Consider the following 70,764-nt stretch of genomic DNA (forward strand, 5'->3'; position numbering starts at 1 on the left):
CAGATTTCTTTAAAGTATAAGGAGATAATTTATAGCATAGCATTGATATTTAAGACAAGAACAAGCTGATTTAAAGATAATTGTGGGCCTTTATGTTGAAGAGAAGTTGGAGGAAATAAAAGGTACACCTGACAGTCCAAAACGACACCGCAAACAGGACCAGAGTGGACTCAACATTTCTGTTACCTACCAGTAGTCTGAAATACAACAAATACTGAACACGAGAAAAAGGTGTTTTTTTTTTAATTGGACTGAAAGAAAAACAGCCATCTAGTTAATTTAACTACTGCAGATGAGGCCACTGAAAAAAAATTGATTTAAAAAAAAAAAAAAAAAAAAAAAAGATATAGAAATGTTTGCTAATTTAATATTTGTATCCAATTTATACTACTGAGTCATATCCAGAGGGCTTTATCAATTAAAGCAAATACAAGAAAAAAGATTCTCTTACTTTATTATTTTTAGAAAACCGCATTCGAGACCTTAATTTTGCAAAGAAGAACGACTGGTTTTGGGTTTTAGTAGGAAAAAGCTGGAGGCGTTCACACTGACCTCAATCCTGAACGTTTCTGTAGCCGTCATCCGGTGAGGAACTCTGGGATCTGCATTCAGGAACTTCCACCTGAGCGTCAACGTAAAGCCAAGGCTGTCGCTGTCTGGAAGAGAGAGATAACACCATTTATACACACGAGTTTCACACAGGTTCTGCAGAAGTTTCAGACTGTTTCAGAAAATATTTGGGAGATACAGTAAGAGCACTTCCTGGATCCAAAATGGAGTTTGTTTGAGGTGCTCCTTGGATAGGGATACAGTACAAGAAAACTCAGAGGCACTTTTAATTTGAAAATATTTAAAAGGCCTTTATTATCATGGCTGGGTCATATTAGAAAAAATACAATTCTTGTTTTCACTTGTTCGAGATGTAAAGTTGTATACATTTTCAAATATACTGTAGGTTTTGTTTTTGAATGTAAGTAAAATATGTATCCTCTTTTTGCTTTGTTTTTGATCTCCAGCACCCTCAGAGTTAATAACAAAATCAGGACAAACAGTTTTCTTTTAAGCTGCCAAAGTCTTCACTATTTCCATTATTTAACAGACAGATGCAAACTTTGTCTGGAAGGCAGAATAATTTCACCTCTTGAACCCTTTGAAAATGTATTTTTCTGAAAACATTGACACACTGCATTTGTCTGTTTTAAGTTTATATGATGAAGTTCTGTTTCTGACCACATGATCCAAATGAGAATCAGAATAAGCTTTATTGGCCAGGTATGTTTACACATGCAAGGAATTTGACTCCGGTTGTAGCTTCTCTCTCTCAGCATGCAAAAAAACAAAAAAAGACATAAATAGATATGTAAAACATAGATAGACGTATATACAGCTAAGAAAAAAGAAACAAATATAAACATATATACACCTAAACAATGGGGCATTTGCACGTAGTGAGCACGTAGTGCAAATGGTGCTGATGCGGTTGGGTGTAGTGCAAAACGTCCAGTGATGCTGAAGATGTTATGTGTTGAGCAGAGTGACGGCCTGCAGATAAAAACTGTTCTTGTTTCTGGTGGCCTTGGCGCACAGTGCTCTGTGGCGCCTACCAGAGGGGAGGAGCTGAAACAGAGGTGATGAATGTAAGTCCAGTATTTGTTCTACTTTCAGCTCTGTTTTGGTCTCCACTGACTCCTGAGTGAAAGTCAGCTGGTGGCTAACTGTGTCTATGGTTCTGGTGAAGTCACAAATACTAAAACAAACAAAACAAATGTAATGAAGGAGGACGTCTCAGGCGGGCGCTTGAACACAGTGAGGTGATTCCACAAAGTGAGCGACGGGTTCATAAAACAGTTATGTAAAGTGGAGTGTTTTTGAAGGTCTTAAATGAACATTACCTGTGATCTCATTCTCATCAGAAACTGAGAACACTGTGAAGTGTTGATAGTCCCCGCCGTCGGAGGATGTGTGTGAACGTGTGAGAACGCTCATGTCGGAAAGAAGAAATCCGTTCCTGCGCTTAATGTTAAGAGCAAACACAGAGAAGATGTTCATGAAATATCACCGTGAGGCACGGAGCATGTTTAGAAAGATTCGGGGGAAATTTGCTGTATTTGCACCTTTTTATCTGGCTGAGTGATCTGTATTGTTTCGTGAGGATCTATCAGCGGGATCTTTTAAAGCTAGAGCGTCTAAAAAAGTGTCTCACTGAAACAAAAAAAGTTTCATCAGCAAGGTGGAATACGTGACAAAATTTGGCACCTGTATCATAATTTCTGAGCACATTTACTCATGTAAAGTTATGAGGTACTTAAGCATATATATTTTATTTTATGTTATATTTCTTCTCCACTACATTGTTAATTTTTTTTATTTTTAAGTTAATTATTAACATTAGACAACTACTTTAATATCTGATTACCCTTTCAGCAGCCAACAATTTTACACTCAACACTCTGTGTGTGCTGTAAATCCAGCTGTTTATTAGCTGCTGAGTCAGATGACACCACAGTGATATCTTCAGGACTATTTTACGGACTTCAACTGTATAACAAGAGGCCTGTGTTGTAAACTGGGCGGTCTAAGGGAGGGTTTAATAAACAGGTGCTTCTGGTTGCATCATGGGAAATGTAGGCTCCTCCAACAATTTTTTTGTTTTTTGGGCCTTTGCTGCTTCAGTTGTGTAGAAGTATTCTTTTGATATTATTTATTAAAAAATAATATAAAACATTTTCTTATTTCAGTTTCTCAAACGTGACGATTTGTTGCTTTTCTCTGAATATCTTTGGGTTTTTGGGGCCTCTTTCTTAAACAGTACAAATAATTAAAAGATGTTATTTTGGGTGATGTTTCTGACATTTCAATACTAAAAAACAAATCAAAGAATCTGGAGAAAAAAAACAAGAAGTTTTTAGATAAATAAAGATAAAGATTAGATGCATCCCTTAAAGTTACTAGTAGTACTTGCCTACATATAGATTAAGACTTTGAACACAACATGTATAATATTTGAATGCAGTTACTGAACTGTAGATATAACTACATCACTAAAATGCTGCTTTCACATGTCCGTGCATTACTATTAATAATGCATTCAAATTTAAGTACTTTAAATATATTTGCTGATTATACTTCCTGTTTATATTTACTTGGTAGGACTTTTGAATGCAGGTTTTATTATAGCTATATTTTTGCTTTGTGTTATTGCTATTACAGAACTGGAATGATTAGTCCTTCTCTTTATTAGCTCATCACCAGAAGAAATAATGATCAACAGTTAATGTGATCATTATTTCTGTCATTTTATAACAAATATTATGGGACATTTCTTACACATTCAGGTTCCAGCTTTCTAGCCGTTAGAAAGTTCTGCTTCATTTGTCTTGTATTGTAATAAACTGAAAAACTGGACATTTTGTTGGAAAAATTATTAATTGATTCATTGCTTTTCTGATTTAATGATGAATTGTTGTGGTTTTTATCCCGTTTGTCTTATTGTTTTTTCTATACGGACACTCTTGTGAGTCTGAAATCAAATTTGAATTGTGTTCAGGACAAAGTGGCTATATAAAATGACTGGACGAATTTCAAAAATAAACAACAAATTAATTAATAATAAAACAAATAATAATTGTTAGTTGCAGCCCTAATTGCTACTTTTACTTTAAGAGAAGGATCTGAATACATATTTATGTATACTGTAAACATTCTGCATCTTTTTTGGGGACAAACAATCAATGCATATGTTTGCATAATAACTAGAAATCTTGACTATCATCCTGTACTTCCTCTCCAAGTTCCCCTCTGTCGTCCCGTCCAGGCCAACCGGCTCGCAGTGAGTTGACAGAAGCCTCCCAGGACCTGGAAGGTTAATATTTGAAAGAAGGATGGCTCATAAATATGAGCAAAGGGACTTTTAATTAAATAAGCACTTCTTAAATATTCTCCTGGGCCTGCTGCTTTTGTTTAAAGATGATTGATTGACTCCTATCTCTCCAGGCAGGACCATTAGTTTTGCCACTCCCTGCCGTACTCCATCCCTCCCCATCTTCTCTCTATTTTTCCAGATCTGCCAACATCTCTCCTCCCTTTCTCTCTCAATTACCTTCCTGCTCTCACCTCTCTCTGTTTCCTCATTCATTCCACCCTCCCGTTTCCTTTGCGTGCTCCATGCATCTGCTGTCAGCTCCCCTTCCTTTTCTGTTTCCATCAGTCCCCGTCCCTGAGCCTCTCTCAGGAGGCCCATATTTCTCCAAACTCATGACAAGGTAATGAGGCCATGCTAAATCCTGCCACGCCCCGGAGCTACATCACAGTGTGGAGGGGCAGGTCGGCCTCGGTCTGGCCCGGCTGCCTCCACGTCTGCTTCAGCTGCACTGGGAGGCATCTGCCATCACCTGGACTCTAAATACAACTTTCTCATCTGCACAGCTATGCAAGCAAACACGGAATATACACTAAAATTAATTCTTTCTACTCGTCTTTATCTCCTTCTCTTCCTGCCGCCGCCGTTCCTCCTTCCTCCAGAGCTGTGCTGGAGCAGCAGTCTGCCATGCTCCGCTGATTTCTAGCTGGAAGATGGGGATCGGCGGGGGAGCTCAGGCTGGCTGTGGGCAGCTGAGCCGTGGACAAACGCACACAGATGAACACACACGCGCACGCACACGCACAAGCACACGCACAAAGAAGCAGGTACAAACCCTGTGCAAAGCCTCGCTGTGAGAGGAACTATTGTTGCGTGTCTGTGAACGTTTACCACTTCCAACATACGTTATTCGTATGCTTCCAAGAAAGAAATCTATACGTTTGTGCTGTATAGAAAGACCGTATTTCACTGCATCAAATGTTTTTATGTAATTCTGTAAATTCTTTGTACATTCTGTGACATGTCCTTTCTTTCTCTCTAAAGAGTCGTAGACAGAGATTTTGTCGTCCTTTTCATCAACCGTCACCTTGAGGAAGAAGAGTTTCCTGCGTTGATATTTTGCTTTTCTTTTCCCACATAACAGAAGTCACATTCCTTCTTTCTTTTTATGAAGAGCAAATAAAATAATCATCAGTGCAAACGCACATTACTGATGGCCAATTAGAAACTGTTCATTGTGCTGAAATTAATTGGGATGAAATACAGTGTGTTTTTTTTTTTATTTCTGACAATAGGTGTATTTACAAGAAAGCATTCAGAACACAAGAGAAGAAGATGTATAAGATGTTGTGCATTGAATTTATAATTAATGAATTGTAATTTAGTTTATAGACACGAGAAATAAGAGATATAATAATGAGGTGGTGAGACAGGAAGGTAAAAATCCTCCAGCCTGCCGTCCTGCAGAAATCACTGCACATTCATTAGTGCATATCGATCATGTGAAGTGAACAACGTGTTTACCAAACACTTTAATGATACGACTGGAAACTGGAATGCAAACAGAGAGATTGACACGGGATGGGTCCGTGTGTGGGATGGAGTGACACTCCACGGAGAGGAGAAGAGCGCGGAGAGGAGGCGGGAGAGCTGATGGAGTGATAATGGAGGCGGTGGAGAGAAAACACTCGGAGGGCTGCACGGCGGGATACAGAGACGACGGTTGCACTCCAAGTGTTGGACAGAGGAGCAGGTAAAGTAGGCTGCAGGTGAACGGAGGAGGAGGAGGAGGGGGGAGAGAGAGAGAGAGAGAGAGAGAGAGAGAGAGAGAGAGGAGGGGGGGGGGGAGCAAGCATATTAAAAATGCAGCAGTGGGGAGCAGGCCGGGGATTCACAGTAATTAGATGACAAAACGGCGGCGGGCTGGAGATGAGAGAGAGGGGTCACACACAATGCCACCGCCGCCGGGTAATTTGTAAGTGTCAATCACCAGCCTGCCAGGGGAAAAGGGAGAGGGAGAGAGGGAGTGGGTGGGTGAGGAGGGGACAGGAGAGGGGGTTAGTGTATAGAGGGGAGGAGGGAACGAAGAAGGGGAGCAGGCAGAGATAGAGGGACTGACGATGAGGGTGCTGCCGGCTGAGAGATACAGGAGGGTTAAAAAAAAAAAAGAAGAATTAAAGTCAGAGGAGACGGGAAGGAAAGCAAAAATTTAAAGATGCAGAGACGAGTGTGAGGAGAGGAGGAGCAGGAGGAAGAAGAAGAATAGAAGTAACATCCAAGATTTGGTTTACAAAAAATAAAAAAAACTCTTGATATGTGATCGACTGTCTTTACAAACCAAAATGTAAACTACACTTTGGCAAGAATAATGACAACATGTCATCACATCAGCCTGAGCTGCGTATGATTCTGCACACTAATACACACAATCAAAACAGGCCTATTTACTTTAAAGGGTCAGTCTGCAGAGGCCGTGTTAAATATATTTAGTTTCCAAGATTTCTACCTCAAACCACGAGACAATGGAGGGGAATAAAATCTGACTCAAAATATTCTCCAAACAACGTCCAACTATTTTCATAGACTTCCCCCTTATTATATATTTGTTTAAAAATGCTTTGACTGGCACAAACACAATTTATTTTGTAGTAGATTCAGTCGAAGAGACATAAAAATCTGGACACAAATCTGCATGACAGGAAAAAGTAAATAATGGAACATATGTTTTTGTAATTTGGGTGGACATGGTAGAAAAGAAGGAAGAGCCAGCAGATATCTTTAAATGCTTGAATATATGTGTTCGACACGGAGACACCAGGATGTCACCACCTTCACTAATAAACTGTCAAGTCGACAATTTACCGCAAACTTTGAGATTCAGGTGCAACTGTACGGACACGTTCAGATCAGCCAAGGCACAAAAGGAGCTGAAAGGAAACGAGATTAACCTCAACAGGCTCAGCAATGTATGTAAATATTCATCATGTTATAGGCTAATTGTGTGGCTTTTGCCGTGCGGTTTGATAGACGGCTGAATGTGCGCGCGCGCGCGTGTGGTGTGTGTGTGTGTGTGTGTGTGCGTGCGTGCGTGTGTGTGTGTGGCAGAGACGAACCTTTCAGTCCTTTCAGAGTCGGTACAATGGGGGCAGTTGTTGGCATGTTTCCAGCCAGCCAGTGTGTGAGGAGCCAACACAATGAGCGGAGCAGCACGGCAGATACATGCACAGTGCACCCGTGTTCCTGTGCACACACACACACGCATGCATGCACAAAGTAGGGTGAAAGCATGCTGCAAAAAATGTACATAATCTCCTTTTACACATGCAAAAATACTCGTGCCAGCACTGTATTGTGTCAGCGAGTCATGGCAGTGACAGGACATGACAGCACTGACATATAATGGGTGGGTTGGGTTGGGGGGAATGGGGGGGGGGGGGGACTGTACACTGGCGTCTTTATCTGCAGCCATGCACACATCTGGACGAGCATATATATTATATGTAACACACACGAATACGAGCACACACGCACGAGGTTAAACAGTACCGAAAAACAAAAGGCAAATCTTTCAGAGATAGTTCTCAGTAACCAAACAATTCAAATGAACTGAACACAGATCAAAGCGATTTAAAGAAGAACCTTGATTGGTGTTTGTTCTTCTATTGATTTGCATCTCAAACCCAGAAAAGGAAAAGCTCAAAAACTGAATCAAACTCTGCGGGTTTAAAAGTTTGTAAACTGCAAACCGAAGGTGCATTAATTAAAATGCATAAATACAAGGCAATTAAAATCTTCACAGTTTAAATACACAGAATAGAAATTGCATTACAATCTAACTGAGATAAAGATATACTAGTCACCTCTGCCTTTAATTAAAAGGAATTTTGAGCATTGCAACACACACAAAATACCTTTGGAAGAGTCTTAAATATTTGACATTAGTAAAAGCATATAATGCTATAGAAATGTACTTAAAGTACAAGTAACACTACTGCTAGGTCAGTATTCAAGCAGAACTTTGGTTGCCGCCTGTTAAGGTTGAGCTGTTTTGTACGTTTTTGAGTAGTTTAGGCTAAAAAAAAAAACATTAAATTTCAATTCAATTTGATTTATATAGCGCAAAATCACAACACAAGTCAACTTATGTCCTTACAACAATACAGAAAGGGATTCAACATTCTCCAAATCAGCAACATCAGGGAAGGAAAAACTGAAGAAAAACCTCTGACAGCAGGAAAGAAAAACTCCCCTTTAACAGGAAGAAAATTGTTGCAATAGACTCCCCCCCATTAAACAAACACGCCACAGCTCATATAGTGGTAATACGAAGCGCAGACTGCTGACACGGCTGACACCTTCCTACTGTAACTCTGAACTCCAGCGAACGCAGAGATTTCAGAAAACAATTAATCCACGACACAACAGCTGTGCAGAGTGTCTCTGCTTTTGTGTGTTTACATGTGTGTGTGTGTGTGTCTGTGTGTGTGTAACCTGACAGCCTGCCACACAATAGGGGTCCAAGTGAGTGTGAACTCTATTCGTTCCCACAGCTGCCATTAGCAGACGGAATGAACAGCCTCTTGCTAATAAAGTGAATAAATAAATAAAGCTTAAAGAAGCCTTGTTTACCTCGTAAGTCTCTGTCGATTAGAGCTACTTAACTAAAAGTTAATATGTTTATGTGGGATTTAACTCCCAAACAGGAACTAATCAGGAACTAACCAGGAACTAACCAGGAACTAACCTGGAACACCTGTAGCATACACCGAAGGTATCTGCAGGAAGCTGCGGATTTAACTGCAGTCACTGTGTTTTAAACAGTTTTAGCTCAAATATCACAAACTCTACTCAATGATAAAAGACAGGACTGAAGTAAATCTTTAAAAACTAATCATCGTTTTCCAGGAAAGATTCAGTCGTTTGTTAATCAAGAAAGAATTAAATGATCTTTTAATTTGGGACTATTTTTACTGGTGGATTAACACACCTTTGGTCCTCCAGTGTATTTCAGGCAGGACAGTGTGTGTGGGATTGAGTTTAAATAAACTACAATGTGTGTGTTTGAGGTAATGAAGGAACATCTCACCTACAATACAACAGCGTGAGACATTTTAATTGTTTGACTTTGGAGCTCTGAATCACGGGAATAAACTACTAGATAGAAGTGATTCATTATAAATTCAGATTTAAAAGATCTTAAAGACATCTCTAAATTAATTTTGATGCTTTGAAAACATAGGTTTGTTTTTATTTCTATACCAATAAAGCCTTCTTACCTTAAATGTTAAATGTCTGTTGGTTATTTGTTTCTTTTTAATGGGATTAGTTGGCCATAAAACAAAATATAGGATATTTTTCTAAACTGTAGTTGGAAGTCTTGTTGATAAAATATCTTGCAGGTGGTGGCTGTTTGGAAACCACTTAGCTAATCCAGTTTAAATCTCTTCTGTACATCATGCAGGAATTTAGCTTTTTCATGAACTCAACAGAAATGTGTGTTATTTTATCTATTACAAGTTAGTGGTTTTTATTTTGCTGCTGAGAGTGAAACCCCTCCAGGTGTTTTAAAAGAACATATAACTGCTGGAAAAATCTGTCTTTAGATAAATCCTGGCTGCTTCTTTTCATTAGAAAAACAATGCTCACCACAATGAAGGTTAGCCTCGAGGCCCCCCCACCCCCACCCAACGCTCTTCATTAACGAGGTTAGCAGCTTCGCATGCTGCGTTCGATTCCAGAAGAAGCAGCTGCAGGTTGTTCCTGTCAAATGAAGAATTTACCGTTCAAAGTATGACATATTTTTGAGTTTGATGTTTGTCAGCGTGAATGAACGACTTCTCTGATATCTTTATTCTGTTCAAATTATTTTCTCAAGTTCAGCCAACTTTACTCGGGCTGGATTTACATTTTTCAAAGCTCACAGGACAACTTTGAAATAATTATTGAGCTGAAGTTGAGTTCAGTCTCGTTTTGAAGGCAGCAGGGGAAGCTGAACCAGATAAAAGGATGAACAGTGTCCGTGGCATTCAAGCTTCTGAGGTTTTTTTTTTTTTGGGCTAAACTTTCATTGTGTAAAATCTCTTTTGTGACTTCACGCGGAACAAAAAAATAACGTTTTATATGTACAGTAGCTTTGGAAGATTTTGACCATGACTATAAAAACACTTTTGTGTTTGAGTTCTCCTTCACTGAGCTTGTTTGTGGTGTTCACATTCAGGGTTACCAGGTGCAACGGAGGTTATGTAATCAACTAATTATCATAAAGACAGATAAAATAAAGAGCAAGATATTTGTGAGTTATTTCACTGCATTAATTTAACTCATCAAAACATTTGAGAGAGTTTCTGTGGGGATTCTGACTCGTGACTTCTGTTTTGCTAAAGTGCTGCTTATTGTGTTGTTTACATCATTAAAATAAATCAAAGAGAAGTGGGGTTTTTTTCTGGAAAAATATCTGGATAATTGTAGAAAGTTGTCACAATAAGTCAAATTTTCAGTTCTGAGACATTTGGTCAGACCTGCTGCTGGAAATGAGATTTAATTAATCACCAAAAAAACACCTGCATGACTTGATTCCACTAAGTGTAAAAAAGAATAGAGGTTGTTTTAGGGTGAACTGACCCTTTAGTACTAAAACCTTTACTGGTTTAAAGAAAAATAAAAAACAAACATGAAATAAAGTGATGTTTACGGTCTTTGAGTGCTGATCCAGCCACAAGAGGAAGGATGATGAAGGAGGAGGATCAGCAGGGAAAATGTTTGGCTGCTGGTTGAGGGACTATAGAGGAGGGAGTACGAACAGAGATAGAGACAGAGGATGGAGGGAGAGGGAGGAAGGATGCAACAAGATGGAGAGAGACTGCCTGCACATACTGTCAAGGCAGTTAATATAAGGTGTGGAGATAAGGCCCCACAGACAAACATTGACCAAATCAGGCATTTCAGCAGCGCAGCCCCAGCTGTCAGTCAGCCTGAGAGACAGACCAACAATCAGCACTCTACCTCTGATAAGGGCTCTACTGGGCGCGTGCAGGAAATAGCCAATCTGCAGCCGGGCCTGGCAAGGAGGGTGATGATGGGGGGGGGGGGGGGGGGGGGAGGGGGGGGGGGAGGGGGTGGGAGGGGGGGAGGGGGGGGGGTGGGAGGAGGATGATGGAGAGTGAAGGGGTTAGAGAAGGGAGTGAATATAGAGAGACAACAAGTGAGGGGAAAGTGGCCTATAAATTTAGAGAGAAATGTGGACCAGGAGTTCAGAGGAGAGGATAATACCCGGGAGAGAGGAGGGAGATATTCCTGCACGCCCCACCCAAACGTTCTCACAGAGGAACGGAGTCAGGACGGAGCAGAAGTGATGGGGGTTAAAAAAAAAGAAAAGAAAAGAAAAGAAAAGAAAGAAAGAGAGGTGTGATATCGGCTCTTAAAATAGTGTCTTCTCCCCGGTTTTTTGTCACCTGGGAACAGCTTGCTGGGAGAGAGTGTGAGAACTTGGTTTAGACCAACACCTTACATTAATGATTTGCCAACAGCTTTGACTGGCTCATTCTTCACTGTGCCGTTCGCACACAATAGCATCATTTCATCCTCTCTATTGATTAATGGTGCATATAGTGTGTACATGCGCGTGCACGGAGTGAAGGATAACGCTCGCCGTTTAATGGAAGACTCTGCACCGGCTATGAAATTCCCTCATAACAAAATAAACACATCCAAAAAAAAAAAAAAAATGCCTATGGAAATCAGAGGTTGCATCGCTAGCTCGGAACCACACTGACCCCTGTAGGTCGCGTCAGGAACTTCAGTCTGCCTGCAGGTTGGGAGGAAAATAAATTCCCAGCCGTTTACCTTTGTCAAGCACATTTAGGTTCCTCCGAGCAAAACAGCGGAGAGCACCAACAGCTGGTGAGTATTTATTTTAGGAAGTGGAGTCAGAGGGGTGTCGGAGCTGCCTTGATCATGAAGCAGACTGCCATCACCATGACCACTGATAACAGTAGGAACCGTAAACAGGCTAATCACCGAGGGCCCGTTGGTCTTCTCATTTGTGTTTGCACAAAATGATGTGCAAGAGAGGAGGGGAGGGGGGGGGGGGAGTAAAGAGGAGAAAACAGGCGAGGGGCAGCAGGGGAGGAGGGCCTCTGATGGAGGGTGGAGTGTGTGTGAAAGGGTTAAGTTCCCTCCCTGGTTGCATGCTGCTTTCCCTTGCTCTGTCAAGCCCCATTAAACCTGCTACACCACAGCAATATGGTGCCATCAATTACAGGCACGCTGCCATCAATGCAGAGAGGAAGAGGAAGAGAAGGAGGAGAGGGACAGGAGAGGAAGAGGAGGAGGAGGAGAGGAAGAGGAAGAGGAGGCAGGAGCATATAAATAGGACAAACGGCCACATAAAAGACCCGCAGCCCGCCTCACAGCCCCCCCTCCCCCTACCTGCACCTCCCACCTCTCAGGTAGCTTCCTGTTTGTGTCAAACACACACATGCAGACAAAAAAAAAAAAAAAAAAAAAGAAAGGAAAAGAATGTATACATTTCAGATTCACTTTCATTCATGTTACCACGGCGATTAATGAAAATGCTGAGAGCAGTTTGTGCACACTGACTGCAGTGTGATTCTACTGCCCCCGTGTGATAACAGTAAAACAGAACTATTAAAAAGTATATCTTCCTCTTCTACCTGTCCGCACGCCGTCCTCCCGACCACAACACAGAAGAGACGGGGAAAAATCAATAGCACCATGCCAGTTAGAGAGAGATCAATAGCAGAGAGCATTCTTGAAAAGTGACACCCACACGCGTGTTTCATCTCCACCTGCATTCCTCCGCGTTATCAGCCATTGGAGAGGAGGAGGACAGTTCGGCTCCTCGTTCACAGGCAGACAAAGATGCCAGCCGGCAGAGAGCGACACAGAGGAGAGGATTTCTCTGCATTTACGGTCGGAGCGTCTCCAGCGGCTAAAGATCCAGAAAACAAACAGTGAAGATGAAGAAATGCTGACATACAACATATCGGTGATAAGAAAGCACATCGAGAAGTGGCCATGATTGTGACCTGCGCGCATTAAACGCCATCTCCTTCACACACTGGAAATGTGCCGAAAGTTTGCAGAAAGTTACTAAAATTCAAAGCAGAGTATTTTTATATTTTGAACAAACACGTGACATTTAAGTTTGGAGGAGAAAGTACTGAAGAGAAAGGAAGAAAAAGTAGAAATGATGCCGCAAAGGCTAAAAAAAAAAAAGAAAGAAGAAAAACGTTTTTTTATGTCTTTATCTGATTTATTATCATGATATCAAAATGTGCATGTTGAATACAGACATTAACTTTTCAGTAGAAAACATTAAAATAAAATCAAAATATTTATGTTTTTTTTGTGTCAGCCTCATTGGTTTAAACTGTATTTAAACAATAACGATAACACAACAATGAGGAGACACTGCACTGTTTTTAAACTATTGGAATTTTAAAGGACTGGTTCATCTAAATTATAAAAAAAACAAACCTGTTTTCACTTTTACATAAGTAGTGTATATCTAATCATGCATGTAGCTTTAACAGTTTAAATTGGGTTCAACCGCTGAAAAGGTCTCGACAACAAAGCTTCCAGATGAACCGAGACATTTTTTTTTTTAAATGTTATTTTTGTGGTTCCTTTCATCTCTTTCGTATTAACAAGGAAGATTCAACAATTACATCAGACACAAGGCAAAACAAAACAAAAAATCTAAATGTCACTAAAAGTCACAGAGAAACTATAAATATTTGTCATTTAGGTGAACTAGCCCTTTAAAAACCACATAAGTTAACCATAAAGAAAGCTACATATTTACAGAAGGTGTCACATTGAGTCTTATGTGGAGTTTATCTGAGAGGAGGAGCTGCTGCTGCCCGAGCTCTTGGTCTTCTGCCCTCTGGTGGCGCTGGGCTGCCGCTGCACCCGCTGGCTGGACGCCTCCCTGCCCTTCTCACCGTGGCTCGCTGCAGTTTTACTGCGCACTGCTGAAACATCACAACAAAACACACACACACACGGTGACGTAAAAAGGAGGAGGCGAAGGTCAACATGAATGCTGCTTCACGTTCCAGGCAACACGGCACGAGTGGAAAAGGAAATGATGATGATGAAGAAAAGTTATGAATGAAAAAGTAAAGGTGCAGAAGAGTAGGTTTTCTTACCTTTTCTGAAGTAGAGTTAATAACGCGGCACATCAACTGCACACGTGATTAGGAACCATAAAGTGGCAAGAAAATTTATGAAAACGTACGCAGTCCTTTCAGGGAGCTTCGAGCCGAGACGGAAAATTAACAGCGAGGAGTTTTAGATTGAGGAAACTCCTCCGAGCGAGAAGAGACAGAAAGTTCGGCGTTAGTGAGGAGGTGTGGTCGACGGCGTCCTTTTAAGGCTTGTGATTGGTTGATCGACCACAAGCTTCATCCCTCCACGGTATAATCTGGAGCGTTTCACTAACTCTGCGTTTGAGGAATATTTTCTCCGACCTCGTTGGACTTCAGCAGTTCCTCCCCTATTTTAAGAAATTCTTCATCCTCTTTAACGTCCTCCTCCCTGACCCGGACACTTGTTCATTTCAGGAGCTCTCTTAAGGGTTAAGATACATCACGTTTATCTTTAGAAGAATTTGTTCTGTTGAATATATCAATACGATGGTATTTATATTTTTCTTTTCTTTGCGTTCAGACCAAACTAAAAGTGCATTTTCACCTCATGCGAGTACAAACGCTCAAATTAAATTCGCGTTTGCATTGATTCGCAACGGAGGAATAATGAGCTTTACGTTTGGTCTGAAAACACCGTTAACTTTAAAGGGGAAATCGTCACAATTCTAAGAATTCATCGTACTAAATGTACGATGAATCTTTATGAATGCGGCCGTAGATTTATAGGCCGTGGAGTCGCTTTGCGTACTTCAAACAATGGCGACTGAAACTGAACTGATCATGTCGAAGAGCTACTTTTACAGAAATGAATGCAACGCAGAAAAAAAAATTAGGAGACACATCAGAAGAGATGATGAGTTTGACGAAACTGAAAGGCAGGTTAAAGTCACTGCGCTTGTTCAGTCACTGAGAAACTGTTGGTGCTATATTGGATCAGCCGGAGGGAATTACACTCTTAAATCTGTGGTGCTGTGTTTGATTGTCATCAACTGATCCTTTTAAATTCATAACAAAACAAAAAAATTCATAGAAAATAACAATTCTTTCTCTTTGTTAAGAGAATCAATTTTCAAACATCAAAGTAAAAAATTTAAAAAAAAGAAATCCTAAAGTAGGAGGTGTACTTCAGGATTTTTCTTTTTTTGTTTTACTTTGAAAACAAATTCAAAAGTTAATTCTGCAGTGAAAATGTCCACTTAAATATGAAAACACACACGAGCAGGTTCTAAGTCTGTCATCCACACATGCCTGTGGACAGACACGCATGCAGTTTCTACTCAGCGTGATCGTGCAGTGAGAGTTTCACTATGATCCCGATCCATATTATCAACACACATCTCTTAATATCAAGCAGGGGACAGATGGAGGACACAGAGAAGCAGACAGGGGGACCTTGAGAGTCTTGGGGGCCGTAGACCACAATCTTAGTGTTGACCCTCGTGGCTCGGGGGCCCGAGGCTGAGGGGGGGGCTGCAGGAGCCTTAGGGCTCTTTCCAGAGACCACAGAGTCGTCCTCTTCAGGGGAAAAAAAAAAGAGGACGAGTTCACGGGGGACAGAAAAGAAATTAGAAAACGACGTGCTCACAGTGACGATCAGAGTTTTACGAGTCTTCAGTTCGCCTCCATTTTTAGTGGAAGAGCTCGACGTGAGGCGAAGTGAAGACGGAGTTTAGTTAGTGAAGGGACAAGAAACTCTACCACAGCGAGCAGAGGACTTCAGTTGAGGAATGTGATTAATTTACGTGCTTGAAAAGGAAGCGAGAAGCAAAGAAAGAAGAAAAGAAAAAACTGAAAAGTAGTCAGTCAGCAGAAACGTTTCAAATCTGATGGTTACGACCTTTTTTTTTTTTTACACATCGTCACAAAAATTAAAGAACCTGATTCACAGGTCTGATTTATAAAAAGGTACACGCACACGTCACGTGTCCCAACAGCGTCCTACATGCCAACTCTGTGCTTCACGTTTCCACGACAGTTAAAAAAAACAAGAAATCCAAACACTTATGTTATTTAAACGAACGAAAAAACTTCAACAACACGTATCCAACATCGTGTCAGGTAAAGTGCGACGTCGGAACGACGCCGACAATCAAACTTCACGAAGACACAGAGAACTGGACGTTTTCGACCACCATCCGCAATTTATATTTCATCTTCTGTGGCCGTGAGCGGATTCTTCATTTCATTGGCGCAATGCATTGTGGGATTGCGGAGATCTATAGAAGCTGTGCTTCTGTCACATGTTGAGAGATATTGAAGCGGAGGTGTTTCTGGATCAAAGCTGCACACTTCGTATCAGCTCACCCGCGTTAACGTGAGAACGGACTCCACGCGGACTTCACACGCGTGATGACTTTGTAGAATAAAAAAGCTGCGGGCCCGACTTTTCCCTAAAAATGTCTGTATTTATATTTTAAAATTATTTTCATGTAAATTACACAAAAGGCAAAGAAAATGTGATCATTTTGATCCATTTCGGACGCACGCTTTAGTCACGCTACTTTGGTTCGCGTTGTTCTTTCCCGCAGTTGACGCTGCTGCTCGGAACAATGTCGTTAACGGTCTTCGGTATTATTTCTACTGGATATGTTAATACCTTTACAATTACAAATTATTTGATAAACAAATCAGGAGAAGTCATAAATCATAAACGGAAATTGAAGAATTGGAAGTATGTTTGAGTTTATCAGGAGAGTGATAAAAGTGTGATTATAATAGCTCACCTCTGGCCAAACCTATCCGACATCATCACTAACACCGCTGCACTGTTGTTTAATTGAATTAAATTCGATTTTATTTGAGCATATTGTGCATTTTTTAAATTTATTATATTTATACTTTTACTACCTTTATTTTTTATTCTGTAATTTTTATTGCTTTTGCTGTATCTTCCATGCTGCTGTAACAAAAAAATGTCCCCTTGCGGGATCAATAAAATCTATGTACCTATCTATTAAATTTTTGTTGTTTTTTTGTTATTTAGTGTGCAGAAAGACTTTCTGACAAAACAAATGCATTTATATCTGAATTGGATATTTAACATAGGAGATTATAGGGTTTGAAATCTAAGTCAAATAGATAAAAAGTGGTTTCAGCCTCGTCAAGTTAAAACTAAGGTTCCCGATGAGTCCTTCAGACTGGAGGAGGTTGTCGGTGCCACGCTCACCTCTGACCTCCGTCGGTGCCGTGGCGGCGCTGGTCGTGTGGGACGCAGCTGTCGACTCCCCGCCGCAGCTCTCCGCGACTCTCTGACCGGCACACATCGCCTTCAGAGTCTGGAAGACCGCCTGAGGGGCCACGTTCATCTTCAGCAGGTCCACGATGATCCTACAGGAGGAGGAGGAGGAGGAGAGAAGAAGAAGAAGGAGAAGAAGGAGAAGAAGAAGAAGGAGAAGGAGGAGAAGAAGAAAAAGAAGGAGGAGGAGAAGGAGAAGGAGGAGAAGAAGGAGAAGAAGAAGAAGGAGAAGGAGGAGAAGAAGAAGGAGAAGAAGAAGGAGGAGGAGAAGAAGAAGAAGGAGAAGAAGGAGAAGGAGAAGGAGAAGAAGAAGAAGGAGGAGAAGGAGGAGAAGAAGAAGGAGAAGGAGGAGAAGAAGAAGGAGGAGAAGAAGAAGGAGAAGGAGGAGAAGGAGAAGGAGAAGGAGGAGAAGGAGAAGAAGAAGAAGAAGAAGAAGAAGAAGAAGTTGAGCTCCTGGTTCTTCCTTCACAGAGAGGACACTCAGGTGTCATTGGACCTACTTAAAGACCTCCTGGTCCACGGTGACGCCTGCAGCCTGCGTCAGCTCGAACAGCTCGGCCTCTTCAGCACTCAGGACCTTCTTCTTCTTTATGGCGTATTTCTGCACGTTAGTAGTGACCACCAGCGCCGGGGAGTCCGGAGCCGGGGGGGCGGTTTGTGCTGCTTGTTGAGACATCACTAATAAGGAACATCAATATCAAAATAAACTGCATGAACGAGAGTGTTAACAGCCAGGAAAGAAAACACATCTCATTACATATTTCATTTAGCTGACGCTTTTTTATCCAAAGCGACTTACAATAAGTGCATTTCAACCATCAGGGTACAAATTCAGACAAAACGCGGTGTAAATACGACCTCCTCGTTAATTCTCAGCACACATATGACCTTATGTGACGAACATACAAAACTACTGATTCATTAAAATAAGAAAAACTTACCGTTAAAAGAGCAGCGATGAGCGTTTGAAGTACCGTCAATCACAACAAGTCCCTCTTGCTTCCGCCAAGCGGGACGCGCCAAAAATACGTCATCAACGAAAGACGTTCTTCTTCTTCCTGGTTTTGACTGGCGGGTTGACGATCAACGAATTGACGTATTACCGCCACCACCTGGTTAGGAGTGTAAATCAGAACTTCTAATATTGAACTAAAAATACAAACAAAAATTCTATCTTGCACTTCCGTTTCAAATCAAGTCACATTTATTCATAAAGGACATTTATAAACAACAATAGTTGAACAAAGTGCTGCACAACAACAGACAGAATTCAAACAATAAGCTTGGAAATCAAAAGCAAAAAAAAGTGATATGGCAATCAAACAAAACTAAAGGTTATTCATAATATACCGTAGCTGTAAACTAATAGTAAAATTGATTAATATATACTTTTTTTTTTTTTTTTTTCAAATTTCAAGTTAAAATTTATGCATAATTGGGAAATACTAATGAGAACAGAGAAGATGTTGATGACCTGATCTGCTCTGTGTTAGTCTGATGATTTATTTTTCCATACCTATGCTGAGGCTTTATGGCTTAATATACATGTCTGGCTTTATACAATGGTTGGTTTTTTTTCCAGCTGGACAACTTTTCTCAAAAGGACATGGAAATTAACAAAGATTATTTTCTTATATATACTATTCAGATTTCATATCCACAATTATCAAAATATGAAGGTGAAATCCAGGTTTTGAGTTTCTTGCCTATACAAAAGCCCTTAAACTTGTAAAAAAAAAAAATAGAATGCAATTAAGCTTTTTAACATTATAGAATGAACATGATTTTCTCAAAAAGTCATGAAATTTATTTTATTTTATTTCACTGCTTTGTTCTGTCCTCTTGTTGCACATTTTCATTTTGACCTACTGTGATGATGTTTAATATGGAATTTATTCAATAATTATTATTTTTTTTCTTTAAAGAGACTCACTGGAAATAACAAATTAATTGTGGTACATAATTATACCGAGAATAGCAGCTGTATATTCTGCGAAGTAAATATTCCGTAGTTTGTAAAAGAGAAAACGTGTCTGCAGCCTTACAAATCTTCTAACGGGGGGAAATTAACGTTTCAAATGAATGTTACCATATCGAGTTATTAAACCGACAGGTGACAGTCATGATTTATTCCCATATCCCACTCAAATATTACAATTTGTGACACGAACAGTAGAAAAAGGACGGTACCTGTATGCTAGCCTGATGCTAACAGGACTCGAAAAGCAAAACAGGAAGTACTCGGGGGGATTGTCCTCTCGCGCATGCTCAGTCCTCTGCGCTGTCGTCCGAGAATGGCCGCTGCTGCAGCAGGAATAAACAAGCACGGCGCCGGAGCGACGATGGAGCCTTGTATGCGACACGGGAGGGGAGCCAGTGGCAGCACGGTCAAGGTTGTAATATTGTCACTAAGATCCACGGCCGGATTAAACTCGCTGTTGTTTGTGCTGTCGGGGTTGTTTCCGCGGAGGATCGTCTGCTAGCTCGCCTTCGTGGCTTCTGATTTTGGGTGAATGCTGCTGCGTTGGCGTTGGTGGCAGCGGATGCCAAACATTTATCTTGATTCCTGAAAGAGCTCCGTGTCGCCCTTGCGTCATAGGAATGTCATAGATTGCTAATTGTCAAGCTGATTTAGCCGGATCCATGACAATTCCCCCCGACCCCCACCCCCGGCTGGTGTTTGTGCCTGCAGCATGAGCTACCGGCGCTAGTTGGCGTCTGCAACCAGCCTCGGTTCACTGCAGCTCCTCTGTGTGATGGCACGGCTCGGCGACGGGGTTATAAAGAGGCTGCCCAGGGAGCTCGGCTGGCATAATATTAATATAATTAATAACCAAGGTGATTGCAGCAATCCAATGAGTCCTTGCAGAGCTTCCTTGTGCATTAAACACTGGTGGAAGGAGTATTTAGATGTTTGACTTTTGTAAAAAAAAAATTACCAATACCGCAAATTACAAACAAAAGTCGTGCAAAAATCTATTTGTATTATTATATCATTAGATTATTAATACTGCAGCATCAGTGTGTCAGCAGCATGTTACTGGATGAGCCGTTTTTCATTAATTCATGCAACCCTTATTTAAATTCTCTGGAATACATTTTTAATGATGCCGAGATCACGTTGAACAAAATAAAAGATTACGTCAATAAAATATGTAATAAAAATAATAGAACTCAACAATAAAACAAAATAGGCAAAATTAAAACAATAAGCTACAAACAAGACTATATATATATAAAAAAAATAAAAATAAAAAAAAATCTTTGCAGGGAGGTTTGTGATCATGGATTTGAATTGGCCATAAGGGAGCAGGGGATTCAGTTTGTACTACTACTACTTTCTATCTGGTTTGAAATCCAGGGAAGGCAGAGAAATGTGAGTGGTTGTCAGGTGATTACTGGGAGAAAAAAAACTAAATTCTGATGCACAAATCTGTTTTCAGTTTCTGTACTTTGTTTATGAGATTTTGGATTATTTAAATATTTATTTAAATGATACCGTGTGAGAAGTTTAAAGGGAAAAATCACAATTTGTTGGAGCTGTTTACCAAATTTCCCCACTGTAGGATTAATAAAGTCTAAAATCTAAATCTAAACTCATTGACCCAGACTACACCGATTTTTTTTTTTTTTTTTTTTTTTTTTTTTTTTTTTGAGACATCACTTGGAAACTACTTGTTTAATCTTTAACAATGTGTATTTTAACAACTTGTTTTATCATCAATTGTGTCAAATATTCATGTAAAAAGGAACTAACGCTCTCAGATAAACATAATAGATTAGAAAGTACATTATTTCCCTCTAACATGTAGTGCAAGTCTTCAAAATTGTACTTAAGCAAAATATCCTTAGTTATTTCGATTATATTAAGCCAGAGTATTTATGAAATCTTTGCCAGCTGATCGTTCTGACTCTGACAGTTCACCCTTCCTTTCCCAGGTGCTCGAGTGTGGCGTGTGTGAGGACGTCTTCTCCCTCCAGGGAGACAAGGTCCCTCGTCTTCTGCTCTGCGGTCACACGGTGTGCCACGACTGTCTCACCCGGCTGCCCCTCCATGGCAGAGCCGTCCGCTGCCCCTTCGACAGACAGGTCACCGAGCTGGGTTAGTAATGGGGGTTGCTACGACAACAGGGATATGAAAATAATCATCTTTTCATTTGAATATCGATACTCACGACTTGCTGTGGGCACAATAAAAGGAAAATGTCTCTTTTTAGTGCAGGTGTGACTGTGGGGGCACAAAATCTCAAAACCAGTCCAGAACCTTAGAGAACCTTAGAGCAACACATAGCACACATTAAATTGAATTGCAAAACGGAAACGGCAGCTACTTGTGAAAACATGACCGGAGTAGCATTTAATAGTTAAACCCAGTTGCGTTGTTGTCATAGCAACAAAGTTAAAGAAGAGAATTGTACCTGGAAAATATCACATAATCCAGAAAGGGGTGGAGCTTAAAATGAATGGAAAATTTCCCCTCGGGGATTAATAAAGTATATACCTACCTACCTACCTTGACCAGAGTGTGTCAGAGGGTTTATTTTGATGCTATAGTGTGTGTTAGTTAAATTATATTGCAAAATTCTGTTCTGGAGAAGAACCCCTTTTAACAGGAACAAAAAACTTCCTTTTAATGGGAAGAAAAACTATCCTTTAACAGAAAGAAAAACTTCCTTTTAATGGGAAGAAAAAAAAAACTTCCTTTTAACAGGAAGGAAAAACTCCTACCTAACAGAAAGAAAAAAAAAAAAAACCCTTTAACAGGAAGAAAACACTCCAACAGAACCAGAATTGTCTATCTGCAGAACCTTTTCTATTTCTGCCCTAAAACCTTTTCTTTTCCTTCCCGTCTCCTCAGGGGATTCTGGAGTTTGGGGTCTAAAGAAGAACTTCGCTCTGCTCGAACTCCTGGAGCGACTCCAGAATGGAGCGACCAACCAGTCGGGCATGGCGGAGGACGCCCTGAAAGGGATGGGAGAAGTAAGGCAGCAGTGTGTAAACCCTCTGAAAGACGTGTCACCCTCACAGCACCCTTCATTTAACGCTTCCTGTTTTCCTGCCAGTGTATAATCCGGTGTGACGAGGACGAGAGCCACACGGCCTCCATGTACTGCACCGTGTGTGCCACCCACCTGTGTGCCGAGTGCTCCCAGCTCACACACTCCACTCGCACGCTGGCCAAACACCGCCGGGTGCCGCTGGCCGACAAGCCTCACGAGAAGACACTCTGCCCGCAGCACCAGGTCCACGCCATCGAGTTCGTCTGCCTGGAGGAGGCCTGCCAGTCGGGGCCGCTCATGTGCTGCGTGTGCAAGGAGTACGGCAAGCACCAGGGACACAAGGTAGTTAAGACTTAGACTCAGACTTCAGACTTCACTAATCCCACAGTGGAGAAATTTTGTCATCGCAGCAGCATTGAAACACAGTTAGGGGAGAAAAAAAAAAAGGTGCACATAATAAGGAAAAAAAATTACAAATACGTTTACGAGGAAGTAAGATAGATAAATAGAATTTTTGGAAAAAGCAAGACTAATGAATAAATACACACACACATACACACACACACACACACACACACAAACTATATACACAAAAAAAAAAATAGATACAGCTTGGGATGAATGGAAAGTGTCAGGTCCTATGAAATGAAATGAAATACAGTGCAACGTTATTTTATGGTGGTGTTGAACAGTCTGACAGCCGTCAGGACAAACAACCCGCGGCAGCACTCCTTCCTGCACTGAGGGTGCAGCAGTCTGCCACTGAAGGAGCTGCTTAAAGCTCCTACAGTCTCATGGAGGGGGTGAAAAACACCTCACAGTAGAAGTCATCATCTGTGGACGAGACGCAGTCACGCATCCTCCACCTTCCTTTTCAGCACGCCGTTCTGGAGACCGAAGCGAACCAGATCCGTGCTTCCATCCTGGACATGGCCCACTGCATCCGCACCTTCACCGACGAGGTGTCCGAGTACTCCAGGAAGCTGGTGGGCATCGTGCAGCAGATAGAAGGTGGCGAGCAGATCGTGGAGGACGGAGTGGGCATGGCGCACACCGAGCACGTAAGACGTCACTTCTCTAGAACGTGTTGGGCTGTTTTTCCCGTGTTCCCCGCGTTAACGTGTTCCCCGCGTGTTCGTCAGGTTCCCGGCACGGCAGAGAGCGCGCGCTCCTGCGTCCGAGCGTACTTCGCAGACCTCCACGAGACGCTGTGTCGGCAGGAGGAGATGGCGCTGAGCGTGGTGGACGCTCACGTCCGGGAGAGGCTCATCTGGCTGAGGCAGCAGCAGGAGGACATGACCATCCTGCTGTCTCAGGTGTCCACCGCCTGCCTGCACTGCGAGAAGACGCTCCAACAGGTAGGACAGCGAGGAGACGATTTTCAGATCGGGGTGAACTCGTTTAATCCCAAAAAACTAAATGTTGTTTTATTTTATGTTGTTTAAAGCCATAGATTATAAAAATGTACATCTTTTATGTGCAAAGGTTTGCAAAAAATACAGGAGTATAATTCTCAATATATATCAGCAATTGATCTTTTAAAGAATAAACGTACAAAATCAGATATTATATCTGTTAATTAAGGTGTTTTACTGACTTCCTCTGGTAGAAGTCTGAGAAAAACATCTTTTTCCAGAGACTCAAGCAGGAAGTAAACTGATGTGATCATGGAACCTTTCAAAGGAGTTGCAAATTTTAGTCAAATTGAAGCTGAAGTTCACTTGTAGATCTTCCAGGTTAAACAGGTTCAAAGCTGCAGCATCAGTAATGCAGTGTTTGGTTTGCTTCTGTAGGACGACTGCAGGGTGGTTCTAGCCAAGCAGGAGATCAACTGTTTGCTGGAGACTCTTCAGAAGCAGCAGCACCAGTTCACCGAGCTGGCGGATCACATCCAGCTGGACGCCGGCATACCCGTCACCTTCACCAAGGTACACGCCGGCCCTGCTCGTAGTCCTTCCTGGAAACCTGCATGTGTCATCCAAATCTGTCAGGAAAAAAAAATATGATGTGGTTTGAAAATGTGTTTCCAGGACAACCGGGTCCACATCGGTCCTAAGATGGAGATCCGTGTTGTGACTCTGGGGCTCGATGGAGCTGGAAAAACCACCATCCTGTTCAAGCTGAAACAAGATGAGTTCATGCAGCCCATCCCGACCATCGGTAGGAAAACCGCTCATCCAGAAACAACATGAATCTCATCAGCGCTGTTCTAAATAAATCTGTTTTTTAATAAATCTTTTTTTTTTTTTTTAAGGTTTCAATGTGGAAACAGTTGAATATAAGAACTTGAAATTCACCATCTGGGACGTTGGTGGGAAACATAAACTGAGACCGCTGTGGAAACACTATTACCTGAACACTCAAGGTACGCTCAGTGATGCACACATTTGACTTACAGCTCATACTGCACTGTTTACTCTTGACACAAATTAATATAAAGAAAGAACACTTTTGTTTGAATTAGACATTTGTTTTAGTCAAAACGAGCCACTGAGCTTGTTTACTTTGCGGTTTCTAAAAAAGGAAATTCTGAACTATGTGCCTGAATAGTTGCAGGTTCAAATATAGTAAAAATCCTGATCAAACCATGAGCAGTCCTCAGGTTCCGGAGAGGAAAACGGTGAATGGATGTTTGGGTTTGGTTTCTGCAAAGTGGAAAAATAAAACAAAGTAAGAAGAATTTACCACAGACAGATAAACGCTGTGATTATTACAGGCAGGTTGCTTTACTACCACGCATGTTCCCTGCAGCCTCTTTCTGCTGCGTTTCTTCTTTAGCTGTGAAGTTGTTTTTTTAAATTTCATTAAGCATTTTATTGCTTTGAATAACTACAAATATAAGCAACACTAACTGGATATCAAAAACAGAACAAACAGTGGTGAATTTTCTTTTAAACTATCTTCTATAGGAACTTATAAAAACCTCTCCTGAGCAGCGTCTTCATGCTCTTCACTGGAGAGATGGAACAAACCACTCTTCAGAGGAGAGGGGTGGATTTTAAATCTGGAGCAAACCTTCCAGTAGTTGTTGATATATTTCAGTCTGGTGTTCCAACACGAAGACTCATTTAACTTTATTGTCTTCTTCCTGTCTGTGTGCAGCGGTGGTGTTCGTGATTGACAGCTGCCACCGGGACCGACTGATGGAGTCCCACAGCGAGCTGGCCAAACTACTGACGGAGAAGGAGCTGCGAGACGCCTTGCTGCTCATCTTTGCAAACAAGCAGGTATTAAACCAACATCCTTTTAAGATCTGTCCGTGATGTTCTGTAACGTGGAGAGCTGATTATCGGTCTTCCTGCTGGTCTCTGTGCAGGACGTCCCCGGCGTCGTGTCCGTGGAGGAGATGACGGAGCTGCTCAGCCTCCACAAGCTGTGCTGCGGGAGGAGCTGGCACATCCAGGGCTGCGACGCCCGTAGCGGGATGGGCCTCCACGAGGGGCTGGACTGGCTCTCCAGGCAGCTGGTGGCCGCAGGCGTCCTGGATGTCGCCTAGAGGTCACACCGACTGAACCTCCTCCTCCCCCCCTTTCCCCTTCCGGCCTGTGAACCCGCTTCAACAACTACTTTACCTGCACCACAGGGCTGCGTCTCCAAGCCCCGCCCCCTGATCTTTCCTTCTTTGTGCACCGTTGTGGGCAAAGAAAACAAAGGTGTAAATACTTTAATCAGAAAACCACAGAAATACCTTTTAACGTCGGCCACGCCCACCGAGTTCAGACTACAACTGCCATCCCGCTTCACTTCCAAGGCAGCTCATGCGCCGCTTTCTCCCGTTTCCTAGGGGACGAGATGTTTATCTGGCGTCCGGTTGAACCGTGCCTGTATCTCCTCTCCTCATAACCATCTGTGACAGTAACCTCGCTGCAGTGTCGTAGTAATGATAGCATCATTTATGTAGCTTTTAGCTTCAGATAAAAACTTTGTTTATTCTGGGTCGGTGAGATGGGAAAGAAACATCCGCCAGATGTTCCCCTGTCTTTGCCTTGTCATGTAATGAAAGCAATAGCAGCTGTTTCATCGGGTCTTTAAGTTTAAAAAAAAAAAAAATCTTATTTAACACAGCGGCTGCAGCAGCAGCAGAGTTTTGGTTTGAATGTGGCGTTTTTCCGTTACAGAACCAGTTACTGAACTTTATTTATGGGCGGGAATGTTACTGCGACTGGAGGCTGCTGGGAATTTTTTTTTACGTCTGCTGCCTCACAAACGAACTGATCTGCTGTTTCCTCGTAGACTCTTGAGTGTTAACGTCACTGCAGAAGACGTCTCATGATATTATTCCTATTTAAACATCTCTCACACACACACGCCCCGTTTACCTGACGGTACACCTGTAATCAGCCTTCAGTAATGTGAAACACTAAACCCTGTCCCGTTATCGAGGAGCCATCCTTTGAGTTGATCTTTATTCATTGCTATGTAATGTTTACTATTTGTATCTATGTATAAAAATACAAATAATAAAAAAAAAATGCACGCGTGAAAAGCCTTCGTTTGTTGTTTTGAGACGTAGAAGCACATCGAACTCTTTGTTACAGTGGACTTAATAACGGCTTTTGTAAATGATACATAAAGTGACGCTGTAAAATAAAGTAATTCAACAAGTGTTGTTGTTGTTCTTTAATATAAAACTGTACAGGACGTGATGAAGACACGCGATGACGACACAATGAAGACGCGCGCGGTCACTTGACGGTGATGTTGATGATGCTGATGTCTTCGTACGGTTTGTCCGTCTTCGGGTTCACTTTGACGTTGGAGATCCTCTGAACGGCCTCCATGCCTTTAGTGCACCTCCCGAACACTGTGTGCTTGTTGTCGAGCCACGGCTGCACAAAAACAGACACACACACACACACAGCAGTTAAAATCCCCAATAAACGTCTGTTAACGCTGATTTTTAGCCTCCAAACATGAGTCCAGATTATTGAGACCTGCTGTGGTCATAATCAGCACAATTAGCACCAGCTGTGTGTGTGTGTGTGTGTGTGTGTGTGACTTCCTCTTTCTTTTAATGCAGCACAACAACAGCAAACTAGGTTAGTGTGACAAAACTGCAAGTTTAGATCTTTGATTAAATATTTGAATTCCTGTTTGCTCACCGACTGAAGTCTTTGTTGGTCATTTTTACACTTCAGAGACAGAAAAAGTTGCCCAATTCACAGTTTTGCATTTTACTGTCATGATTTTGTGGGTGTCAGAGACGATAATCTGGTGATTAATTCATTACTGTGCTCCTAATAAGGTGGAACAAGAAATGCGTTATTCTGTCTGCGTATTTTAAATACTTTAACTTCCTGTTTTGGGCAATTGAGGCAGCAAAAAGTTCAAATTGGCAAACTTGTTCACAAAACATTTTCATTGGTGAGTTTAAATCCACTGTTCACTCTTCTGCTCTCCATCTCAGGATAAACCTCTGAACCCTAGAACCTGAACCCTAGAGCCTAGACCCTAGAACCTAGAGTCTAAACCCTAGAACCTAGATCCTGAACCCTAGACCCTCGATCCTAAACCCTAGAGCCTAGATCGAAACCCTCGAACTAGAGGGTTCCTTTAAACATGACAGCACATTACCGAAGTTTAAGTCTGACAGGTGCTTTTATTTTGAACTATGAAAGAGTGAACTCACGGTTGGCACTACAGTGACGAAGAACTGCGATCCGTTGGTGCCGGCGCCACCGTTAGCCATGCTGAGCGTGTACGGGCGGTCGTGTCTCAGCGTGGCGTGGAACTCGTCCTCGAACTCCCCTCCCCAGATGCTCTCCCCGCCCATGCCGGTGCCGGTGGGGTCTCCAGTCTGGATCATAAAACCCTGCACACAGCGGACACCCTCGGAGTCAGAGTCACATGACTGATTAGTTCTCAACGAGTTCACGGATGATGAAACGCACCTTGATGACTCGGTGGAAGATGTGTCCGTTGTAGTAGCCGTTCCTGCTGTGAACGCAGAAGTTCTCCACCGTCTTCGGACATCTGAAAACACAAAGAGGAAAGTTTGTGTTTGTGTCTCCGACAGCGTGAAGAGGACGTCGGATCGACCTGCTGGAAACCCACTCGACGGGGAAGAGCTTGATGTGGATGTCTCCCATGGTGGTGTGGATGATGGCGCTGTCCGACACCCTCTTGGGCCCCTCAGCCTGCGTGGCCGCCATCACCTCCTCCTTCGACGGCTTCTCGTTGAAGATGTCTCTGTCCGAGTCGGCGCTCTTCGTGTCCTCCGGCTCTCTCTTCGAGAACTTCAAGAGAGAAGCGAAGAAAGAAAACACATGAAGGCAGAAGAAGAAAACCAGACGACACCTCAAAATAATCGCCCGGTGGTCTCACCATGTAGAAGCGGTTCTTCTTGAAGGCGGTGCAGAAGATGGTGGGGTCTGGCTCCACGTTGTCCAGAGCGGGGTTGTCGGACGCCTTCATCTCCACGGTGGGGGCCACGTGCATGGCCTTGGCCACGCCCTGGAACAGACTGAGCTGGACCACCCGGATGTTCTCCAGCTTCCCGAGGATCCGAACACACCTGGAGGAGAAGATCCACAACGGGGGGTTTCAGACCGCAACTTGTTTTGTTTGGAAAATGAATATAAATGTTGACATCTACTCATAATCATGTGATTTTTCTCTTCCTGATGCTGTGCTGCACTCTAGACACTGATCAGATTTGGTGTGTCCTGACGTCGCCAATCTATCTGCAAATTGGTTGCCGTGGTAACACCGTAGCTTTTCCAACGCGGAAGCAAAGTGGCAGCAGACCGTTGTCCTCCTTGTCCTCCATGGAGACAAACTCTCCACTCGCTGACAGCTCTGTTAGCGTTAGCATAGATTCTGTCACTCTGAAAATGACGTCATCCCCGTGTGACACAAGAAATCCAATCTGAGCCGGCAGACCGACCGGATTGAGACGCAGCTGTAGAAATCTGACTGGAATCACATTTCAAACCTCCATATTTTTGGATCCAGATTGCAAAAATCACATTTCATGTTTGTTTTTTTTATGTCCAGACTTTCAAAAATGAATCTGGATGACAAAAAAAAAACCCTGATTTGTGTTTTCAGTCTGAACATATCCCAAATGTATTTTGACCCAGTTCTGCGTGTAACTAGATCAAACTTGTGTGAGAAGAGTCCGAGGCTCGGGTTGTAAATTAGAAACTCTGCAAGATTTTAATATCTTACTGGAAGATGTTCTGTCCCCGAGTTATGCTTTTAAAAACGTAGATTGCCTGAGGACCTCCCATGATGCATTGAGACTCCACTCTTTCTTTTGCTTTCTGTGCATCTACATTTTTATGCCAATATTCAATGTTGTATTTATATTAAAATAATATTTTATTCAACGCTTGTTTTTATTGACTTCTTTATAATTGTAAAATGTTCCATTGTAATTTGACACCATAATGTAACTTAAATTGTTCTGTAGCCGCGACGTGTCCGAGTGTCCTTCTCTGAACACGTTCTCCTCTTTAATGTGAGCGTACCTGTTGGTCTCCACGTTGATCACCTTGATGCCCAGCATGGTGCCGTACAGCACGAAGTGTCCGGTCTCGTCGAAGATGATGTTGGTCAGCCGGATGCCGTCCACCTTCTCCAGCTCTCTGTCCACAGCCATCCTCCTGCCGAACTCCATGTCGGGCAGCTGCTGCCTCATCTGCTGCAGCTCTGTGAACATCTGACACATGAAGGCAGGCGGGATAAACGAACGGAGTTGCGACACGGGTGAAGATCCAGATCTGGAAGATGTGTGTGAGGAGTTACCGTTAACGACTCGTCGAACACTCTCATCAGTTTTCCGGTGAGGAACCGGAAGATCCGGACTTTCCTGTCGGAGGCGATGGTGGCCATCTTCCTCCCGTCGGGGGAGAACGCCAGGCTGGTCGGGTACGTTTTGTGTTTCGCGAACTCGTACAAGTCTGTGTCTGTTTTGAATTCCCAGCTCACGTGTTTGGGGAACTTGAATTCGCTTGGGAGGCCCATCCAGTACTCCAGCATCCCCGCTTTGTCGGCCGACACGATGACTCTGAACCTGGCGTTCAGGCGGATCTGAGACAGCGGAGACGAGTGCATCTTATCGAAGACGTGGAGCGGGTCGTTGCTCCCCCTCCCGTCGTAGACGAAGATCTTCCCCGTGGATTTCTCCGAGCAGGCCACGGTGGAGATGGCGTCGCCAGGATTGTAGATCCACTCGCTCTGACCCGGCTGAAAGCTGCACACAGACGAAGCAGCATCGTATCACTATTAAAAGGGCGGCGTGTCCCTCCACTCCGTCTCCTCCACATCATAACTGAGACTCACCCCAACTTCAGCATGTTGATCATGTCAAAGTTGACCACATCGAACACTTTCATGGCCTGATCGTCACCGACCGAGCAGAAGAGGGCTCCTTCAGCACTGACGGCGATGCTCTCGATCACACCTGCGCAAACAGCAGCAGCACTGGTCATACTCATCAATCAATGTGCATTAAAAAGAGAAGCAGGATATCCCACGTTGATGAATTCAATTCCTACCGAGATGACTTCGAAAGTGTTTCACGAACTCGATTCCCTCGTCCTCCTTCTTCTTCCAGAACTTGACGTGACCGTCCTGACTGGCTGTGAGGATGAAGTCTGTCCTGAAACAGGGAGAGGATGTTTTGATAATTAACTGGTTTGATTTACTCTTTTCAGGATGTGAATGAGTCAAAAACTTTATATGAAAAGTTCTCATAAAAATGTTGACATGAATCCTTAGGATTATTATCATTTTGATGTTTTATCACACAAAACCCTGAACAGATAAAAGTATGGAAATACAATTAATTCAGTCGGCAGAGCTAACAGATGCAACGATTAATCAATGAATGGAAATCTCCAAATATTATTATTATTACTATTGATCAACGGTTTTTTTTTACTCTTCACTTAATCAACAAAAACATGACGGATTATGGAAATAATCATTTGCAGCCCTCTTGACTTCCTGTATTGTTGGAATCGGCTGCAGGAAACTGATTAACGTGCAGCTTTTTGTCCCTGCAGTATTTGGACGTCCCTCCACAATCGTTATTATTATTAAATATTAATTCAAAGGTCTGCTGAATGCCTATATAGTTATAAATCCATACCATTTTAGACTGGTATGAATGTATAATGCTAAAGGATAAGAATACAGAAAATACTGGCGTATAATGTATATCGGTGATACCGACAACTGACTCCTGACTCATACCATTTTAACTGAACCTGATACATATAAACCCGGATGATAACTTATCTGCACAACTCTTAAAGATGACTAATAATATATAAGCGACCACCATACAGTAGGAGAGTTGTCCCACTGGGGAAGAGTCCAGTTTCCTTCTCGCTTCTGACTTACTTGGAGCAGACCAAGTGTGTGATAACATCTCTGTGCATGTAGCTCCGTTCATACATTGCAGCCGACGGCAGGTTGTCCAGATAAACGCGCTCATATTCCAGCACTGAGAGAAAAAAAAAAAAAAAAAAAAAAAAATACATGCAAAAGTTAGCAGTACTCTGGTTAGCTGCTGATTAGCATCTGTTAGCAGGAGCTGTAGATAAAAGACAGTTGTGGCGAATTCGCTGCCAGAAAGCCACCTTTTCTTTTCTTGGTCTTTGTGGCTTCGTTTGGCATCGGTCCGACCCATTCGGCATCTTCTCCGTCCGCTTCTCCATCCTGACTGTCGTCTGCTTTGCGCTTCAGTTCCACATTGTTTTCAGATGCCGCCATCGCTGCCGATCTTCCGTGTGGTCCTTTCCTGGTTACGGTACTTCCGTTCGGCGCCCGGACTTCTCTCACTGGTTTTAAGTTTAACTCGTTAAAAAAAGAAAACCTCCTTAAATTAATTATCCTTCATGCATTATCTGATATAATAATTTTATCAGAATATCCGTGTCTACTCACTGATTTCAACAGTGTTAGCTGCAGCGGAACAAATAAACTCTTTTGTTTCTAAGGTGCTATTGTCATGGTACACTTGGATCAAACCAAAAATCCACTTTAGGAGAGTCAACGATATTTCTTGGGATTGTTCTGTCAGCAGTACTCTTGCAGCCTAATGGCCATGTGAATAAAATCATAACTAAAACTATTATAAAACATAGTCGCCTATTTAATCGTTAATTTTAAAGAAAATTAATGAATAACAAATATTTATTTTGAGAACCCCCCCCCCCCCACGTACTCGGAAGTAAACAATGAGCTCACATGTATGCCCAATATGGCTGTATATAGGAAAGGTTGAAATTTGTCATTTGTAAAGCAAACTGTCCGAACAAATATTGACTATTTAGTGTCTATCTTTTCAAACAGCCAGACGGTGTAAGAACATCCGTTTTCTTGCGTTAACAAAACCCGCAAACTCAGCGGCAAAATGAGCAATATTTACATCCAAGAGCCGCCAACAAATGGAAAGGTGAGTGCCGCTTTCCAGATTTAATTTCCACTTTATCCTCTTTTTTTTTTTTAAACAGAAGCACTCAGTATGTACTGAACTATATATGACATAGAGGACGTTTAGGTGCTGCTAAATGTCCAGCAGCTGTTGTTGTTTGTGTCAGATGAAATGTTTGTGTTGCAGAACGACTTATTTGCTTTTCCGGGCGGATATGAATTTCAAATTGTTATTATCTTTTCTCAGGTCCTGTTGAAGACCACAGCAGGTGACATAGACATTGAGTTGTGGTCCAAGGAGGCTCCGAAAGCATGCAGGAACTTTGTGCAGCTTTGTATGGAAGGTAAGAACCAGACATCCAAGTATAAACTGTATTTAATAAGATCCAGACACACCTCTCTGTTCTTGAGAGCTGTGCTTTCCTAAAACATGCTGACAGCTCTGCAGGGACATTTTATTTATACACAGAGATTTATCTGTCGATGAAAATCTACCTGAGTGTTTCAGGTTGACAAACACATGTTTAAAATCCACTTTAATTTGCATTAAAGTCGGCCCCACATTTTCAGGAATATATTTATAATTTCTTAGTACGATGGTGCTTTGTCATCTTAAATGATTGTATTATCAACATTTCTCTTGCATTTCATTTTAAAACTACATTTTGATATCCATTTACCACCGTGGTGAGATCGGGCAACAGCAGGGCCATCATCATCAGCAAAGCCTTCATGTTACAATATAAAAGATTAATATGAAGTGTTAAAAATATTACACATAATTGATCACATGCCCATACGGTATAAATTAAAGGAGAAAAACATTATTCCTGATTTATCATTTGACACCCTAATCTCCATATATGTTGACTTTTAAGGTTTTGTGCAGACAAATCACTGATTGTTCTCTGACTAGAAGACGTTTCATTGATCCCATTAATAAATGAATTGATAGTGAAGCTGTCCTTACTATAACGTTCGTGGGAATTATTTGGAAATGACAAGACAGTCCTGGTTGTTTTATATCGTATTTCTCTTTTGTGTAGGTTACTATGATGGTACGGTTTTCCACAGAGTCGTTCCAGAGTTTATTATTCAGGGTGGAGATCCTACTGGAACAGGGACAGGTGGAGAGTCCGTCTACGGCCGGCCATTCAAGGTCAGACAGATTTACTTTCTCTTTTATTTATAACTGTCTATATAAAAGTGAAAAACGAATGTATTAAAACGCTGAGGAGAATGTCGCTGACAGTGAAATATACTTTCTGAAAAACTGAGTAACTTTTGTGTCTTTTTCAAACTTCCAGGATGAGTTTCACTCCAGATTGCGTTTCAATCGGAGAGGTTTGGTTGCCATGGCGAACGCCGGGCCACATGATAACGGCAGTCAGTTCTTCTTCACGTTGGGACGTGCCGATGAGCTCTACAATAAACACACCATATACGGCAAGGTAAAGCAGAAGGAGAAGAAGAATATTTCCTGTGTGTAAACTGAGTGCTACATGAATGAACCCAGACCAGCTCGTGTCAGAGAGGACTCAGTGACTGTTTTTCAACCATCCCCGATGCAGGTGACTGGAGACACAGTTTATAACATGCTGAGGTTAGCAGATGTGGAGTGTGATGGTGATGAAAGACCTCTGAATCCCCACAAGATTAAAACTGCTGAGGTAATTTATTTATTTATTTTTACATGTTTGACAGATTTCATTAGTATTTACTGTCTGTGAGTTTCTCACTGATTCCACCTTCTGTCTCCTCCAGGTGTTACACTCTCCTTTTGATGACATCATACCTCGGGAAACCAAGAGAGGCAAAAAGGAAAAAGACAAAGAGGAGGGAAAGAAATCGCAGTCAAAAGCCACAAAGTGAGTCCTCTGATCGTTGCAGGATCTTTTTTGTTGTTTACCTGACGTGTCTTTTAAGATGATAAAATATGATAAAATAAGGTAATTTATTGATTATTAATTTGAGAGTTTTAAGGCTAAAGCAGCATTTTTGGGTTGACTCAACATTATAATGTTGTACAGTGTTGAACATCCATTTAACGTTGTAATTTTTCATACCTGAACAAATACTGTGATCTTCTATTGTTTTTCTTCAGTCGTCAGAATCACTGTGCTTCATATCATTTTGAGTAGCTACACATCTAACTGTGTTTTTAACAGCATGTTGATGTTTGCAGGAACTTCAGTCTGTTATCATTTGGGGAGGAAGCTGAGGAAGAGGAGGAGATGGTGAATCAAGTCAGTCAGGTACTGAACAATAAAACTGTCAGAGACTGACTACTTACTGACTTTTAACTGATGTCAGTCACACGTCACAACTGAATGAGTGACTGGACAAAAGAAAAGACAATGTTTAATAATCGAGAATAATATTGAATTTATTTATCTGAAATATGTGTCTGTGTTGTTGAAGATGTTTAAATCTGATTTGTCTGGATTTGGAGTAGTAAAAATAAAAAATCCTTCTCTCACCGTTGTTTACGTTTCTTCAGACGTTAAAGGGAAAAAGTAAAAGCAGCCACGACCTCCTGAAAGATGATCCCAGACTGAGCTCTGTTCCAGCAGTGGATAAGTACGGACAATAATTCATTCATCAATTAATAATAATTTGATTCTTTGTTTGTCCTTTTAAATATTCATATTTATTCTACTTTTAAAGGAAAAAAAAGAAAAGGACACCTGGAGATGCAGCTCAGGTGAGTCGAACACGTTTATCATATCCTGCTTCGAGTCGCATTTCTCTGATTCTAACTCACAGTTTCTTCTTCCAGTCTGACGACGAAGCCGACGACGATGTCGAGGACGACACGGACGATGACGAAGATTACGACTCGGACCAGAAGGAGAAGATGAGAGAGCTCATCAGCAAGAAGCTGAAGAAAGAGAAAGACGCAGAGAAGGGGGCGGAGCCCGGCGAGGAGCAGCGAGGGAAGAAGAGCAGCCGCAGGTATGACTTCATCGTTTCTGTTACTGGTCGCTGGTTCGACTCTCCCTCTGAGTCTCTCCGCATCTAATAATGTACCTGGTCTTTGTTTTGGTCACCGAGAGCTTCAGCAACATCACCAAGTCGTCGTTCCACTTGTAATACAGCATGCTGACCTGAAGGGGGAGCTGTTGGATAATGTAGTATAGAGCAATCATGCTGAGGAGCCCTCTTCTATTGAACGCATGCAGTGACATGAGAACTGATAGTTCAAACTTTGAGAGGACCAATATGGGCTTTAAATATTTTACTTGCAACACACTTTTAATATTTATGAAACCATTAATTCGATGGTTTTCCTGTTTAATTAATTCCGTTTTTAGTCTATGAAATGTTAAGAATAATGTCCCCCGAAGTTGAGGAGACGTCTTAAGAAGTATTTTGTCTCAGCAACATCTAAAAATATTTTTAATTTATTGTCATATATGACGAGTAAAAGCAGCAACGTTTGAGAACCAGAGAGAAAACACTCATGATGTCGTTTTAGCTCTTCATGAGCTCATCGTGAAAATAGAAGAGATCCAGAAGAGATGAGAACGATCGGCGTGATATTTAAACAGACACACTGAAAACAGTCGTTAACATATATTAATTACTGCCTCTGTGCTGCAGCTGATCCTCCTCAAACAGTCGAGTCCAGCTTGGAGGTTTCTCTGATGAGGTTGTGGTCGGAGACTCGGAGCGCTTTGATGTACGAATCGATGCGCTGAGTGATGTTCGTTTTATAGTGGAGGAGAAGTGTTATTCAGAACATATGCATCACTTAAATTTAGCTCAGTTTTCTGTTTATAAGTTGTGAATTTCAAATAGATTCATAAAAGTTTAGGTTAGAAAAGGAACACATTAAAAGCCGGCACTCATTAGGATAAAAAATATAAAACTGTGATTTTTGGTGGTGAATATGTCTTTATACGGCCAATGTTACCTGGATGTATTGAAATATGACCTAAATATTTGAAAAGTTTAAAATGTGACAGATAAAAAAAAAAAAAAATATGATCAATAGAGGAACTCAGCTTTTGCATTCCTGTAGCTTAAACAACTAATGATTTATTTTCAGTTTTGATTCAGTCAATTAATAAATCAATAGTCTGGTTTATAAAATATCAAAAAATACTGAAGATTATTCCAAAGATAACCCGTTTTTAATGATATTAAAAGGAGAAAGCCATCATTTCCTCATGTTTTTACAAGCTGAGAAATCAGTTCAAATCAAAATAGTTCCCGGTTAATTTTTTGTTGTTGATTAAATTTCTTTGTTGATTGAAAAACGAATGGAAATCCCTAATATCATCGAAAACAAAGCGATAATCCATCAGTTTATCATCACAGGACTTAAAAACAAATGGTCGAAATCAAAGTCGCAGAAGAAGACATACAGTGGTGTGAAAAAGTGTTTGCCCCCTTCCTGATTTCCAATTGTTTTGCATGTCTGTCACACTTAAATGTTTCAGATCATCAAACAAATTTAAATATTAGTCAAAGATAACACAAGTAAACACAAAATGCAGTTTCTAATGAAGGTTTTTATTATTAAGGGAGAAAAAAAATCCAAACCCACATGGCTCTGTGTGAAAAAGTGTTTGCCCCCTCCTGCTAAAACATAACTTAACTGGTTTATCACACCTGAGTTCAATTTCTCTAGCCACACCCAGGCCTGGTTACTGCCACACCTGTTCTCAATCAAGAAATCACTTAAATAGGACCTGCCTGACAAAGTGAAGTAGACCAAAAGATCCTCAAAAGCTAGACATCATGCCGAGATCCAAAGAAATTCAGGAACAAATGAGAAAGAAAGTAAGTGAGATCTATCAGTCTGGAAAAGGTTATAAAGCCATTTCTAAAGCTTTGGGACTCCAGAGAACCACAGTGAGAGCCATTATCCACAAATGGAGAAAACATGGAACAGTGGTGAACCTTCCCAGGAGTGGCCGGCCGACCAAAATTACCCCAGGAGCGCAGCGACGACTCATCCGAGAGGTCACAAAAGACCCCATAACAACATCCAAAGAACTGCAGGCCTCACTTGCCTCAGTTAAGGTCAGTGTTCATGACTCCACCATAAGAAAGAGACTGGGCAAAAATGGCCTGCATGACAGAGTTCCAAGACGAAAACCACCGCTGAGTAAAAAGAACATTAAGGCTCGTCTCATTTTTGCCAGAAAACATCTTGATGATCCCCAAGACTTTTGGGAAAATACTCTGTGGACTGACGAGACAAAAGTTGAACTTTTTGGAAGGTGTGTGTCCCGTCACATCTGGCGTAAAAGTAACACCGCATTTCAGAAAAAGAACATCATACCAACAGTAAAATATGGTGGTGGTAGTGTGATGGTCTGGGGCTGTTTTGCTGCTTCAGGACCTGGAAGACTTGCTGTGATAAATGGAACCATAAATTCTATTGTCTACCAAAAAATCCTGAAGGAGAATGTCCGGCCATCTGTTTGTGACCTCAAGCTGAAGCCAACTTGGGTTCTGCAGCAGGACAATGATCCAAAACACACCAGCAAGTCCACCTCTGAATGGCTGAAGAAAAACAAAATGAAGACTTTGGAGTGACCTAGTCAAAGTCCTGACCTGAATCCTATTGAGATGCTGTGGCGTGACCTTAAAAAGGCAGTTCGTGCTGGAAAACCCTCCAATGTGGCTGAATTACAACAACTCTGCAAAGATGAGTCGGCCAAAATTCCTCCACAGCGCTGTAAAAGACTCATTGCAAGTTATCGCAAACGCTTGATTGCAGTTGTTGCTGCTAAGGGTGGCCCAACCAGTTATTAGGTTTAGGGGGCAAACACTTTTTCACACAGGGCCATGTGGGTTTGGATTTTTTTTCTCCCTTAATAATAAAAACTTTCATTTAAAAACTGCATTTTGTGTTTACTTGTGTTATCTTTGACTAATATTTAAATTTGTTTGATGATCTGAAACATTTAAGTGTGACAGACATGCAAAAAAATTGGAAATCAGGAAGGGGGCAAACACTTTTTCACACCACTGTAGAACAAGAAGAAGACGTAGAAGAAGAAGAAGAAGACGTGGTAGAAGAAGAAAAAGAAGAAATAGTAGAAGACGACGTAGTAGAAGAAGAAGAAGAATTAGGATTTAAAAAGTGTCCTTCAAGCCACGTTTGTCTAAAACTCGTCCTCCCTGATGTCACCTGTTCGTTCTCACCTGTCGAAGCTCAGTCTGACTGTCACTCATGTTTCCCTCAGCTCTGTCTCTGCACACATACACTCTCTCTCTCTCGAACACACACACACACACACACACACACACACACACACACACACACACACACCTCTGTGTCGTAGCCACTGGGACCAACATCAACATCAGTGGAGCTTCTATGTGAAGCAGGAATGTTGGCAGGCGACTGACTGAGCTGCAGTGGAAGCAAATAGAGTGTCTGTCTGAGCCACGGTGAGAGTGGAGGTGACGGTGTGTGAGATGGTGTGTGTGTGTGAGACGGTGTGCGTGTGTGTGTGAGACGGTGTGTGCGAGACGGTGTGTGTGTGTGTGTGTGTGTGAGACTTCGTCGTTACGAGAACAAGCCGAGGAAAACGTGGGAGAGTGATTCATCTTTCACGTCTCTTTGATGCAGCAGTTATCACTCCTCCATATCCTCTAACAGGTAGCCCTCAACACACCATCAACAGACCCTTCTCTCATTAGTGCTAATGGGATCAGGTGTGTGTGTGTGTGTGTGTGTGTGTGTGTGTGTGTGTGTGTGTGTGTGTGTGAGACTGACAGCCAGCCAGATGCAGGCAGACTGGAGTATATTAAACACAAGCGCAGATTGTTTTGCTACAAAAAGTGTAACCCAACACAGTGGTTTGTGTTGGCGGGGAATCAAAGGGCCGGCCGGTAGGTACCGTGTTGGTCCGGGACAAAGAGGGCATTGTTGCAGGGTGAGCTCTCTGCTCTTTGCTCTCTGCTCTCCCACCGCTGCTCTGAGCTCTCAGCTGCTCCGAGGACGACGAGGAACTCCCACCGATGTCTGCTCACCTGGGAAACAAATGGAGGGTAGAGGCAGTTCAGTGAAGCAGGACTGTTGTTGTTTGGAGCTTCCATTCATGAAACATTAGTGCTGTGTTCCAGAGGACACACTTCCCTTAGTACACTAACAGATAGTACATGTTAGAACCAATCAGCAGCCAACAGTGACGTCACCCGTTGGTTTGTGAACATTATGAAGCCTCCAGTTCGGATTCTGTCCGTCACCATCTTGTTAGTTCAGAGCGGTTTGGAGCAGGAAGTGACCATATTTGGACGAGCTGGGGGAGGAGCTAGCGGTTGATCTGACTCATCTGATTGGAAACCTGATGATACTACGTCCCGCCCACCGATAGCTGTAATCTGACTGCACCACAGTCCTGTCAATCAAACAGACACACACCGCCCCAAAAACACGTCTTTTTGAAGCTTATTTTCGAATTAATGACGGATTATTTTCGCCAGAAAACTAATAAGAAGGAGTGACATTGGCTAACAGCACCGAGATAACTGGTGGAGACATTTTATTGACTTTATATTTGATGAAAGAAGTTCAATGGGAGTCTATGGAGTCGGAGGCTTTTTGGAGCCGACCTCTAGTGGCACTCGGTGGTATTGCATCTTAAGGCACTTCTGCATCGGCCTAATTTTTTAGTCGGAAGCGACGAACACTTTTATATACAGCTATCGGTGGGCGGGACGTAGTATCGTCAGGTCTCCAATCAGATCAGTCAGATCCACCGCTGCCTCCTGCCCCAGCTTGTCCAAATATGGTCACTTCCTGCTCCAAACCTCTCAGAACTAGCTAGATGGTGACAGACAGAATCTGAACTGGAGGCTTCACAACTTTAACAAACCAACGGGTGACGTCACTGCTGGCTGCTGTTTGGTCGAGCAGCAGTGGAAAAAGAAACAGTTTGTGTTCAGGAACAGCTGCAGCTTCATCAGACGCCTTCATTTGAAAATCCTTTACGTAGTTTGCCCCGCCCCTTTCTCTACGTAGCCAAGATGGAGACCGTTTAGGGTAGTGTACTGCATGTTTCTGTACTGACAGTGTGAGCACTGATGCATTCAGGATAGTGAGAGTTAGTACACAAGTACAACATTTAGAACATTTATCTCATTATCTCCTCTGTGATCCTCCATGATTGAAAACTGCTTGGACGTGTTAACCTGGACTGAGATCGGATTTAACTCTGCGATATTTAATGTTCATTCTGTTTTTACGAACTCCTTTTCTGTTACTATTGATCAGGTCTAGTGTTTGCTGCTGTTTGAAGTCGAGCTCCTCAGAGGGGGTTTCCTTATAAAAGACACCACTGAATGAAGTCCCAAAAGCAGTGTATGTGGTAGTCGCCACTTTTGTTAAACCCGACGGGGCATGACCGGGGAAGCAAAACGCTTCCATATGGCTGCGGGACACAGCGCTGCTGCTGCCAGCAGGCCCGGCTCCCTCTGCTGCTTCTGGGAATCGGTCCTCAGTGACTGCAGCCTGCAGATCATGACAGAACGGCACATGCTGTTATTTATATCACTTCTTATCACACGTGTATCTGGAGACTTTAATAATGCAGGTGAAATTACTTTATCAGAGTCCGTAAAGTTCAAGGTCAGTTTAAAGTTTGTGTTCACACACTTTCATCGTATGAAAAAAAAAATATATATATATATATTGATTCGCTTTTTATGACTTTAAAATATTTATTAAGCTGCGGATTATTTTCTTGATTCATTTTTTGGAGTACAAAATGTTGAAAAAAAACCTCATTATGTCCAAACAAACAGTCAAAAACCCAAAGATATTCCAGGCCAGTTTCACAACAAAGCCTGCAATACACCCATCATGTCTACTAGAGGGCACCGTCTCACGTTTTGCCTAGCTAGGGCATGAAATGTCCACGCATGAAAGACCCGGATCGAAAAAAGAGGTTATGCCATAAAGTTAATGTGAAACAGTACAAAAAGTGATGAACTTAAGTTTCGTACATAACGTATCATATTTGCGTTAAGTAACTTGCATACGTATCGTTATTGATGTAAACCGATGTTTTTTTTTTTTTATCCAAAGCAGAATCTTTTTCTAACTCTAACCAAGTAGTTTTGGTATCTAACTAACCAAATGGCAGTCACTTTTAATCCAAACCAAAATTTTGAGCATTTGGGCTGCAGTTCAGCTTTATAATTTTTTTTTTTATTATAACTTGTTTAGAATCGTGATTTTGTACTTAAATCCTATCATCACTATATAGAGTGACATAAGGTCACCAATCAGCCCTCTGAGTGAATGTTACTGTGGTCAATAATCTAAAAAACACACTTTTTTGTTGTTAACGTCTTGTAGAGCAAACAAAAAGTTCCCTCTGGCACTCTGACGTGTTTTATTTAGAGCTGACTGATTATCAATTAATGTGAGTCTATAAAATGTCACCACAGTTTACCAACACTGAAGATGATGTCTTCAAATATTCTGTGACAGATTGAGTTTAAAATAATATAAAACAGAAAAATAAGTTGGTTTTTTTTTACTCAAATGTAGTCGTCGCTTAATTATCTTTTAATTGATAATTATCTTTTAATTGATAATTAACCTGACTAACTCCTGCAGGTCTCCTCTCCATCTTTCTGTTTCTGGATTTGGTCTTCGGCCACATCGGGCAGGTTTCTCTCTGAACCATCAGTTTGCGCAGCACCTTCAGAAAGCTTTCATCTTTACCCGTGGACGGCGTAACTTAAATGGGACATCAGACACTAATTATCAGGACCGAGCGGCCGAACCGAACCCCAGACGGCGTGTCACTGCGTGTTAATTGGCTGCACCTGTCTCTTGTCATCGGTCATAACCCAGCGCGTTCTCAGGGAAAGGTTGCAGAGATCAGGGGAACGTCGGGCGCTGCGTTTTGTGCAGAAAACTGCTTGAGATAATCCAGTTCTTGGCAGCGAGGTTGTGTATGTTTTGGAACCGCCGGGTTTACACATCTCCGGCCCAGCGTAGCATGTCTGCCCCATATGGGGCACTCGCTGGCTGGCAGCAGCTCCAGACAGCAGAGCCTCTCTGGGACGTGGAGGTTACACATGAAAGTAAATAATAAAAAAAAAAAAAAAACACTTGGACTGCGATCAATGTCAACATTTTACCGTGAGCACATTTACTGTGTCTGATTCTCTCAAACAAACATGAGATTTGAGAGGAATAGAAAAACGTCATGATAAGAAGCAGCTGATGTTTCTGCCTTTTCTCCATCATGACTAGCGAGTCGAAGGCTCCGGCCGCTCATCGTGAGGCAGACGAAGCGCTCTGAAAGAGGAACCTTCGTCCGCTGCGTGGGTAAATGTGTTGGTCTAGATCGCTCTGCAAAGTCATGCAAATTCCTGTGTTGAGGTTGGATTCCTCCACTGCAGCTCACAGTTCTCCTTGGCTCCCGACCAAGCCATGGAGTGCCCCCCCGAGGGGAGTTCACCCAGCCATCTTGTTATTCTAGCACATTCATCCACATCACTTGTTCAGTCGTTAGACTGGCCCGACTCCACCGTAGCAGGGAGAAGCCGCGGCTGCCATCCTTGTGGTGTGCTCACTCCAAACAAGACCTGGGTGTTAAGTTTTACTTCTAACACACACGTCTGACTCGCTGCGGCCACATTTTAACTTTAAAACTGCCTGATTTTCACCAGTATTTACATTTCTGAACGTCACTTTGAAGGCTGGAGGAGAATACGAAGAAAACCAAAAAAGGCAAAAAGGCGCGCCTGCTCGTACGTTTTTTGGAAAACTATTGAATTTTTGATGAACCATACAGTCATCACTGGGCTATTTTTAAGGTTGTCGGATTCCTATGTCAACCTCAGACTCCTGCCAGACACTGAAGTATTAAATGCAAAGGGTCTGAATCATTGAGCCAGTTCTTGGTCTGCTGCCAATCACTTCATATGCCGTCTTTATGAAAAGTTAATCATCCACAGCTCTCTGGTTTTCACATTTTTAGAATTTTCTGAGGGAATGACAGTAGCTGGCAGAACCCGAGTCGCAGGAAAAGGATCCGTGATGTGTCTATCTTTGCCATTTGAGGTCTGTCTATCTGGCAGCGAATGACAACAGATCGGTCGCTCTCTGGTTCTCTGATTGGACTCTCGAGAGCCCGTTTGCACGACCAATATCTCCTTCTTACAATTGATATTTGTCTCCCAAAAAACCCGACACAGTATGAGTTCGAATGTGCCGAGAGATGCGATTGCATCCTCTGCTGTCAGATGAAAATTGTGGGATTTTGTGTGTAGAAACAGAATCATTTGTGGTGTTGTGATGTGAGGGTCTCGGCGAGGAATTCGCTGAGTCCCCCCAGGTGTGTCTGAACAGGTGTTGTTGGGGGCTTTTTCCTGTCCTCTCTGGCCCCTCTCTCTCTTTATTGGCACTGAGGCTGTGGGGCTGATTGTTCGGCTGTTGCCATGGATACGCCTCTTGTTTTCCGAATGGCAGCATGTCAAAGCCTGCAGAAAATGATCAGTGTTCCTCGCTGGAGAAGAGACATGTACAGTAGAAACTCACCTCTGTCCCAGAGAAGATGTTTCTGTGAGACTCTACAGTCCTATTTGGTACTTTACTTGTTCATTAAATAAAAACGCATAATACTGCAATAAATACCACAATAATCAGGCTTTGTTCAAGGCTCTTTATGAGCAAATTTACAGTTAGGTATGTACTTGTGACCAATTCTTCTTAGCTAGTGCGATTTTTGATCTGTCTTTTCCTTTGCTAGCATGGTTTTAAAGAGGTTTTTTTTCCTTCTGACGTTACATTTTTTTTTTTAGCAGTTTTTGGTCCAGATTCTGCAGTCAAAATAAATGTTTACTCTTTTCTAACGGCATTCTGCTCCACTGAAGAGAAACTCCACTGACATAAATTTCAGTTTCAAAGACATGATGAGCACATGAGAGTACAAATCTTTACCAGAGAGTTGCATTGTGGGAAATGTCAACATAAAAACCCATTGGATATCAGTCAGATTGTCAATATTTCAGTGTAGCCGGGCCAAGACTTCCTCCTCTATGTGCAGGTCGTTACAGTCAGATTAGCATCTTGAGAGACGACGTCTGCGACTGGATTGTTTCACAGTTAACGATTATACACTTGGTTAACAGTTTAAAATCACAATAAAATAAAAATAAAAAGTTATATTGTCATCAGATGAAAGTCAATTCCATGACTCAAACGTGATTAGTCGATACTTCTCGGACTACAGACTCCAGAAACGCTTCTGGTACCAAGCATCAACCATCAGTGACGTCACCCATTGGTTTGTGAACGTTATGAAGCCTCCAGTTCAGATTCTGTCCGTCACCATCTTGCTGGTTCGGAGAGGTTTGGAGCAGGAAGTGACCATATTTGGACGAGCTGGGGCAGGAGGCAGCGGTGGATCTGACTGATCTGATTGGAAACCTGACGATACTATGTCCGGCCCACCGATAGCTGTAACTTGACTGCACCACAGTCCTGTCAATCAAACAGACACGCCCCCCAAAACAGATATTTTTGAAGCTTATTTTCGAATTAATGACGGATTATTTTCAGATGGACCACCAGAAAACTAATAAGGAGTGACTTTAGCTAACAACACCAAGATAACTAGTGGAGACATTTTATTGACTTTGTATTTGATAAGGTAAGTTGAATGGGAGTCTATGGAGCCGGAGGCTTTTTGGAGCCAACCTCTAGTGGCACTCGGTGGTATTGCAGCTTATGGCACTTCTGCATCGGCCTCATTTTTCAGACCTGGAAGCTACGAACACTTTTACATACAGTCTGTGACTGGTATGAAAATCTTGTCCTATTCCCTACAGATTATTCATTCTAATGGAGACATCTGTTTGTAGTGAGTTGCCATTTTCAGAACTTGAACGATAGAAACTAAAAGTCGGGATATCTTCACTTCAACCATTTTTGTGAGTCTAGGAAATAGCTGGAGTTACTGGAGTACACCTTTTGAAAATTCAATCTGAACAATCTTTGTTAAAGCTATCTAATATTTTATATTGATAAACATTGTGGGGCTGCATTTATAGCTACCAACAGACACCAAGTTGGCTGCACAAAAAAGTCACGATGGCATCTTCCCAAAAGAGCTCAAAGGTGGACAATCACTGACTACCAGGCTTAATGTGTGTGTTATTGTGCCCACCCACTGCCCTAATTACATATTTTATAACAGGACATAAAGTGGTTGTGTTTGGTGTACATGGGTGTCCATTTTTTGTTTTGATTTTCGGTATACAGGCAAAGAAACGGTAACAGTTTGGCCGTATTTATCAGGCTTCACCCCATTCATCATGTGGGACAGTGAGTGGCAGCTACACTCTTTAAATTATCGTGTTATTCTGCCCACCTGTGGTTGTTCACATCTGTGTTGCATTACAATACCGATGGAAAAATGTGTGTGTGTCTCCAGAAAGAGGTTTGTTGTCGTTGCTTCGAGACGGAGCCGAACAGGCGACTTCCTCACGGGTCCGCTCCGGCGCTGCCAGCCAGTCGTGCTCTTGGCAGCTCCGTCTGGATCCAGCTGCAACATTTTTTCTCTACGGGAAAAAAACGGAGGACTAACAACTTTCTGTCTGACTGATTCCTCATGTGTATCCTCAGAAGAACCGGGGAGGCTAACAGGGAAGAGACGTGACATCGAGTCAGACAACAGCTGTTTAAATTCGCCGAGGCACTTAAAGTTAAAACATCCCTCGATCTGATGTCCCAGACGGTGTCGGGGAATTAAACAAATGTAACACCAGCTGCAAACAGAAGAATCAAAGCTCCAGATAAAAGGAAAGGAAAAGCATCTATAAATGAATGTCAGTGCAGAGAAGCAGATGGAAGAAACAAAAGCACCCATTGTTTGGTCTGGAGATGCCTCATGTTTCTAGGCCAGGGGCCCAGACGGAGCAGCTTACCTGTGCTTTGTGGCTCGGCGAGTGAATGGGATGAAAACAGAGCTGTCAGGCAGTACGAAAATATTATCATTTCCTAACATAACATATCTGCTCGGCAACTGGCAGCAGCCTCCGTCATATGAAAGGGAAACAATAATCAGCACGGCCGGCCTCGTGTGAGCTGGGCTGCCAACAGGGACGGCACCTTGAGTGAAGGAAGCGGAGATGTGCCTTGGCCTGCCTCTGTCATCCAGTTAAAGGTTTAATAAGGCCGGCCATGAGCAGCCCTGTAAGACTTCATGTAGTTCCACTTCAGCCGAGGAGCTATAAAGATTTTTATTACCTCTGCCACTAACAGAATTATGTATTTCAGGCGTCACACAACTTTCATGTAGTTCACTGCGCACAACCAAAAGGATGTGCTCTGATTTACAAACTTATGAAACGTGTGTTTTGGGTCGACATGTAGTCACGAGTCACATGACTGGGACTGGAGTCATGAATCTGATGAGTTTCATGGATACATTTAAATAGTAAAACATTTTGAGAAGGGTGCATTAAGACTTGTGTCTGATTTGGACTTGGCTTTGGACTTGCTTGTATTGACTGGGACTCTGGACTTCGCTGGTTTTGACTTTGGACTGAGTGGTCTTCACTTTGGACTGAGTGGTCTTGATTGGGACTAACAAGAGTTGACTGGGTCTTTGTGGGTCTTGATCTGGGACCTGACTGGGGAATCCTCTGTATCAACCGAAGATTTGACTTTAGAGTTGTTGGTTTTCACTTGAGACTTCTTTCTCTTGATTTTAGAAGTATTTGTCTCGACTTGGGACTCTGTTTGGACTTGGGACATGACTTGGCTCTTTTTGGTCTTGACCTGGGACTTTATTGGTCTAGACTTGGATCTTATTGGTCTTACCTGAGGACTCATTAGTCTTGACTTTGGGCTCATTGGTTTTGACTTTGGGCTCATTGGTTTTGACTTTGGACTCATTAGTCTTGACTTTGGGCTCATTGGTTTTGACTTGGAACTTTTTGGTCCTAACTTGGAGCTTGTTGGTCTTGACTGGACTTTTTGATCATGACTTTGGACTTGTTAAATCCTAAAATATGACAGCCAAGTTTTCAGAACTAATGATTTTCAACACATCAGAATATATGATATTGAAATAATACTGTACATTGGTTTTACTTAAATTTGTTTCACCTGCACGTATTTTTAAAATATTTTGCTCCCTGGCAGATTAACACTGGATGGAGTGATGGTTGTCAATACTTCTGTTGGTTGACAACATTTTAATAGAAAAAAACAAAATCAGAAACTCCAGCTTCAATAAGTAAATCAAAAAAATACTCATCTCTAATCAACAAACCCACTGATATGTTTCTCTGCTCGGTCTCAACACCCCTTCTAGAGCTTTCCAGAAGCCTTGGAGGAGTGAGCGATTATTTTTATTACACCTCCATTAAATTTATTGGAGTAACACAAGCTTCTAATGTACATTCTCCATTCAAACACTTGCACGGTGTTTTATGTTGGTTTTATTACGCCCACGTGATTATACAGTTCGAAAAGAATGACGTTTCAGAACAATTAAAGTTTGTTTTGACATGATATTTATGCTGTATTATTTATTTTGTTAACAGCAGGAGCCTGTTTACACTGTTCACTACACGTTTGTCATTAATGATTTTTGAACGTCCTTCGCGTCCGTTACGGGTAAAGTCCTTCATAATACTTACATATGTTGAATTTAAGTTGTTAAACCTCTTTTCTTTTGCAGTGATGAACTGCGGAAAGAGGCGCGGCAGCTGAAAAAGGAGCTGCAGGCCATAAAGCAACGGAAAGAAGAGATTTTGAAACCTGCAGTGGATGAAGTGAAGGAGGGTACGTGTGCAGCTTTTACTGATGTGTACCAGTGTTCCCCATTATACTGTGAATCAGTTGGTGGTTGATGATGCACTCGGCATGTACCTGACCACAACGAGGTGCCTTTTTAATGATGTTTGAAGAAGTATTCTTTCACCAGTCTGAGTGTGAACAGTCTCGAGGAGGGTGGTCCGAGCTGCATTCTCTGCTAATGGACACTGAGACCGGCAACCCTCTGATTTTGTCAATTAGTTGCAGGCGTCTTATTTGTTTCCCCCCAAAGGCTTTGCATTTTTGTGTTAAAGCTTTCTGAAAATTGCATGGGTAAAAAATTGCACATCAATGTGTGTTTGTGAGTTTGGCCCGTGTGACTCTGTAAAAGATCTGCCCCCCCACATCTCCTCGGGTCTGCACCGCACTGCCGGCTGTCACAACGCCGTCAATCTTTGGATATTTCTGCTGATGCTGAAACACATTTTTTTTAAATTACCAAAACCCACCACGGCGCGGAGGTTAGCCTGAGGTTGTGTGAGTGTGTTTTTTTTTGTTGTGCAACAAAACAACATAGTTTGCGGGGGGTGGGGGGCGGTTCTGCTGGGACCGGTTTAACCGTGGGATCACCAGCAGAATTCAAAGATGACCGTGATGGGCTGTTGTTGCTCAAACATGTTCTTTGTCTCCACAAACACAGACGCTGAGTTCCCTCTTGACTTAGAGGTTTTAGGTGAAAGAGCACAAAATACAACGATTAACTAAAGTTTCTGTTGGTGTCTCTGATTTGTTGCGTTGCTCTTAGTGATATCTGCATGGAGTTAAACTGTTTCTACCAACATCCACGGAGAAGGCTTCTCCAAAAAAAAAATCCGGTTATATTCTCCTGTGTGGAGGCAGTAACAGCCCTGCATTGTTGTACCAAGTGGCAGCTAGCCTAAGCCCTCCATTATCTTACAAGGTATTTAAACCCTGCCAGGCAGCTTTGTTTTGTGCTTCTCTGGCAGCTTAGCCACAGGCAGGAGTTTCTTTTAAGAGTTCCTCATTACATTTCTGTGTTGGAAGCACAACTTAATTCCATCAGATGGAATTCGTAGATGTCACGGGCCGCCGGCCGCTGCAGGGGAGACGGATGTCTGCTCGGCTGCTGTAAATCTCGAAGGTCCGCTCGGCCGCAGACGGACACCGTGGCGAGGCTTCGTCTTATCTCGTTGGAGCTGCACACGCTCAGTAGGGCTCCCGTTGACACCGTCCCCCCCTCACCCCCCCTCCCCCCGGAGCTTAAATCGTCCTCCTGGTTCGGCCATGACATCCCGGTGAAGGTCGGCTTCTGGTCCCGGTTCACTCACGGTCCTCTTCAGCTGGTCAGGGCAGGTTCACTGGGGGCACACAGTGATTATTTTTACTGTCTATTAATCATCCGCATATTTTTTTCCTTTAAGTGATTTATAATTTGGTCTCTGAACTGTCAGCGAGAAGCAAAAAAGTCACAATTATCATTTCCCAGAGATGACGTCTGCAAAATGTGTTGTTTGTAGAAAACAGTAAAAAACCCAAAGATATTCCGTTTTATAACACATAAGACAAGTCCACTTGGTTAATATATGCATGTAACACGTTTAAAGACAACATACGTTAACCAAAGTGCTGCACAACTTCAGACAGAACTCAAACATCAGATAGAATGAAGCAAAAACTAAAATAAACCAAATTAAAGGCAAAAATTCTAAGAAATTAAAAAAACAATATTAAACCAAAACAACAGCTTAAAGTATACAATTAAAATTGGTAAATGCCAGTGAGTTAAAATATGGTCGCTTTTAATAAAAGTTGTAAACGCGATCTAATTTGTGAAGCCGGAGCCAAAATAAGTTGATGAAGTCAGCTATTTAATTCATAAACTTCCTGTTTCAACTCTAAAAGAGTGAATAAAGTACTCCAAAACTTTCAAAGTAATAGACGTACATAAAATAGCACGATGAAGAACACTACTGACATTTTCTAATCATTTGACTTAAAACTGGTATAAAAGCTGACTGTAAATGGAGTCCAAACAGTATGTATACTATATATTCATATATTTTTCTATATATATTTAGCCCGTTGAAAGCTGATTTTCTTCACATTATCTATTCTTTCTGCTGCCGGTGTAATCCGACCGATCGTCCACCTTAGAGTCGAGGATGAAGGATTATAAAGGTCAAGGTGTCTGTGACCTCACGTCCGCTCCGTTCTTGTGCTATCTCAGGAATGCCCGTTTTTTTTTGTTGTTGTTGGTCAAAGGTCACCATCACCTCACAAAACACGTGTCTGACCATAACTCAAGATTTCAAGCCCTAATTATGACAAAATTTCACAGAGGCCTACCATGAATAAAAGGATTATATGGTGACATTGTATATCCAAAAGGTCAAAGGTCAACTTCACTGTCACGTCATAACTTTCTGTAAAAAGCCTTTTTTGGACATTATTTGGCAGCGTAACTGAGGAACAGAAGGCGACCATAGTTCATATTTGATCTTGATTGTGTAGATTGTCGGGTCGAAGATGTGTGCGAAGCATCCACGTTTTAAAATCTGTAGCTTCTTTGCAGCGGCATCCATATTTGCAGCATCGTCTGTCGTCATGACAAGAACTTTGTGTTCTGTCAGAATCAGATTTATTGGACAAATTCCTCCAAAGTCTTCACTACATATGTTATGTGTGTTTTTACCGGTAATATTTTAGCCTGTCTGCTCCGACTGTCGCTCACAGCTTCAGTTTTCTTCTGTGTGAATTCAGTCCGGTAACTCGGCTCGTTATACAGCCACTCAATCAGTGGCCGGTGTCGGTGGCTAACCGCGTTTGTCCCGCCCCCTCGTTCACTGTGATTGGACGGCTGTTGACAGTGACGAGCGCAGCGTTAACATTTTTCAACTCTTCAGTGACCGACACATATCGCCGAACGTTCACATCTGCTGGAGTTCATTAAAACAATTCTTAAATATTCTGTACTTCGGTGGACACTGTAGGTAGTGGCAGCGGTGGCAGAGTGTCGGCAGGTTTCGGTGCGTGCCGATTGGTTCAAATTAATTGGGACTGGTTCACACCAGGTTAGTAATATTATGCCATCAGTGGTCATGTGATTCTTGATCCTCCAATCTGCACCGAGTCGGTCGGTATTTATGGCCGGCATGTCCACGACATTACTCTTGATTAGTGTGAAACTGTCTCTGCAGAGTTTCCAAACGAGTTCATCACAGTCATCGCTTGAGTTTTCGTCACATAAATTTAAATTACCGATTACTATTATCATGCTATTTAATCTGCTCGGTGTATCTCCTGGCTTTTTTTTTTTTTCCCACTACACTTCTGCAGTATTTCATATGTAAACAGTCTTTTCTTGTTGCATAATTCCTGATAGATAGAGTTGACCTCAAAGCCCCAAGTGACAAAATCATTTTTGATGTGTTTTTGATTGATGCGCAGCGGTAATGTTGCCTCAACAGCTCGGCGCCGCACTGCTCGGACTTTTTCGTGTTAAAGCCGTTGATTGTCTGACGGAGGAGGGGGAGCCTTTAACCGGCGGAGGGAGGCGTTTGTCATCCACAACAGCCCCTCGGTCGCTACGACATCGGCGGCGTGATTTGCAGCTCTGTGGATCCCAGGTGACAGGAGAGGGGAGGAATGTAGTTAGGAGGGCCATCAAACTGAACGATAGTAGTTAGTGACAACAGCTGGAGGAGGTGATGTGTGCTCCTCGTGTAGGACCTCGGGGCGTCATCAGTCAGCATCCGGCGTGTCACAGGCCTGCAGCAGAGGTGACGGCAGGGTAGGGGGCGGGGGAGATGGGGGAGATAGGGAGGTGGGGGGGTGAGGGGGTGGGGGTTGAGATCACTTGTTGGTCCCATAAATCAGGAGTAAAAAAAAAAAGAGGGTGGCCCCTCGAGCAGCACGGCAGACTTCTGCGTTGACACCGAGGGAGGTGGGGAAGTGTGGCACTGCAGTGATTGTTCAGTATTTGTACTTTTAACAGCCTGAAAGCCGCCAGAAAATTACATGCTTGTCTTAAAATAACAGTTCACACAAGCACGTTGTTATTCAGTTACATTTCTCCTGAGATGAACTTGAACTTTTGTCCTCAAATGCAGCTTATTATCTACCACAAGAAGTCTGACTAATGTAAAAAACAATGAGAATGGACTACGAATATCACTTAAAAAAAAGTTGACACGGGATTTTATTTTCTTTATTTGAAGTACTTTTAAAAAAATGTATTAACTTCCCTCACGCAAAAATGTTCACCATCTATGAAACGCTAGAGGGATTTTAATTTGAAATGAGGGCTTTTACGTTGAAGCTTGTTGCTGCATTCTGCCAGCCAATGACGTTAACTTTATCACTCAGTCAATTATTCGTGCCCGACTCTCGATGGGGGAAAAAAAAGGTCATGTCCCCTTTTCAAAAAAGCTTTCTCATTAAAAGGAATAGTGGAACATTTTGGAAAATATTCTCATTCACCGTCTTGCTGAGCATTCTGCAGAGAAATCACAACATTTCCACATCTGTGGTAAATATAAGACGCATAAAGACTGGAAACAGCTTCCCCGTCCGAAGGTGACAAAATTAATCTACTAGCACCGTTAAAGCTCACAAATAACACGTTACTGGACGACCGGCTTCATCAGCAGCCAACGTTAGCCTGCTTTGCTGCTGTCGGTAGATGCGGGCAGGCTGCGTTTTGTAAATGCTGATATTCTTCAGGAGGTCTCGTTGGCGGTCCGACCGGGGAAATGCGCCAAAGAGACCAAAAAGTCTGCGAACGTGGACTCACTTTTGGAGCCAGTCTCAAGTGGCCGTTTGAGAAACTGCAGTGTTTGTCGTCTTCATTTTTCTGCACCAGAGTAGAGAAATCACTGCTGCAGACTTCATCGCTCATGATAAACATCTTCATAAATAAACACAGGCGTGTGTTTTCTCTGTGACATCATTTATTTGGTGCAGCTGCATGTGTCAGAGCATCCAGTCAGAGGTGGCGCGGCGGGCCGGCGGGGTGACACTGTGTGTGTGTGTGTGTGTGTGTGTGTGTGTGTGTGTGTGTGTGTGTGTGTGTGTGTGTGTGTGTGTGACATCGCATTTAGTTGCGGCAGCCAGCAGACGGTGCTCACCGTCTGCCGCTCGGTGACTTCACAGACTCGACGTCTGAGATTTACAGGATGCCAGCGCGACGATCGTCTCTGCTTTCATTCGCCAGGAGAGAAGTTCTCGCACGTACTGCGAATCTGTTGTCAGCGTTCACTCTCTCTGCCCCGAGCTGAAAAGCACATACAGCTCTTTATTTTTTTTTATTTTTTTTTTTGAGACAGTCTGCTGTCACGTACTTTAGTTTTTACCCCTCGTTTTACTATCGGAGCTTGCAACTAGTCATTATTTTAAATGTCGGTTCAATCTGCTGATTATTTTTTAAGTGGGGCGTCAACAGATTGTCAGAAAGTTGTGAAAATCCAAGGTAGCATCTAACATGTCTTGTTCCATCTACGTAACAGCCTAAAACGCACGACAATATGTCAAGTTTACGGTCATAAAAGATGAAGAAAAGCAGAAAATATTCACATTTGAGAAGCTGCAACTACTGATTTTTTTTTTAATTTTTATTATCAGTTAAACCTGCTGATTATTTTCTCAGTTATGTGTCAAGTCTGTTGACAAATTGTCCGAATATTGTGAAAATCCCCAAAAATGTTTCCACATGTCTTGTTCCATCTACATAACAGCCTAAAACCACAACAGTATGTCAGTTTACGGTCATAAAAGATGAAGAAAAGTAGAAAATATTCACTTTTGAAAAGCTGCAGCAAGTGATTTATATACCTATTTTTTAGATTTAATGTTAAATTTAGTCTCACCAGAGAAGCTTTTCCTTTAAAAATGACTTAAAATAGTGGCTTTTCAATTCTCCGCCGATCGACTCATCTGTTAAACAAACTACATCAAACGTTAAAAGGAATGTATTCTTTATTTTCGGTGTAAATCCTTTCTGATAAGTTCCTGAAATCTTGATTAATATGTCTCTGACAGCAGTTAAATAACTTTCACTGCTCTTAAACAACGCGACCGAGTTACACGCATACTCGTAGCTCTGCTCTGAAAGGGACGAGCGTGTCCGTCCACCGGCAGCCATCGATTACACGAGGTTTGTGTGCAAGCAGCCGCAATGCAGGTCACGCGCGAGCGAGGTCAAACGCGTCAGCGGGTCCTGGGCCATCGCTCCGCCACGTCTCGGTGAAGGTGGCGGTGGCGGTATGGATCCGTGCGGAGCGGACCGCCTCCCCTCTTCGTCGTCTTCGCCTCACGTCAACCGCCGCAGCTGTGACGCGCTTCGCTCCCTTTGGTCTTTTCTCTCTGATCCCGTTTCGGCCCATTTTTCTAAAACACCTCGTCCCGTCGAAGTGGTCCGGAACAGAAAAGCTGAACGATGTGGGGAAAGGAGCAGGAGGAAAAGCGAACGTCTAAAAGTCAGCGTCAGTTTAACCCCCGAAGACCTCGGAAATTATGAAATGTCCACCTGAGAAAACAGATGACCTTCAGCTCTTTGGATCAGAGACACTTCGGAGAAACGTCTCCGTGTCGTCTTCAACAGGACTCGGAGACATTTGAAAAAGTCCACTTTTACTTCCACTCTGTCAAAACATTAAAACTACAAATCAGTAAACACTGATAATAGATTTTTTTGGGGTTTTTTTGCACATATGCTGATATTTTCCAACTCTTTTGGCCGATACAGATACTAACATATGCACAATATTCAATACAATATAATTTTGGATACTTGGAGTACAGAAAAGATTGAGTCTCTTCTGTAGTAGATTAAACATGTTGTTACGCTAATGCTGGAAATCCAGGAAACTGCAGATGGAAATTAGCGAGTCGCTAAATCTGGAACAAGGCATCTCTTCTCTTTATGAGATTAATGTATTTTGTATATGGTCCCTGTTCCAAATAAACCAAACTAAATCAAATGATTTTCAAAATGTATACGCTCACCAAAAGATTTCGTTCACTTCGACATGCCACGTTCATTTTCTTTCAAACAGAACTGTAAGATTCCTCTGATGATGCTCTGAAAAACAGCAGCAGGTTGTTTTAACATCAGATACGACCTGATCATAGTACGAAGACCTCCGGTGTGGAAAATGTGAATAATTTATCCATTTGAAAATCTTTTTTTTTTTTTATTATCGGAAGTGTGTGTATTTCTTGTCGTCTGATGAACTACAGTAAAGAAACATGAAAAAAAATGATGCTGATTTCAGACTTTATGTAATTTTAGCATCTGAATCGTTCTTTCTTTCACATTTTTATCGTAAAACTAAAAATATCATTTTGTGTGTGTGTGTGTGTGTAAAGTGGATAAGAAGCCGACCAGCGAGGCCGTGGCCGAATACCTGGAGGGAAGGAAGAAGTACGAAGAGCTGCGCAAAGAGAAGCTGAAGAAAGGCACCAACAGGGAGCAGCACGTAAGAACTCCACCCCTGCTCTTTATTTGCGTCGTAGATCATCTGAGCAGATGGACGCTGTGACAGTTAACATGATGTCTGGATCTTTAATGTAGACGCTCGCTCTGCTCAACCGCTTCAAGTCCAAGCTGTCGTCGGCCATCGTGGAGGGTCCGGAGGAGGAGGACGTGGAGGAGCTGGCCGAGGACGACGACAAAGGATGGTCAGTGAACCGGGTCGAAGGTTATTTATTACAGCAATCAAAACACTCTGAAGTTTGGTTGAATTTAGGTTTTATTTATGGTCGAATTGTGATAAGACGCCCCTTTAGAAATGTAATATTTCTTACCTTATCTGCTGTTAGACCAGATTATTAAATAACCCATTAAAAGTAGGGGTCGACAGATTACTGTGGCCGATATTTAGCGTTTTTAATATTCTCTATATTTTCTATATTCACTCACCGATAAAATTAAATCAATTTCAAAATGCGCTGCAGACGTCTCTCTCAGTCCGGAGTCACCGATGTCCCGCCCACAGCTTGATCTGATTGGTTACACCTCACCGGTATTGGCCAATCAGCGGACAGTGTTTCAAACATTAAGACAGTAGATGTTACAGAAGTTAAAAACACCACAATCATGTCATATTTTACTCTTTTTAAAAGTTTCAAGACACACTTCGTGTTTGATAAAAGTTGGCCTCGTTATCTCACGTCATGTTTGTTAGTATAAACAATACGCATTTCTTTTTTAATTTTACGCTGTCATGTGTTCAGCCGATGACACGGCAGAACAAAGAAGCATCAAACAACATTATTTAAGACCACGGACGGAAGCCAATGGCATTACAAAGTTTTTATTTTTTTACCTGCCACAGAAAATCACATTTCACAATCACGTAAACATTCTGCTGGAGCTTCAGTAAGAGTTCATTTTTACTACATATGTTTATCAGTTACAAATATCAATACCTATAATCTGTATCGTCCCTGAAAAAAACCCCACATCGATTGACCTGTAATTAAAAGGACATTTATTCCGTGATTTCAAGCTTACAGTGTATAAATGACTCGTATCTACTGTTATGAATATTAGCAGCATGTGAGCGCAGCGGAGTTCAAGAAGCAGTTTGGCAAACACACTATTTTGTGGATGGTGAAATTGAAGCGTAACAAGTTGGCAGCAAAAGTAAAACAGTTTTACTGTCAGGATGAACACAATGAAAACATTTATTATGATAATAATAAGAGCAGCATAAACGAGACAGTAAACTGGTTAAAATCCTTCTTTTTAGAGAGAACGATGATCCAAACTTCGCGTCGGGTCCTGATAGATGTGTGTGAAAGTTCAAAGTGTGCGTGTGTGTGTGTGTGTGTGTGTGTGTGTGTGTGTGTGTGTGTGCGTGCGTGCGCGTGAGGTCGGGATTTCAACCCACAGCCACCAGATCGTCCATCAGGAAATGGGCCCTGACGCGATGTTTTCCTCTCATATTCTGTTTTTCACCGGAGATCTCGGAGTGTAACGACACGGAGCTGAAATGAAAACCATGTGTTGAATCTGAGAGAGACGTTTCTGCAATAACAGAAGCTGTAGTTGCTATTAGTCTCCGGGAGCCCCCTCGCAGTCGCGTCTGTCTGCGTTGTGTGTCTGCGTTGTGTGTCTGCGTTGTGGGGGCCCTTAATGAGTACGAGCGAGGCCTCGGCTGGCGTTCGGAGCCTCTCCCTGCTGCAGACGCCTCGCTGTGCAGCCCCCGCCAGGTACGGGGAGGAGGGGGCGGGCTGTGTGTGTGTGTGTGTGTGTGTGTGTGTGTGTGTGTGTGTGTGTGTGTGTTGAGGGGTGGGGGGTACAGTAGCATAGCAGTCGTTGAAAAATATCAGTGGGAAGTGTGTGTGCCACTGTGAACAGAATGTGGGTTACAACAGGTCAGACACTGGAAGTCAAGTCTGGGCCAGAGGAGGTAAACTATTCCATCTGTGTCTGAGGCTGCAGCCTCCTCCTCCTCCTCCTACTCCTTCATACTCTCCTCCTCCTTCTCCACCTCTTCCTCTTCTTCTTCTTCTTCTTACTCCTCCTCCTCTTCCTACTCCTACTCCTCCTTTTCCTCCTGCACTCCTTAATTCCCACCCTCTACTTGAGTCCAAAAAAAAAAATACAAGTCAAATAAATTGAGGAAAAGTTTCTTTAGGCGTTTCGTCACTGTACGACAACTTAGTGGAGGCGCTAGAAGAAAAGTTATTGAACTAACCAATCAGCAACCAGCAGTGACATCACCTCATAGGCCTGTCAATCAAACAGACCCCCCCCCCCCCCCAAAAAAAAGGAAGTGACCATATTTGGACGAGCTGGGGGAGGAGCCAGCGGTGGATCTGACTGATCTGATTGCAAACCTGACGATACTACGTCCCGCCCACCGATAGCTGTAACCTGGCTGCACCACAGTCCTGTCAATCAAACAGACACGCCCCCCCAAAACAGATCTTTTTGAAGCTTATTTTCTAATTAATGACGGATTATTTTCAGATGGACCTCCAGAAAACTAATAAGAAGGAGTGACTTTAGCTAACAACACCGAGATAACTGGTGGAGACATTTTATCAACTTTGTATTTGATGAGAGAAGTTGAATGGGAGTCTATGGAGCCAGAGGCTTTTTGGAGTGGCACTCGGTGGTATTGCAGCTTAAGACACTTCTGCATCGGCTTCATTTTTCAAAGCCGGAAGCTACGAACACTTTTATATACAGTCTGTGGGATCACCAAAGTCCTCAGGGGTTCATCCTTTCTGAGGTGTCTAACGTCTGCTTCTTCTTCTTCTGAATCTGTCACTGGGGAAATGAACGAGAACATGGAAGACCAGGATTTTTTTTTTTTTTTTTTTTTTTAAATGTCTCCAAACTTTGAGCCGAATGTCAAAGCCAGTCGTGTTCAGTTTCATCTGCAGTTTGATAAATCCGGTCGTTTATTCCCGATCTAGACTCAAAGTCATGTTTTTACATTTTTTTTTGCCTTTAAATTCCAACCGGGCTTAAAGTCTGTGTTCAAAACAGTGTGTGTGACCGAGGCTTAGCGCCGCTGTATATTGGCTCCCCACCGGCAACGCTACACAATATTTTGGAAATATTTTGGGTTGAGTCCAAAAGTTCAGCTAGTCACTTAAAATAAAGTCATGTATTGTTTTAATTCAAACTTCTTCATCTTCACAGCGTTTATTTAAAGCTGCACGAATCAAATGTTTTTATTCTCACAGTGGATGATACGACTGTGTGAAGATAAAGGTGATAAACGAATCATCAAGCCGTCATCAGATCTACAGTCACTTTGAGCCTTATTTAGCTCATTGCTTTGATTTCCAGGCCGTCAACTTTGCTGTTTTTGGTTCAACTCTTTTTTTTTTTACAAAACATTCAGCGACTTGCCGAACAGCAGGAAAAATAAATCGGCTGCATTTTATTCCTTCATGCTTTTATTTTTTTTTTTAAATTTCTCAATGTTTGTGAATCATATTTTATTACCTCCGTTTATCACATTTATCTGCCTGTTTTCATAATTACATTTTATCTTTTTGGAAAAAAATATAATAAGTTTATTGTAATATCCTTGAAAAATGTATATAAATGTGTTTTTTCGATTCGGTTTCTTTCTTTTTTTTGACAGTAATATCATTATCAAGCTGCTCCGAGCACGGCGAGACGGGCCTTTTGGTAAAAGCTGCGCAGAGCGGTGATTTAGTGGATCCTCTGCCGCTCTTCTTTGAACTCTCTCCACATCTCTCCGTCTGATTTAGGATGGCCCACGTTCTGCAGTTTGATGAGCAAAGCAGAAAAGTCAAGGATGCCAACATGCAAGACGAGGACACGTTCGAGATCTACGACCCGCGCAATCCCGTCAACAAACGCAGGAGAGAGGAGAGCAAGAAGATCATGAAGGAGAAGAAGGCCAAGAGGTGAGGTCGCGGGGTCGCGGGGTCGGAGGTCGGGTCCTGCCCGAGCCACGTGGCTTGAGAGAACCGGTCGCACGGCATCCCGCCTGTCCGCGTCTTCGCTTTGTCGGAACGCTCGGCCGCCTGCAAACATCTGGATCGAGGAGAGCCGAGCGCATGCCGTCGTTATAATCTGTGATGGAGGGGTTTCTTCGCCGGGAAAAGCCGCAGCTAGACGACATTACTCATCAGGAGGAAGAGGACGGTCGTAGCGAAGATTCATGTCCTTGGTAGATTACGTGTGATGTTGACAACTCTTTACTTTCCGTCATCTGCAGCTGAAATATGAGCGTTAGACTTGTAAAGACAAAATAAACTACATTTATAAACATTCTTTGATGGTTCTGTTTGATTTCAAATGACTGCATTACCGGGTGGCCACTTTATTAGGTACACCGGGACCATCTGACTGCAGCAGAGTTCTAGCCAATTGAAACAGTAGAAAATAGCAGATTTCATTTGGGCTTTTTGGATGTTTTAACAGGAAGTAAACTTTCCCAGGTGAGAAGTTCTCTTAAGATAACAAGTTCATTTATGTAACCTATTTATACAAACAAAAAAAGTTAACCGAAGCGCTGCACAACATCAGACAAAATTAAAACAATAATAAAAAAAAATGAAGCAAGAAAATTACATTAAAGAAATTAAGAACAATATTAAACATGAACCAAGATATACATGCGAAATAATTAATGCTAAAATCAATTAATACTAAAAATAAAATTAAAATTGGGGAGATGCCACTGAGAATAACTTTTGTTTTAGAAGATTAAAGGAGGATGTTGTTTCCTCTGTGCTGACTCCGGCTAGCTGTTTACATCTGCTCCCAGTCTTTTTTGCTAAACTAAGCTAACCATTGCCTGTAGCTTCACGTGTGAAGCAGTTGATTTTTCTAACTTTGGAAATATGTTTATTTGCTTTCTTGCGGAGATTTCAGTTAAAAAAAAAAAATGATATCACTCTTATGTGCCACAGCCAATATGAATCTACAGCTGTGAGGAGGTTGACTTCGCTGAGCATGGCGAGTGGAAACACAGGGAAACAGCTCGCTAAGGAGCAAATGCAAAAACATCAAATCACGGCTACTGCGTAAGTATTAATTTTCTCATTAAATGCTCCGTAAGGATGTGATTTTTCATCCCAGGTAGTACACCCATTTGTCCACTAGGTGGTACTGTATCAGGGTCACACCAGGGTTGAAGAATGAAATCGCCTGATGAAGAACAAAGAAGTTCGATCGAAAAGGTCGGTGGTCGTCGGACGGAACGAACACCGGAGTTTTGTTTAGAAAGCAAATCTGAACGTGGATTTATTTTTAAGTAGCGAAAATAAATCGCGCACAAAATGTAATGTACTTAACTTCGTACATTAAGTGACTTCGGAGACGTACATAACCTTACTCGCATACAATTACTTCTTTTGATCTTACGTTTCACACTTACGGTAGGCGGGGCAAAACGTGACACCGAGAAGGTGCCCTTTGGTAGACCGACGGGTGTATTACATGCTTTTACGCCACAAACTGCTGAACTGTTCCTTTACTGCTGAGGTGAAAACCAGAGTTCAATGACATCGACCTCGTTGTCCTGCTCAGGTCACCTCTGGAGCAGCTCGTAAAGAGGAACCGTTTAAACCAAAGACTTTAACTCACTGTGGTGGTTTTCAGGGTAAATGATCCGCTGTGTGTGTGTGTGTGTGTGTGTGTGTGTGTGTGTGTGTGTGTGTGTGTGACCGGGAGCTGCACTATTTTTTACTGCACTTCTGGGATTATGCTTAAATTTTCATATGGAACAGGAAGGAGAGTTAATGTTACATTATGAGCTGCCCGAGCTGCCACAAATCTGAACCAGGTGATCCGGCGATCTGACCGACGGTGTGTGCTGCCAGGTGCCCGATCAGGTTCAAATGAGCCGCTGATGAATAAATTATTAAATTAAAGGATAAAGTCACAGTTTTTCAAATCTTAAAATAAATAACACTGTCAACTTTAATGTAAGTTATCATCATTATGTGTAAAAAAATACAGCCTGTCATTTTTTGCGTTCAAAATTAAAGGGATTTTAGCTTCAGTTAAACTACATAAAGATCTGAAAGAACAATGGATTTCATCCATCATCATTTCTGATAAAATTACTTGAAGAAAGGGATCTGTTTGTGACTAGTTTAAACAGGAGGAAAGCTGTTTTAATGTACATGTGGGCACTGTTGTTTTAAACTTCAAAAGAATATGAAGCCATCTTTTAATCTTCAAATATTTCTTTTATTAAAGCTGCACAGAGAGGCTTTGACTGCTCAGATAAATTTGCTCTGTTTTACAAGGACGTACCTTTCCACATAAATCAGTAATTTATGTTTTAAAGGGGCGGAGGGCGGGGGGGAGGGGAGGAGGGGCCCAAAGACGGTGTAATTCGTCTCCAGCACCACCAGGACAATACTTAACGTGCCCCTGCCTGCGTGACTGTGCCCGGCTCAGAGCAGGAAATACCACTCTTTTTGCTGGCGGTCATGTGACTGACGGGGACGAGATGGAATGGTAATAGCGTTATCATGCTATTCTACAACCACTATCTCCCTATATATAGACTAAATATAGACACCCAATCCTCCTCATCTCCTGGAAATTCAACCGACACTTATTTTGTTATGTATGTGTTTATATTTGTGAGACTAAACAAGGAAATAGTCGATTCATGTCCATCAGGCAACACCATCGGAGAGGAAACTGATTCATTCTGCATCATGACGACGACAAACCCAAACATCCAGCCACAGTTTTAAAGAACTACTTCCATCAGTGAGAAGATGGACGTCAGCATCATGGAGTCGGTCCGGGATCACATGTACCACCGAGGCACGTTCTCCAACATGGCTGCGAGCACGTGCCCGACCCCTGACCTGTGACCACGAGTCCTCCCTTTCGCGGCTAATTCCCCGGGGTGTGATGGACAGTGTGCAGAGGCAGGCAGCTCAGTGAGTTAGCGCGCACTCACGGGGGAGGGGGTGGGGGTATTGATGAGTCCGCGAGATCAAAGGGAAGATGGCTTGGACAGTTTCATGGTTAATGGTTGGTCATCCGCAGACGTCCAAGGACAGAGCAGTGAGTTCGTTTGTCTCCGCTGTCAGCTGTTCGTCTGCTCAGAGCTACAGGACAGCGTCAGTATTCTTCAGTCGGTCTTAATGCAGCAAAAACACTGCGGGAGTTATTGGTCGCTCAGGTTGTTCTTCCTCGTCCAAACTGAGGGGAAGAGATCGGTTTCTAACGTGTGTTCAGAGCCAGTGATGGAGGGCAGAAGCCGACGTTGATATAAGACTTTTACTAATTCCTAGTCTGTGTTTCCTGGTGAAGCTGCAGTGCTGTGATAGTGAGACAAAGAGGAAAGCTTTGGAAGGTGTCCTCTTAACTTGTCAGACAGCAGGAGGTTCATTTAGAGCAAGAGATCGGTGCATTTGCAAAAGTTATCAGATGACGAAACACAGAGCAGTGGTTCATAATGTTCTGGAAAGTCATCACGGTGGAAAATAATTTGCCTTTCATCAAAAATAAGCTTGCAGATCACATTATTTCTTCCCAGATGCCAACATGTTGCAGCAGAAGTTCAGCTTGTTTACAGATCCTGCATTAAAAAAACAAATAAAGGTACAAATACAGGGTAAAAATACATGCATCAAGAAATCCTATTTTAATGTATGGAAGTATTTGCAGCTAAATGTACTTGAACCTTTCGGCCCTGGACATCAACTTAAACGAAACATCCCTGAATTCAGACAGGAAAAGCAAAACTGTGAGACATAAATTCTCAAAGTTTAGACTTTATGGATCAGAAACACTCAAAAGAAATTATAAATGCAGTCAGTTTCTCTGTCCACGTCACCAGGCCACCGCAGGATTTAAAGAACTGACATCTTTATTTCCATTTATTTGCTGTGTTTTTTTGTTGTGTCTCATGACCTCCTCCAGGCTCCGCCCCCTGCAGCAGGTGACTGAGCGCACCTGTTTCCACTCTGCTCATCAGGGTCGAGTCTATAAAGGCCGGGAGCAGCCGCGCAGCCAGTATTGACTTCCCTTTTGAAGGCAGAGTGCCTTTCGCCGCCTTGTTTTCCTCACCAGCATTTTATTTTAATTGTCTCGACATCGATCTGCTTCTTTTTTTTTTTTTTTGTTCATAGAAGTCAACTTTCTGTTTTCTTTTCTGTTTTTTTGTCACTGGTATTTTATTTTGTGTGTTCTTATTTTTTGAGTCTCCAGTGGTCCTCACCGGTCAATCAGCAGCTCCCTCAGTTAGACAGTTGAGTGTCCAGCTGGGCTGTCTCAGTCCTTCCATCGGCCGCTCTTTTATTATTTTTGCCTTTCTGGTTTTCGAAGTAATCCTGGGCGGGGACACGGTTCCCCGACGGGGGCAGGCGTTTCAGGACTCCGGTCACTGAAGTTTTGCCTACAAGTCGCCTCGAGCCCGGCACGCTTCAGAAGATACGCAGGCGTCGAGTGTGTTAGGCAGGATCTGAGGGAGCTGCTGCATTGACGCCGTAACCACCGGTAGATGTCAAACTATTATTCTGAGGATGCATCCATTTTAGTCGTAGTACTGGCTGCATAACCTCTTCGTTGAATGTGCCACGCTCAGCAACGTTGTGAAAGGGGAGAGCTCTGGTTTTGGAAACGGATACAGATACCTGGTCCTCATATTGCCCATTCAGTTTATCCCCTGTATCGCTCCCTCGACCCACCAGAGGCCGCCAGTCTCTATCCCCTCCTACCGTACCCACTTCCCCTAATCCTCCCACGCCCACTCTTCATACTTGCCCATTTCCCTTACTCCTCCCACGCCCGCGTCTCCTGCCCTTACCTCCTCGATCTGCTCACCTGCAGCAAATCTGCAATCAACCCACTCAGTGGTAGTTTATGCTACGTTAAAATCAACTCGAGCTTGTGGTTACAACATGGAAAGTTCCGCTTACCGTATGTTTGGTGTTCAAGTGGTTAAGTCACAAAAAAACAAAAAAAAAAACAGTTGCTTGGCAACAGCAAAGTGGACGGTGTCAAGAAGCCACAGAGGCTAACAGTTTATCAAGCTAGCGGGGGTGAAGTAACGCAGGAAATACAAAACCGGAGGGAAAAGATGAGGCCGTTGAGAAGATCGACGTTTTCCTCAGACGTAGGCTGTTATCTAAGTTATGAGGACAAACTCTACATGACAAAAATTGCAATATATTAGCTTAACATCCTGCCAAAGATGAACTTCCATGACCTCTGACCTTTCTGTAAACGTCAGCAAACACATCACAACACGTGAACTCGAGGCTTATAGAAAATTTAGAGTTGCGACGTGGTGAATACCACAAGAGGGCACCGTTCATACGGACACTACCAAACTTTTTGTTTCTCAATGTCTTAGTTTTCCTGGAGTTCTGTCTCTTGTCAGCATTACCCCAATTTTTTTTTTTTTTTTTTTTTTTTTTTTTTTTTTTTTTTTTTTTTTACCCGGTATTACGTTTTACCTGCTTTAGCCCACCTGCTTCAGCCCACCTCTGTTGTATATTTGAATCCTTTCCCTTGTTGAACTGTAACAGATGCAGGCGAAAAGGATCATTTTATGTGAAAATACTGGTTCTTTTGAAAATTGAGTACTGATACTTTGTTTATCCTGTGAAGGGTCATGAAGAGGGGCTGGAGCCTCTTCCATCTTACAATGGGTGAGGAGGGGGTACACCTTAGGTAGGTCATCAGTGAACCATAAAATAAATTATATAACTAAAACTGATGCAGTTCGGAGCAGAAATGTACCATTTTATATACAGTAAAGGAGGTTGAGACCAGTGGTTCCCAACCTCAGGTTTAAGTCCCTATGATGGGTCACAAGATAAATAGGAGGTGTTTGTACATATGAGAATGTGGGATTACTTTTAGGCAGAAAAATGTTAAAATATTCTTTAACATGAGCTGAATCAGGTCTTTTTGAATATGCTTTACTTGGATAAATGTCTTCATGTCACGGTCACATTTCACAGCTACTTTGAGATTTATATTCCATGTGGGCCTTTCTCTTCCCCATTACACCACTCCTTATTTTTCTTTTTTTTCTTTTTTGTGTCGCCTGCGTTTCACCAGACCAAAATTAGCTCTTGGGTGAACCTACTAATATGACACAGTAACACAAAGCAGTGTTTGTCTGGCGGTGCTGCACAGCTCCTTTTGTTGCTGCTGTATTTAAGGCTCCTCAGACACACCTTAGAAAATGACGTGTCGGTGCAGAGATGCCAGCCGGCGCCTTGTGATGCAGAGAGCTGCCCGGGCGTTGGGACATTAGCAGTAACATTCCTCATGCCAAACATGAGGTCCGAGCGGCCCGTGAAATTTTCCAATACCACAGAAATTGGACCGGACCAAAGAGGAATGAATGCTATTTCTGTAGAAACTGAGCACAATGAAGGAAAACTAGTGTAAACAGTAAATTTAGTAAGACTTAGTAAAACTAAGAACAAGGTTTGACCTCAAACTGGGAGAATATTTTGGTTCGAGTTACATGGACAGTTGCTATGTAACTTCTTGGTTGGAAAAAGTCATGGTGAAATTATTCCATGAGAGTTTGTTGGAGAAATATTTAAGTATAATATTAAGTCTTGGTGAACGCCCACAAATATATGGCTAGATATGATGTGGTTTCACTTTAATGCCAACGCGTCATAGTATACATGTTGCTACATTGACAGAACTATTAATTATTTAAGTTTTTAGTTAAACTGAGTTGATAATTTGATCATTAAATTTCAATGTTTTAAGGTACACTAACTGAGGCTCCAGGGATTTCGCTGTCAGTTTATTCATCCATCCAACACTTCGTCTAAACTAAAATAACTAACCAAGTATTGGATGTATTGGGATGGAATTTGGTACAGATGTTCATGGTTCCCAGATTATGTGCCCTAATGACTTTGGTGAGCCTGTGACCTTTCCTCCTGGGCCACCAAAAGATTGACCTTTTAGTTTTTCGGTATAATGTCTCGACAACCGTCAGATTAACATTACATTTCTTGCAGATGTTCATGGTACCCAGAGGATTATTACTGATTACTTTGGTGACTCTAGTGAGTCAGAAATTTCAGTTATAATATGAAATACAAGTAAGACATCTAAGATTAAATGGCACTATATTCAAGGCATTCACAGTACCCAGAGGATCAATTCGAATTACTAGGGTGATCTCCTTAAGCTGTGCTGCCATCATGGCTGCAGACTCTTAGTCCTCTTTGTGTATACTGTATGCAAAAAACAAATACAGATCAAAGAAGAGACCTGTGAGGACTCTTTAATTGTAGTTCAATATTTGGTTGAACAAGGGCTTGTGGTACTGCTTTCTAGAAATGGACACCTCAGATCGTCTCAAAATCTTCATCTTCAGGCAAGGTTGAGAAGAAAAAATCTTACCAGTTCAGAAAGGAACTCACTTATGACAATGACTTTCAAAGAGAGCTCCTGAGGGCACAGGTTAATCTCCTACTTAAATGACCACATCAAACTGCTGCTGTCACTTATTCTGAAACACACCATCCTGTGGAGAGTTCAGTGGGTTTTATATATTCTTTCTGGTAATTTGATATTACCTGAACAAATGGAAATTACTTTCGGGATAACTATCTTTCTGTCTTCTGTTCCCCCAAAAAGGTGAATTTAAAGTAACTGCTTAAAAATAAACATAATCCTTATTTCCCTGTATTCACATGGGACTTTGCAGTACTCCCACCTGAAATAAGATCTGTAAGTGTCTCTATATATACACGCTGTAAACCCCTAAAAAAAAAAACCACAATGTCTGACCTGCCGAGGCCTTTGTGAATCAACAAGTTCTTCCAAAATACAAAGGTGACTTTAATGAATTGTAGGCTGTTGTGGGTTTAAAGGGCATGAATTCATTATTTCCGCTGCAGTTGTAAAGTTATTTGGGTATTTCATCATCTACGTTTCATAATATCCTTAACAGATTCAGAAAATCTGGAAAAATCTCTGTACACAAGGGACAAGGCTGAACACCAATATTGGTTGGTCGTGATCTTTGGGCCCTCGGGCAGCACCGCATAAAAAACAGACAATTCTCAAGTGGAAATCACTGCATGGGCTCAGGAACACTTCTTAAAACCATTGTCTGTGAACGCAGTTCATCGCTGCATCCACAAATGCTGGTTGTGACTGAATATTGATAATTTATCAATACACAGTGGTGGAATCACAAAATTCTTGTAATGACTAAAATTTTTATGCTGCTTGCTGTGATTATTATTTTTATATCTTAAAGACGAGAACAAGGACTTTGATAGACTTCTGTTCTCTTTGCGAGTACAGTTGATTGATGAATCTCTTCAATTAATTAAATTGTTCCCCACCAGATAATTTTGTCTTTACTGCCAGTTTTTACTTTAATGAGAGAGCGGAGAGATTACACCCAGGACAAATAACCGACACCATAAAACAGGATGACTTCTTCCTCCACCAGAACATAATTACAGTAAAAGAATAGATCTTAAAGAGGGTTCACATTACAGCAGCTGTCAAACCCTCAGTTTGTCCCGACTGGACGTCCTCAGCGTGTCCATGTCTTTATACAAAGATTCACCTTTTCCTTGTCCAGAGTGAAGGATGTGAAATGGAGACCAAAGCAGCACTGCAGTGTACCTTAACGGAGTAATAACCATGAGCCTCGTAGCTTTCTCCGCTGCCACTACAGCTCTATTATCATTTGTCCTCATTAGCTTGCTGTCATTTATTAGTCGGAGCCAAAGAGGCTAAATCACGACGTAATTCACTCTCAATGGATTTCATAATGTTCCTGAGAGAGGATGTCCTTACTGCAAGTCTTCTGCACATCCAGCGTGCTGTTCAAAAGCTCCATTTATCCAAACGATGATCCGCACGTACACACAAAATTATTCTGCCTCATCCACAACCAAGCAGAAGTTCTTGGCTTTCCTCCACTGGCCTAAGTGATTGGCTATTGATTCCTTATACACATAATCCACTTACCTGCTGTCTTTGCTGCTGACAGAGGACGGTATGGCAGCAAGGCAGCATCCCTTAAAGGTGACCGAGCTACCTGACGAATCCCAAGACTCCAAAAAGTCAAAGCCTGAGTATGCTCACAACACAAACACGCACCTTTCTCATGCGGGAAATGGACTCTTTCGATTTCTGTAGCTATCCAGAACCAGAGATGGACGAAGGAGGACTGATAGCGCCTCATTCATTGGAACGAAGGATTCTCAGTGGTGCCAAAAAAGTTCTCCAAATCTCCTCCGTGAGGTATCCGCATGTTACGAACGTTCCGCAATTTCAAGTCCATAGAGCAATGCTCTTTACTGTCCTTCTCAGTTGAGCCTGGAGAGAACTCGCAACATCTGTTGGGTCCCAGGCGAGCGGCAACCAACAATGACGTCACCCGTTGGTTTGAAGTGCCGTTGTGAAGCCTCGAGTTCAGACTTTTGGCCATCTTGATATTTTGGAGCAGGAAATGACCATATTTGGAGGAGCAAGGAATGAGCAAGCAGTGGATCTGACTCAGATGTGATTGGAAACCCGAAGAAACTACACCACACCCACCCATAGCGCAAACCTTACTGCACTACAGGTCTGTCAAACAAACAGACAAGCCCCTCAAAATGCCTCTCTTTTCGGCCTTATATCTTATTAATGACGGGATTATTTTTAGAGGGACTACCAGGAAAGTAATAAGGAGTGACTTTTGCTAACAACACCGAGATAACTCGTGGAAAACCTTTACTGATTTTGTATTTGATGAGAGAAGTTGAATGGGAGTCTATGGAGCCGGAGGCTTTTTGCCTCTAGTGGCACTCGGTGGAATTGCAGCTGAAAGCACTTCTGCATCTGCCTCATTTTTCAGACCTGGAAGCTATGAACACTTTTATATACAGTCTTGGTCCCAAATCAAATGATGTCCCAAATGTTGTTGGCCAAAATTCTGGTATTAATCACTTTACAGGGGTTTACTTTTTTGATATATGCTCCAATGATTGCATACAGGGGGGTAAAAAGGCTTTTTGGGTCAGTGTTGATTATGTGACGAATGTGTATAGTCAAGTTTGTGCAGCGCATTTCCTCAACAAGGCAATTCAAAGTGCTCCACATTAAACGTAAAAGGCCTAGAGACAAAATGTTCAAACAATAGAAGACAAAAGACAAAATTAGAAGTAAACAGAAAAATAAGAAACACAAGATTGAGGTAGTTTGGCCAATTGGCTAAAATAGCTGCATAACCTAACGTTGGTTGAACAGTGCCATGTTTAGGGTGTCAAATCCTGCTGTTTTGTCAAAGCCATTGGTGTCAGAGATGCACACAAGGTGCCCCTTTGGTGTCTATGCCACGAGAGGAAGGTCATGTGACGGAATAGAACAAGTGACAATGTTGGGAAGAGCTCAGGGTTGGTTGGATGAAACAAACTGGGCTTTTACCTGAAAGACCGGTGATACAAAACCAACCCGTTTCATACACCCCTGCTGTTCCAAATGAGAAGCAGTTCTACCAAAGCTTCCCTCTTTGTTTTGATTTTCCCCGAACAGAAACTGGCCATGAACATCGGTACCTGCCGGACAAAGGGCAGCTGTATCAAAGGCTTCCAACAATAGCACTATCTAAATATACTAAGTAATTCCGGTGCACACCTTCCTGGTGTGACTGGACACTCAGAGCTCGCTGAGACTCTGTCCTGGCATCCATATGCACTGCAGTGGGTTTGGTTCACAGCTGATAAGGGAAGTGCAGAGCTGTACACGGTGCCGGAAAACAGATTTGAAAGAGGCCACAGTGCACAGCTGAAGCATTTCTCTTCACGTCTTTGAAGGTATGAAAGAAGGAAACATCCTCCTGGTGGATATGATGTGGTGGCTGTTGCCCTCTTTG

At 42.3% G+C, this 70,764-nt stretch overlaps 4 protein-coding genes across 8 annotated transcripts; 2 read left to right on the top strand and 2 right to left on the bottom strand.

The window, feature by feature from the left end:
- Nucleotides 1-13,118: 13,118 nt before the first annotated feature.
- mzt2b (mitotic spindle organizing protein 2B) lies at nt 13,119-19,635 on the bottom strand. 4 transcript variants are annotated; one of them, XM_069165234.1, is made up of 6 exons: nt 19,457-19,630; nt 18,208-18,378; nt 17,767-17,944; nt 17,198-17,358; nt 15,424-15,546; nt 13,119-13,851 (listed from the first exon to the last, which is right to left on the bottom strand). In XM_069165234.1, the coding sequence occupies exons 3-6, from the start codon at nt 17,940-17,942 to the stop codon at nt 13,706-13,708; spliced, it is 606 nt and encodes a 201-aa protein (XP_069021335.1). In that variant the 5' UTR covers nt 17,943-17,944; nt 18,208-18,378; nt 19,457-19,630; the 3' UTR covers nt 13,119-13,705. The 4 variants fall into 4 exon arrangements, with proteins under 4 accessions (XP_069021335.1, XP_069021328.1, XP_069021356.1 ...); XM_069165227.1 differs by having other exon boundaries at nt 13,119-13,854; XM_069165255.1 differs by lacking the exon at nt 15,424-15,546 and having other exon boundaries at nt 19,457-19,635.
- trim23 (tripartite motif containing 23) lies at nt 19,561-26,872 on the top strand. 2 transcript variants are annotated; one of them, XM_069165218.1, is made up of 11 exons: nt 19,561-19,659; nt 21,206-21,368; nt 22,125-22,246; nt 22,330-22,608; nt 23,145-23,327; nt 23,409-23,624; nt 24,060-24,194; nt 24,297-24,426; nt 24,521-24,631; nt 25,369-25,493; nt 25,583-26,872. In XM_069165218.1, the coding sequence occupies exons 1-11, from the start codon at nt 19,561-19,563 to the stop codon at nt 25,760-25,762; spliced, it is 1,743 nt and encodes a 580-aa protein (XP_069021319.1). In that variant the 3' UTR covers nt 25,763-26,872. The 2 variants fall into 2 exon arrangements, with proteins under 2 accessions (XP_069021319.1, XP_069021311.1); XM_069165210.1 differs by having other exon boundaries at nt 23,145-23,624.
- On the bottom strand, nt 26,872-32,015 carry ppwd1 (peptidylprolyl isomerase domain and WD repeat containing 1). The gene is made up of 11 exons (XM_069165199.1): nt 31,857-32,015; nt 31,618-31,720; nt 30,768-30,871; nt 30,553-30,673; nt 30,016-30,463; nt 29,739-29,929; nt 28,591-28,780; nt 28,321-28,502; nt 28,158-28,239; nt 27,896-28,078; nt 26,872-27,095 (listed from the first exon to the last, which is right to left on the bottom strand). Exons 1-11 carry the CDS (start codon nt 31,987-31,989, stop codon nt 26,952-26,954), a joined length of 1,881 nt encoding a protein of 626 aa, XP_069021300.1. The 5' UTR covers nt 31,990-32,015; the 3' UTR covers nt 26,872-26,951.
- A 471-nt stretch (nt 32,016-32,486) lies between these two features.
- Nucleotides 32,487-60,194, top strand: cwc27 (CWC27 spliceosome associated cyclophilin). The gene is made up of 14 exons (XM_069165267.1): nt 32,487-32,674; nt 32,900-32,996; nt 33,699-33,811; nt 33,960-34,103; nt 34,224-34,322; nt 34,417-34,520; nt 34,838-34,907; nt 35,153-35,232; nt 35,320-35,356; nt 35,432-35,607; nt 48,330-48,433; nt 55,793-55,902; nt 55,998-56,104; nt 59,666-60,194. Exons 1-14 carry the CDS (start codon nt 32,633-32,635, stop codon nt 59,826-59,828), a joined length of 1,446 nt encoding a protein of 481 aa, XP_069021368.1. The 5' UTR covers nt 32,487-32,632; the 3' UTR covers nt 59,829-60,194.
- The last annotated feature ends 10,570 nt before the right edge of the window (nt 60,195-70,764 follow it).

Source organism: Embiotoca jacksoni, unplaced genomic scaffold (genome assembly GCF_022577435.1).
Source record: "Embiotoca jacksoni isolate LCO1_2020_lvr unplaced genomic scaffold, fEmbJac1.0.p SCAF_10, whole genome shotgun sequence".
NCBI classification, from domain to species: domain Eukaryota; kingdom Metazoa; phylum Chordata; class Actinopteri; family Embiotocidae; genus Embiotoca; species Embiotoca jacksoni.

Coding starts and splice junctions, on each gene's coding strand:
- mzt2b (XM_069165227.1), bottom strand. CDS start 17,942: ATGTCTCAACAAGCAGCACAAACCGCCCCCCCGGCTCCGGACTCCCCG. Junction 17,359..17,766: donor GTGGACCAGGAGGTCTTTAA/GTAGGTCCAATG, acceptor CTCCTCCTGTAG/GATCATCGTGGACCTGCTGA. Junction 13,855..15,423: donor CGGCCCCCAAGACTCTCAAG/GTCCCCCTGTCT, acceptor GTGATGTTTCAG/CAGTGCGCAGTAAAACTGCA.
- trim23 (XM_069165210.1), top strand. CDS start 19,561: ATGGCCGCTGCTGCAGCAGGAATAAACAAGCACGGCGCCGGAGCGACG. Junction 22,247..22,329: donor CCCTGAAAGGGATGGGAGAA/GTAAGGCAGCAG, acceptor TTTTCCTGCCAG/TGTATAATCCGGTGTGACGA. Junction 24,427..24,520: donor GCAGCCCATCCCGACCATCG/GTAGGAAAACCG, acceptor TTTTTTTTTAAG/GTTTCAATGTGGAAACAGTT.
- ppwd1 (XM_069165199.1), bottom strand. CDS start 31,989: ATGGCGGCATCTGAAAACAATGTGGAACTGAAGCGCAAAGCAGACGAC. Junction 30,464..30,552: donor ATCAACATGCTGAAGTTGGG/GTGAGTCTCAGT, acceptor GTCTGTGTGCAG/CTTTCAGCCGGGTCAGAGCG. Junction 29,930..30,015: donor TGTTCGACGAGTCGTTAACG/GTAACTCCTCAC, acceptor TTCATGTGTCAG/ATGTTCACAGAGCTGCAGCA.
- cwc27 (XM_069165267.1), top strand. CDS start 32,633: ATGAGCAATATTTACATCCAAGAGCCGCCAACAAATGGAAAG. Junction 34,323..34,416: donor ACAAGATTAAAACTGCTGAG/GTAATTTATTTA, acceptor TGTCTCCTCCAG/GTGTTACACTCTCCTTTTGA. Junction 56,105..59,665: donor GAGGACGACGACAAAGGATG/GTCAGTGAACCG, acceptor CGTCTGATTTAG/GATGGCCCACGTTCTGCAGT.